General features: G+C 42.7%; 1 protein-coding gene across 1 annotated transcript; it reads right to left on the bottom strand.

The window, feature by feature from the left end:
* Positions 1-4,768: 4,768 nt before the first annotated feature.
* On the bottom strand, positions 4,769-49,740 carry CXADR (CXADR Ig-like cell adhesion molecule). Its single transcript, XM_052647623.1, has 7 exons — positions 49,506-49,740; positions 24,865-25,031; positions 17,451-17,655; positions 8,048-8,203; positions 7,018-7,140; positions 6,095-6,233; positions 4,769-5,033 (listed from the first exon to the last, which is right to left on the bottom strand). Exons 1-7 carry the CDS (start codon positions 49,738-49,740, stop codon positions 4,769-4,771), a joined length of 1,290 nt encoding a protein of 429 aa, XP_052503583.1.
* Positions 49,741-72,089: the final 22,349 nt, after the last annotated feature.

Raw genomic sequence — 72,089 nt, forward strand, 5'->3', positions numbered from 1 at the left:
AAAACAAAATATTTCTCAAAATATCTTCTTACAAAAGCATTACTACCCCATTTTTTTTTCTGAAATCACTGTTTAGAGTCAATGAAAATAGCTTTAAAGCATAACTAGATGTATGTGTATTTAATACATATATGGATGAACATTTTTTCGTTTTGGCCATACCATGGGGCATGGGGGATTTTAGTTCCCCAACCAGGGACTGAACCCAAACCCCCTGAATGGGAAGCATGGAGTCTTACCACTGGGCCAGCAGGGAAGTCACTGTACACACATTTTTAATGTATCTGAAGACTCTTGAGTTTAGACTGTAATTGTGACATGATCCTCCATGGAATTTTGGAGGCTTCAACCCAAAAACATTGTTATACACTGTAATATAGATGCACAAGACTGGAAAAATTTTCATGGATAAGTTTTCATTGATGTGTGATTGTTCTGATCTTTAATAAAAGATGCAAGGGGGTTGCAGGGGAAGAAACCCTGGCTCAGGAAAGCAGGGAGAACAGTATATTGAAACATTATAAAGTAGACTTTTTCTTTTTAAATAAGAGGCACAATGAAGCCACACCATGAGGCAAAAAATTGCTTTCTTGATTTTATTTTCAAAGTACACAAAGTCACAAAACTAGAGCAAGTTTTTGGCTTTTTTTGAAACCAAACTTTGTTCTTACAAATTTCCAAATCTGCACCATTGGATATTTAAGCCAGAAACTTGAAATACAAAAAAATCATTTTTGAAACTGACACTCGCAGTTCTCTACTTGCATATGTGAAGTGTCAAAATATTTCTTCTCAGTAGTACAAGTGTATTTGTCACAAAAATTCACAGTTAGGGATGAGAATAGGAGAATCAGTGAATTGTGGCTCTTTCAACACTTGTGTCATAAAATAAGTTAGTAGAAAACAGAGTTCTTTGAAGCTTTTAGTATTTGAGGTCTAAACCAAACTCAACTGACATTTACCACACTCTGAAATCACAAACTAGGATATTTTGCAAAACTAGATTTTAATTAACAGTGAGAAGCCAAAACAACAAATGTGTATTGGTGTTACCTTTCATAAGACAAACAGAACCACAATTCACCAATATATATATTGTTCATTCCTATTTCTATTAGGTAGAATTTGTGCTCAGTTATGAACCATTTTAGTGTCAAATGAGTAAAAAAAGGTCTAACTACAGAACATGTCACCTTTATTGCAAGAATATCCAAAGGCATTTGAAATAGTAAAACTTGCCCAGAACATTTATACTACTAAACACAGAAATATTATAAAGATATATATATATATATACACATATATATAATATATGTCACAAGCCACTAAAAAGTTAAAATTGTGCCAACATTTTCTACAAACTACTCCTTACATGACACATCAAAGCATTAACCACAAAAAATATGAATTTCTTTCCACACTGGAATAAGGCCATCTGAAAGCCCTAAACACTATGGAGATGAAAAAAGATTAGAAAAAAAACTTTAAACGTTTATATAACTTCAAATTTACATGCTGCAAGTACACAGAAAGACAGAGAATAGTTAAGAAGTCATACATTACAGGACTGGATATCCAACTTCATGCAATGAATTCTTTTCATATTTAATCAAACTGTCTTATCTGCCCCTTCACCTGCTACAAATTTCCAGAACTCAATCCTAAAAATCATCTTTTTAATAAGAACCAGGTCTTCATACCAATAATCTAATTGTGTTTCTTGAATTAACCTCCCCATAAGACACACTCAGTCTGTGTTTCCATTGTAACAACTCCATGACAGCCCAAATTTAAAGGTTATCTGCCTGGAATAACTGGCCAGTTTAATCAATATTGTTTTTGATCTCCAAACAGGGAAATAAATATTAGTAAGGTTGCCATATGAAAACAAGCACCTATAACCTACATATTCAAAACACAGAATTATAACCTCTATATTTCCTTTAAAGGTACCCCAACTAACTCAAAAAGATGGTGTCACTCTCTTAGGTACAAAGTGGAATGGAACAACTTTGCTTTGATGGTTCAGTGCTGTCCTTGACTGACGTTTTGAAATGCTTGAATAATAATCTTTTGTTGACTTGCTTGATGATTACCAACAGTAATTCAACAGAACAAATATTTGCTCTCTAGTTCAGTGGAAACTATGAGTCAGAATTATTTAGAAAGTTATCAGTACTATCTGACTTTTGGATTCACTGAAATTTATGAGTAGCTGGAGATATACACTGAAAACTGAGTTCTGTCCTCTAAACTCAACCACATCTCACAGGTCTCTTGAGGTCGTGACAGTGGCCTTTTTTCCTGAGCTTGTTTCTCAGGCTGTAGGTGGTAATGGACCTGGATTGGAAGGAAGCATTCTGGAAGAGACTCTACAGCCAAATCCTAGATTAACTGCGAAGTCTATGGGAAGAGAAAACAATGGGGGGCTTCCCAGATGGTACTAGCGGTAAAGAATCCACCTGCCAATGCAGGAGACACGCAAGAGACACGGATTCGATCCCTGGGTAGGGAAGAACCCCTGGACTAGGAAATGGCAACCACTCCAGGATTCTTGCCTGAAAAGCACTTTCAGAAGAGATTCTACAGCCAAATCCCAGATTAACTACGAAGTCTAAGGTAAGGAAAGTCTTACATATGTCCACTTTTTGTAGGGATTTCTACTTATACTGATAGCATACTTTTCATTACAAAACTGGGACTAGGGAGGACCAAAATTCTTATTAGTAATGTCTGTGCTCAGTTATTTACTTCTATAATACCTTATACATTTTATTCATATAAAACAGATCAGAGATCTGATATTCAAAAATAGTTATTATTATAAAATCAGAAACACAGTAGTCAAAGAGTGTAGGGGATGTTGACATTTTAAAAACTTTATATGAGTAACACAATCAGTTACCTTGTATCCAAAAAGAACAGGAAGAGGCAAGACTGAAGGTATGAGGACAGATAGGTATCACAGTGATGCACTTTCAGGAACAGTACCTTCACCTCTAAGCACCTTTCAGGTGATAGCTAGCTCATAGGCACCAGAAATTCATAATAAAACTAAATTACCCAAAAGGCACGGATGAAAATGTTAACATAAGTATATAAGCAACATTATGTAACGTTAAAAACCTATGTTAAAAATGCTTCCAAATATGTAAAACTATACACGAATCCATTACACATTCAGCTTTAATTTGCCATTAAAAAATGTATACAATACTCTGCCTAATCATAAATACATGCCAACATTAATGTATAATGTAGCGTTTACCACCACAGCACCCAAAGAGATGAACAGAAACCAACTCCCTACCAAAATCTAGGGAAAAGGTTTTAGAGCTAGTGAAATAATTTATTGCAGAGCTTATTACTATAAAGAAATTGTTGGCTCATTCTACTAAATCCACACTCCCTCACAATCTTAAGGGAAGTACAATAAATTCACTTTCATCTACTAAAACAGTATTTAACACATTTGGCAGTAGGAGTATTTTTCTAATTCCTTTTCATTTCTCCTCTCTCTCTTTTTTTAAAGATTAAGTCACTTCCACAAAACTAAGTAAGACAAACTTTTCCAAGCTCAACTTGATTTTCTGAAACTACACAAGACATGTTGGCCATACAATAGCAACTGTACATCCTCCCAAACCTGAAATACAGAATTGACAGAGGACACTTACTCATTTAAAATGTAGTTCATCATTCTAAGTCTAGGAAGAAAATATCCTCCAGGAACTGCATTCAAGAGGGTAAATTTCAGATTACCTTTCTAGAACATATACTACGCAACACCATCACAAACACAAAAAAACCGAACCAGGAAAACAAAAAATTCTTCAATTTAGAACCAATAATTTAGAGAATGACAATCTGCAACTGCCAAACAATAAATGAGTTATAATTTTTTTTTCTTATTAGGAAAATATCACCTAAAGCGCAGGGCCAGCATTTACTTGGGAACTGCAAAATACTCTACATCTTTGACAGCAGGCCACTGTTCTGCAGACCTCGGGCCACTGGAACATTAATCAGCAAAATCCATCCTCACTATTGCACCACTAGTGTCATCACCGTACACAGGTAACAGCAAATTTTTTAAACGAATCAGATAAATGCTCCTTTAATTTAGCATACCAAAGAGCCTATGTCCCTGCCACCCACAACAATCTATCCATTAAATACTTGAGAAATCATTTCATAACCAAGGCTTATGAATTACACGGAACTAGGTGATTTCTAGAACACTGTAGTGTTTTCTAGTTATTAGAGATATTTCAAACACAAAGCTTTCAAAGAAGTGAAAACAAGAACAAACATAAATGCATGTAAGTATTTTTGCCATGAATCGTTCTTTACCAATTTTGAGGGGGTGGGGAACACTATCGGGTCACATAAATTAAGTGGGGAAAAAAGCAATCTAAAGACAACGGCAGGAATTTCAGATGATTCAAGTATCAACCTGGTGTGCACAAAAGTTCACCAATTTCCTTCTTCACCTCTGATTTCATACTCAAAGTGCCACATCTGACTTAAGTATTGATATTCAGAAACCTATAAAGTCAAGCTCTTAAAGGAAATATTATTTAGATAATGAATCTATCCTCAGAACTTCAATGCCTTTACCATTTCAATATATCCAAACAAAACTTTTTGATGTATTATTCTTACAGTTTTTGGTTAGCTTTTTTTTCTCATGTATTTTGAGGCTGGTAGCAAAATGTACAGGTGTTCATATTTCCAGAGGAGAGCATGGGTGACGGGCACAGAGGCTCTACACTATGGACCCGTCCTTGCTCTGCGCTGGGATCATCACAGGCACCGCCCCCATCCTACTGAGATTAGGGGCAGCTACCTTAGCGGGTGGGAGTGTCGGACTCTGAGCAGCGCGTTCCAAGTCTTCGCTTGGCACTTGGTTGTACTGAGTCTTGGAATATCCTTCCATGTTGGACGGGGACATGGATCCCAGGGATGAGTGATTGCTGCCGATGTAGCTTCTGGCAGTGGACGTACGGCTCTTGGGAGGAGGCACGTCTTCTCTAGAAAGCGAAGATCCCAAAGAACGTTTCTAAAATATCTTAGACTATGCGAGCTGTGAATCATGGGTAGGGATGAGGGAAGAGCCGCTATTTAAGCATCAAGTGTGTAAAAGTGCAAGTGACACACAGAGAACAAGCACAGGAAGGCATAGTGTCATCAACTGTGTGTTTGGCCCAAGTTCATCAGTACAGAGTTTCCACCTTCACACACGATGAAATGTGGGTTTTTCAAAAATGCACGACTCTATAACGTTGTCTCACAAAGAACAAACTTCAAATATTTCCATATTCTAGTATCACTGATCTAGATAATCTGGTTATAGTCGTGTAATACTTCATAAGCCAATAAACCGACAGATATTTCAACCAAAAAAAAAGAACAAGATAAAATATCCTTTTTATTATGAAAGCTACTCATCTAAGACTTTAGCTGAAAACTTCGTAGATTTAAGTTTGGAAAAACTGAGAAGCAGGCATAAGAATTTTCATAATAAGCACTGACATAGAATATATATTCAAGTCACTTCTGGTACACTTCAAAAAGAAAAGTGCCAGACCCCACCCCAGACTCAGCAAATGTCAATTTTCTGGGTGTTACTTTGGTCATATGCTGTTATTTTTACAAGTTCTATAATTCAATGTTATAATTCACTTCTAGTTAAGATCTACTGGTTTAGAATATTTTTAAGAAATTAAATCACATTACCAATAGATCTATTAACTAGCTACTAGATACAATCAGACCTTTAAAAAACAAACTAACCAACCTTAACATCTTCATTTCTTGAAAACTTCACGCCTGTACTTTATTGGGAGAAGGCAAACAGCCTTGAGATAACCATTCAGCAGTGGTTCTTAAAGTAGGGCCCCAAGTAGGGGAGAGGTTAGTTGGCTCCACACACTTGAAATAAGTATTAAAATGCTTTCAAATGCGTTAAGGGGAAAAGCTACAGCTTTCATCCAGTTCTCATGTGGCCAAATGCTTCAGATGGTTAAGAGAACTAATGCTTTAAGGATGTAATAAATTCAGTGTAGCAGTCAGCTCCTGTGTGCTTAATTACCTGATATCATGGTGAACTTCCTTTTCATATTTTTCTTCTCTGCGCTTTTTATGACAGCAAAAGACAATAACAGCAATGAGCACGAGCGCAAGCAAAGTTCCTATAACAGCTCCTGCAATTGTCCCAGCTCTGTTTGAAGCTAGAATAAAATGTTAACAAGAAAATAAATAATAGTAAAAACAACAAAACAAAAATACTTTTTACCTAGTCATATTGAAGGCAATGATACACAATAACAGATTGATTTCATTGCATATATTAACTTTAAGAGACAAATTAGCTAGCTTTTTCTGGTCAAGGGAAAATCTACTAAACGAACTTTCTTCTGAACTGTATAAGCTATTTCAAGGATAAAAACAATAAAATCACTCTGAAAGATTTTACTATTCACAGCTATCTAGGTTGGCATAAGAATGTTCTAAATAATTTGTCCTTAGTCACACACATGCTAAATCACTTCAGTCGGGTCCACCTCTTTGCAACCCCACAGACTATGGACCGCCAGGCTCCTCTGTCCATGGGATTCTCCAGGCAAGAATACTGGAGCGGGTTGCCATGCCCTCCTCCAGGGGATCTTCCTGGCCCAAGGATCGAACCTGCATCTCTTACATCTCCTGCACTGGCCGGCGGATTTTTTTTACCACTAGAGCCACCAGGGAAGCCTTACTTACATTGGCTAAATATGGTACAAGAATTAACTTGACAGCTCTTGCCTCCATGATGGTGCTACAATAATGAAGGTTTTATTAATAAAATGTAGTACTTCTTTCCCTTCCATGTCTTAAAAAAGCGAGTAACCAAGCCAGAGTGCTGTGATCAAAGGCAGCATCCCACTGCTCATCACACACACTTGCTGATGGAACCAAAGGCGACTGCATAAACATCACGAAACCACCTTATCAGAGCACAGGGAAGATACTTACGAGGAACCACATCCAGGCGCAGCAGGCACTGATCAGAGCCCACTCTGTTTCTGACCGTACAGCTGTATGTCCCGGAGTATTCGGCACTGGCATTTTTTACAGATATAACAGGTGACGTCACTTCTGTGGGAAGAAAGAGGGGGTGAGGGAGCAAAACCCATTCGTATAATAACAGACTGCTGAGTTTCTAGTAAAGGCAAACCCTACTTGGTTGACAATCCAGGTAAAAGTGAGACAAAATGAAGCGAGACGCAGAACAAACGCAGCAAGACACGTGCATGTCTCCCGAATGCAAACCATCGCGCCTCTGGTTCATTCATGTCAGAGCCAAAGTAATCATGAACGCTTCGGCCAGGCACAGAGTCTCTGTTGAAACAGAGCCACACTGATTATAAAAGAATACTCCGTGGCATGAAAGCTCTTAGGTGCAGCAGCAAGATCCGCAAAATGTTATCTCATCCCCCCAGACAGAAGAAACAGAAAAGTAAACGGGTCCCACTGTTCAGCCTCTTAGTCTGAAAAAGACAGAGGTGGAGAGAGGATAGGGCGTGGAGGGGGTTAATCAGTTTGAATAGATTAATTATAACACACAGATGAGCGATCAGATTTTAAACAATTCGAATCACTGTGGTTAGAGTCACACAGCTATTGTTTTTGTTTGTTTTTATAGACATGCCATGTGTAAATAACCATATCTTCAACCTGAATCGAGCCAAAACACTCAAGATCCATCCCTCCTTGTAGCTTAGCCACTAATTTATGATAATGAAGTTTCCATCAATATTACCGGTAATTAAAAATACACACCAAAGAAATCAATTATAATACCCTAAACAGTTATAAAATGTCTCTTCATTTATACATGACACCAAGTTGTCATTATAAAACACTAATTCCCTTAGAATCCTGATTGCTCTGTCTAGGAAAGTGAAGGCTTTGGGGATTAAAACATCTATACATACATGTACAAATCCTACCAGGCTTAAGTTCAAATCGATGGCACAGAATCAAGGTGTATAATCAGCAGTACCTGGTAACCACGAGGTGGGCAGTTTCTGTGAGTCGGACACCTTCTGCCATTCATATCGTAGTGGGAGTGAACCTTCTTTTGGTTCACATTTGAGTTTAAAGTCATTTCCAATTTCTTCTGATCCATCAATGTAACATCGTGTACCTGAAGGCTTAACTAAGAAAAGACATTAAGTTATAAGTTCATACAGGAAAATGGAATGTATGTTTCTAATGTTGATTTATTTTTTTTAATTTTTATTTTTACTTTATTTTGCTTTACAATACTGTATTGGTTTTGCCATACATTGACATGAATCAGCCATGGGTGTACATGAGTTCCCAATCCTGAACACCCCTCCCACCTCCCACCTCCCACTCCATATCATCTCTCTGGATCATCCCCGTGCACCGGCCCCAAGCATCCTGTATCCTGTATCAAACACAGACTGGCGATTTGTTTCTTACATGATGGTATACATGTTTCAATGCCATTCTCCCAAATCATCCCACCCTCTCCCTCTCCCTCAGAGTCCAAAAGTCCATTCTAAACATCTGTGTCTCTTTTGCTGTCTTGCATACAGGGTTATCATTACCATCTTTCTAAATTCCATATATATGCGTTAGTATACTGTATTGGTGTTTTTCTTTCTGGCTTACTTCACTCTGTATAATCGGCTCCAGTTTCATCCACCTCATTAGAACTGATTCAAATGTATTCTTTTTAATGGCTGAGTAATACTCCATTGTGTATATGTATCACAGCTTTCTTATCCATTCATCTGCTGATGGACATCTAGGTTGTTTCCATGTCCTGGCTATGATAAACAGTGCTGCGATGAACCTTGGGGTACACGTGTCTCTTTCAATTCTGGTTTCCTCGGTGTGTATGCCCAGCAGTGGGATTGCTGGGTCATGAGGCAGTTCTATTTGTAATTTTTTAAGGAATCTCCACATTGTTCTCCATAGTGGCTGTACTAGTTTGCATTCCCACCAACAGTGTAGGAGGGTTCCCTTTTCTCCACACCCTCTCCAGCATTTATTGCTTGTAGACTTTTGGATTGCTGTCATTCTGACTGGTGTGAAATGGTACCTCATTGTGGTTTTGATTTGCATTTCTCTGATAATGAGTGATGTTGAGCATCTTTTCATGTGTTTGTTAGCCATCTGTATGTCTTTGGAGAAATGTCTATTTAGTTCTTTGGCCCATTTTTTGATTGGGTCGTTTATTTTTCTGGACTTGAGCTGCATAAGTTGCTTGTATATTTTTGAGATTAGTTGTTTGTCAGTTGCTTCATTTGCTATTATTTTCTCCCATTCAGAAGGCTGCCTTCTAATGTTGATTTAAACAAACACAGCATGTTGCAAACCGCTATATCAAGAGCAGCGGTCCTGGGTTCAGAGCAGACAAGACTGAAAGACTAAAATGGGTTGCCAATGCCAGTTTCCTTAGCTGCGTCCAGCTTAGAACAGGCGAAAATGAGCTCAGGCAAGGAGCCATTGCGTAAGAGGCCAGGCAGCAGCTCAGATGCGGGTCTGTGCCCCTCCCTGGGGCACATCCGAAAGAAGCAAGAATGATGCGGGCTGGGCTGCTTCAGACCCAAGGACGCTTCCCCTCCAGTCCTAAACCTATTCCACTTGGAGCTTGACATGTAGCGTAGTTTTCCGGGAGTATGTAGTCCCCTTGGAGTGTGTGTGCACTGTTAAATCTTCTGTTAGCCCACAATCAGGGGGTTTATGACAAGGTAAGCTGATAAAAGGGACAACTCACATAAGAGCAGCAAAGGCCAATGACATTCCATGGTTAAAGCAATCCAAGCCCCTCAGAGAGCAGTGTTATAAAAAGGCAGTTCTGAGGTTATACTCCAGGTCTCTCTGGGGTACTGTTTAAAGCGGCTGCTAACAGTTCCATTACACGGAACCCACCTCAGTACTAGTTAACACCTTGGCAGGTCACACCCTCTTGCTCAACTGCATAATCGCTATAGGTTGGTTCTGCTTCTCTGTGAGTCACATAAATGGAATACACAGTATGTACTTTTGCTTCTTTCATTTGTTATAAGGCTTCTGTTGTTGCTTCTCAGTTGCTTAGTCATGTCCAAATCTTTGTGAGCCCATGGACTGCAGCACGCCAGGTTCCTCTGTTGTTCACTATCTCCGGAGTTTGCTCAATTTCACGTCCAATGAGTTGGTGATGCTATCTAACCATCTTAGACTATGTCGCCCCCTTTTCCTCCTGCCCTCAATCTTTCTTAGCATCAGTCTTTTCCATTGAGTCAGCTCTTTCCATCAGTGGCCAAAGTATTAGAGCTTCAGCTTCAGCATCAGTCCTTCCAATGGAGTCAGGATTGACTTCTTTTAGGATTGACCGGTTTGATCCCCTTGCAGTCCAAGGGACTCTCAAAGAGTCTTCTCCAGCACCACAATTCGAAAGCATCAATTCTTTGGTGTTCAGGCTTCTTTATGGTCCAACTCTCACATCCATACATGACTACTGGAAAAACTATAGCTTTGACCCGATGGACCTTTGTTGGCAAAATAATGTCTCTACTTTTGAATATGCTGTCTAGGTTTGTCATAACTTTCCTTCCAGGGAGCAAGTATCTTAATTTCCTGGCTGCAGTCACTGTCTCCAGTGATTTTGGAGCCCAAGAAAATAAAATCTGCCACTGCTTCCATTTGCCCTTTCTATTTGAAATGAAGTGATGGGAATGGATGCCATGACCTTAGTTTTTTGGCATGTTGTTTTATTTTTTTTTTTAATTTTTATTTTTGGCATGTTGAGTTTTAAACTAGCTTTTTCATTCTCCTTTCATCCTCATCAAGAGGCTCTTTAATTCCTCTTCATTTTGAGATTGATCCAATTGATCCATGTTGTTGTATACATATCAGTTATCTGTTCTTTCTTATTGTTGAGTTGGATCCCACTGACTGTAACATAAATTTGCTTTTTCATTCAGATATTGATGAACACTGGTTTTGTCTAGGGGTTACTACCAAAGTCCAGTTAGACCAGGAGCAGGTATGCAGTCAACGGGAACCAGATGGACTGGTGAGCAGGCACTGTGAGAAGCGGTGGCATGCCACTGGACAAGGCAGCGAGAGAGTCTGAAGGTTCAGGCAAGAGTCTGCAAGAGCAGAGACCAGTTCTAAATCTGATGCCGTTTCTGCAGCAGGATTAGGAGAAGCAGGGATTAAACTGGAGACGAGCACAGTCCAGCAACCTGAGCCCCCCAGGACAGGAGGAGGAGTGCAGGTGTCTTTGGGGGCAACAGTGAGGAGACAGCCGTAGGCCAGAGTTTAACAACGCTCCACACCCTTGGGAGAGCAACCTTCCCACAGACCCTCGACCTGACTGTCTGCAGCCATCTTCCCAGTCTGATAGATAGCAGGACTGCTTTTTCTTTGTTGAGTCTTTCAAGTTCCGGTTGGGCTTTTATTTTTTCACTACTAAAAATAAATGTGAATGGGTTTTACAGTTTTGCACCGTTATAAACAACAACGCTGCTTTTAAGTGCTGGTATATGTTTTCCTTTTTCAAATCAGGTTAGTGAATGTTTAACTCTATAAGAAAATGTCAAACTGTTTTTCCAAATCTGGCTGACAGGGTCTGTCATACCCAGTGGGGCCTCTTTAACTAAGGGTGTTGATCATGGTCTCACTTCACACATTTCTTGATAATTCTAAAATTTAATTGGATTTCTCCCCTTTGTCTGTTATTCTGTTGCAATGTACACTTTTTTAATAAGGATCAACAGATGCATTTATCTGTGTTGTTGATTTTCCTAAGCAAGTCTGTTTCTTTTTCACATCTATCAGTCACCCTGGACACTACATCATTTGGACTTTTGAATCAGCTTTGCACAATTATTTCATCCTCCTGCTGCTGCTGCTAAGTCGCTTCAGTTGTGTCCGACTCTGTGAGACCCCACAGATGGCCATCCACGAGGCTCCCCCGTCCCTGGGATTCTCCAGGCAAGAACACTGGGGTGGGTTGCCATTTCCTTCTCCAATGCATGAAAGTGAAAAGTGAAAGTGAAGTCGCTCAGTCATATCCGACTCTTAGCAACCCCATGGACTGCAGCCTTCCAGGCTTCTCCATCCATGCAATTTGCCAGGCAAGAGTGCTGGAGTGGGGTGCCATTGCCTTCTCCAATTTCATCCTGAGTCTTCAACAAAATGAGTCTTGTTCTCCGTTTTTTCAAACTACCAATAAATACTTTATTACACAGACGAGCAGTAAGTGAGATACTGAAGCAATGCTTTGGACATCAAGCGTCTACTGGTAATATAGCATTCTAACCCTAAACTTTTTTTCTACTGAAAATGTCCCCCTCCCAAATATAGCCAATAAAGGGCAGTTATTTACAGTGGCTGCTCAGGAAGTCAGGGTTCCACTGAGTTTGAGATTTCAAGATACTCCATCCACAACAGAACAAGATTTTACCAACGCTAGTTCTGAGTGTTGCTTAGGAGTGCAGGTGTGCTAAACTGTTTCAGTCATGTCCAACTCTGTGCAACCCCATGGACTGTAGCCCACCAGGCTCCTCTGTCCATGGGATTCTCCAGGCAGGAATACTGGAATGAGTTGCCATATCCTCTCCAGGGGATCTTCCCAACCCAAGGACTGAACTCGAGCCTCTGATGTCTCCTGTGTTGGCAGGCGGGCTTTTTACCACTAGTGACAACACCTGGGAAACCCTGCCTAGAGGTGGCTACCTGCTTTCCAGAGGGAGGAGAAAGTGCAAGTCTTTCACATGGCAACCCCAACCACTAACTATAATAATTTTACCCATCCTAATATAGGGAAGACTAACTCTTAATCTATGACACCTTGCTGGACTGAAAGATAAAACCAGAAAGGGAACAAAGATCAAGTTTTATCATCTAATATTTCTTTGCTCTGGGGCTCCAGGATACCCAGCCATTGTCCTCAGAACATCCGTCACCATGTTCAATGACAAAACCAATAAATAATCCTTCTCAGTTGAAGATCTATGACTTTCAACTTGCACTTGGTTGGCATCCCACCAATTTAGTAATGCTGCGTTCCATCTGTGTGTCATATCATCATCCCTCCAAGCTAGGGGCCCATTACCTCAGACTACAGAAAATACTCTAAATCTCTATTTGGGACAGAATATGCTTTTATCACCATGTCATCCACCCAGGAATACTATTTTTGCTTGGTTCAAAATACCTCGACTTCTGGTGAAATCCATGCATAGATGGTAAAAATCAATAGGCAAAAAGTTTGAGGAGAAAGGATATTTGCAAAGTCTCAAAGTGGCTCCCCCACTGGGATTTTTTTTTAAGTTTTCAAACTTTTATTTTATATACAAAGAGCTACTATTTTTGTTATTATTGTTGAAGTTTTCAAACTTTTATATATGAAAAGGGCTAGTATTTTTTTTTTTTTGAGGTTTTCAAACTTTTATTTTATATACAAAGAGCTGGTATTGGGGATTTGGTGGGGGGAGGTATTTTTCAATCCCAGAGGGAAAATTAGTAATTTTATAATGGAGAAATCTATCAGATAAAATTTAGACCAAGTGATCATGGTTAACAATAAGACAGAACAACACATGCCCCTTGACATTAACTTGAGGAGACTAGAGGGGACATCAATTCAGCATGGACCTTCGACTTGCCCCGGGAACAAAAGGGCATTAATGGGAAACTGTAAAGTTCAAATTAGGCCCATAGTTAATAGTATAGCTTCAATACTAATTTCTTAGTTTTAGTAGTTGTATTATGATTTTGAAAAATGTTATCCTTAGGAAAAATTAGGTAACAGGTACATTCTCATGAACTTTCTGCTAGTTTTGCAACTTGTCTGTAAAACTAAAATTATTTCAGAATAAAAAGTGAAAAAAAAACAAATAAATCCCAGTGTTGACTGAATCCCTGCACATGTCCTTCTCGTGGTGCGGGTGCAGTCTGAGTACACCATATATACCAAAATAGCCAAGTCTATTTACACCAAAAGGGCCCAGTAACAGGTTTTTCTGGAGTTCCCAGGGAAGGTGCTGGCAGTGAGCAGCCACCATACTAACCCTTGTCATCATCACCCATGTCCAGCTTCTTTATTGAGTTGCATCCACATGTACAGTTGGTGCATCTGAAAGAGCAGGGCAGCCCCCAGCAACAGAGCATGGGATAGCAACATGCCACCCCTCACACCCAGGCAGCTAACAGTCATCCCCATTTATGTCTGTACAGCAGACATAAGGCTCTGAACAAGCTTTCTTTTTTTCTTAATTGCTTTTTGGCTGTGCCACGTGGCTCTTAGTTCCCCAACCAGAGATGGAAGCTGCGACCCTTGCATTGGGAGTTCAGCGTCCTAATCACTAGACCACCAGGGAAGTCCCTGAACAAGCTTTCATTACTATGGGGACACCATGGTGGCATCTACAGATTTCAGACAAGCAAATCGAAGTGAAGTATCAGGCTGAGCCTCTGAGAGTGAAGCAATCAAAAGCTCCACTGGACAGTCTGGTCTCTATAAGGCATCCTGTTTAATCTTTCCTCCAGACTGCCTAAGCAGTATTTTCAGGAAAAAAGCAAACAAATTAAGTTTCTATCCAGCTCTCACTTTCAAGAGAAACTTCTAGTGTTTTCTACCACAGTGGTCCTGACTCATCTGAAAACATGGAGGAGAGATGAAGAAATTCTCCTCTGGCTCTGAGACAGTCTCACCAGGTCAGACGTCATCCTCACGGTCAGAGGTCATTCCCGCTTCCCCCTTCAGCCATCACTGTCCCTCTCCCCTCACCCCCCATTCAGTCTCTCCCTCCCGCCTTGGTTTGACACCAGAGCTTGCTTGCCATGGAGATCCCAGACAGAGCTAACAAAAGGAGTTACAGTGTCAGCGCTTCCCACCCATCCAGGCTGAGGAAGAAGATGTCAGAGGTGTGAGGTTTAAAGTAAAAGGCCATCCCTCCTGCCCGACAGTCATGGCTGCTGCCTCGGGTGTGCCTGGCCAGAGTCTATGACAGCCCCTACGAGATCTTTCTCTCTCTCACACATACACACACACACACACACAGATACACAGAGTATCTGTCCACATCTCTTTTGGGAACATGTGCCAATCACATCCCTCCCAGTCTACCTGCCCCCATCAAAGAGGGACTCCACAGTAAATAATTCTGACAAACATGTATAATCTGCTTGGTATATCAGGAACCAGTTAAAATTCCATGTATATCCTAACTCAACACTTCCTGTTTCCAGTGACTGTAGCCCGCCAGGCTCCTCTGTCCATGGAACTCTCCCGGCAAGAATACTGGAGTGGGTTGCCATTCCCTCCTCCAGAGGATATTCTCAACCCAGGGATCCAACCCATGTCTCCTGCACTGCAGGCAGATTCTTTACTGTCTGAAATAACCAGGGAAGCCAGAAAGAAGATACACTCAGGGTTATAATTTCAGGTACGCCACAGTCTGGGATAAGAGTTCAGACAAGTTATTAAACTTTTACCAGCTTCCACATTTATAAAAAAGAAAGGCAACTCCACGTTTGCTGAATGTAGACACAAAAGGCTAGAATTTCCAATGTTACCATATTGCCTTTCCCGGTTCCTCTTTAGGTTCACTTGCTTTCATACCACAGACATATTCTGAATGAGTTCCACTCAGCATAGAGTGCCTCTTACCAGGACGCCCTCGATGATGTTGCCAGAAGACTGCCTTATCAACCACAACAACCCTGGGAGTTGTTGCTGGGATGCACAAAAATTAGTCTCGACCAGCTATTTTTCTGGGCTCCAAAATCACTGCAGATGGTGACTGCAGCCATGAAATTAAAAGACGTTTACCCCTTGGAAGGAAAGTTATGACCAACCTAGACAGCATATTCAAGAGCAGAGACATTACTTTGCCAACAAAGGTCCGTCTAGTCAAGGCTATGGTTTTTCTAGTAGTCATGTATGGATGTGACAGCTGGACTATAAAGAAAGCTGAGCGCTGAAGAATTGATGCTTTTGAACTGTGGTGTTGGAGAAGACCCTTGAGAGTCCCTTGGACAGCAAGGAGATCAAGCCAGTCCATCCTAAAGGAAATCAGTCCTGAATATTCATTGGAAGGACTGATGTTGAAGCTGAAACTCAAATACTTTGGCCACCTGATGTGAAGAGCTGACTCATTTGAAAAGACCCTGATGCTGGGAAAGATTGAGGGCAGGAGGAGAAGGAGACGACAGAGGATAAGATGGTTGGATGGCATCACCGACTCAATGGACATGAGTTTGGGTGGACTCCAGGAGCTGGTGATGGACAGGGAGGCCTGGCGTGCTGTGGTTCATGGTGTCGCAGAGTTGGCCATGACTGAGCGACTGGACGGAACTGAACTGACCTGTTCTAAATAAGTCCGGAATCTGACACTTAACCCCTGCTCAGTTCTCTAAATTAAAAGGAACAAAAGGTAGAAGTTGATGTGAGGGAGACTTGTGCAGATGAGTTATTTCCAGGGATATGGAAGGCAATTTCAGCAGTCAGCATTTCCTTTGTAAAGTGGGTCCCCAAGTATCCCCCAAACCTGACACCTTAGGTCACACGAGAATTTTCTGTCATATAATAGTGCAGACTATTGAGATTCTATACATGGCAGCTCATTGTACTTTTGGGCAAAGCTACCACAGCAAGACTTTAGAAGCATATTTCTGAGCAATACCTTTCAGAGTTTCTCAGTCTGCAGGGCTTAAGGGTGCTTGTGCATGACCACAGAATCTAGAGAAGGATAATTAACTTTTCAGTCTATGATGTTCACAAGCAGTTTATACTTATTCTCCTTCTTAACTGTCCTGGAGAGCTACCTCCTAGCGGCCATCTGTCTAGCCTCCTTACTTATAAGGATGAAAAGATCATGATGCTCAGAGAAGTTAAAGGACTGTCCGAGGTCTAATAGCCTTACCCCAATTCAATATTCCAGTTACCATATTCCATCTGCTCTACTCTAAATACTTCAATTAGTCGTCATAGAAATCTCATTTATTCCTCGGGACATGCGGTTTGATAAAGCTTAAAGCACACGTCACAATTTTCAGCTGAATGAGACTGCATAGAGATTTAATGATTATTATTTTTATGTTTCAAAAATGTAGGCTGAGGCCCAGGAAATGTTCTATTTAATTCCCAGGGCAAACCTGAGAACAAGGCAAAAAGTCTGGATCCCCTACCCCTGCCTTATGGTTCATCTCCCATATCACAGACCTCCTTCATTTACTATCAAATGCTTTCATGAACTTCACGAAGAAGCTGTTCACTTATTTTTCTATTTAAAAAAATTGCCAGCTTTATGTTTTATGCTATTTGAGGACAGTATGTCAAATATTTAAACTTACTACTCTAGAATTCTAAGTTTTGTCTCACGTAAATGCTGCTACTACAGTACTGTGATCCCTTACCCTGTTAATAAGTAACTTACCAAGAACTGTCAGCTGAATCTTCTTATTTCCAACACCAGGAGCTTTTTTCACTTTGCACTGATATGTGCCAATATCGGACAACTGTAAATTTGTCACATTTATTGAAGCGTCACCAGATTTGAGATCATTACTTGTAAAATGTACTCGTCCTTTCAGATCTTGATAGTAGTCATCATAAATTTTGTCTCCGGAATATAAAATAATCTGAGAGAAAGCCAAAATAAGACAATGAGAAAACAAGCAAGCAAGTGAACTCCCTGTCTTATTAAAGGAGTTCTAGATACACCACAGTACTGTAAGGATCCAAAAAAACAAAAAAAGAACACAATATTCTGAGGAATCTACAACTGTTCAAACCACAGGTTAAGAAAACGGAAGGAGGATGTGAAGGCGATCTGTTTGCAACATCTGTCAGCCCACTGATCACCGGGGCTGATTCAGCTGATCTGGCTGGCTAGATTAGCCCCTCCTTGCCTCACCACTCCAGGAGAGCCCCTCCCGAAGCTGCACACACGGTGGGAGATGAAGACCATCCCCGATAGAGGAAGATCGGTCTTCAGTCAAGGGTTTAACGAGTAGCTGTGCTCTCCTACTAGAATCTCCCAAACGAGCTCTCAAGAAAACAGAAAGAGGCCAATATGATCCTTAAGTATGGTAACACGCGGTCATTACAGATGGGGAAACCAAGACCCGACATGATTAAGTAATACAGTCCTCTACGCGAGCCATTCGGTGAGACCCACAAGAGCGTGGATTTGTGAATTCTTATGCACTGTTTTTCAGCTGCCTCAGAGAAAGAAGTATGCCAATCAACTGTATACAATCAGGTTATCAACCACCACCACTACTCCCCAGAGAGGGCTTATGATAATTTACCTGTGGAACTTAAGAACAGTAACAACAACAAAGACATTTTTTTTATCTTAATAGTATACTAAGCTAGGGGCACTTGAAGGTTCCAGGCTACAACAGATAAAATCATAAACCTGTTAAGATGTGTCTGCCCAGCCTGGTTAACAGGACCTTCCAATTAATTTTCAGAGACTAAAAGCAAAGACCCTTCACGACTGAACTGAACTGAAAATTAATTTAAATACTTCATACATTTTATTCACTCATGAAGTCCTTCATTCTGGCCATCTGAGACCCAAGGGCCAAAGGGCAATAGTACCAAACTTAAACAATAATCAGAAAACTACAGCATACATCCTGCAGACCATTTATCTGGTATGTTCAGTAAGATCAGAATCGGCACTATGTGTAGGAATTTCTCCAGAGCACAGACTTGGGTTTTCTTTCATCACCTCCTCTACCATGTTGCCCCCGCTCCTAATTCACTAAAGATCTTTTGCTTACATATTAAGAGTCAGCACTGAGGAAGCACTCAATATCAGCTTGCTAAGTAAATAAAAGCAGTTGAAGGGTCCACAGCTGACTTGCTCTGTAAACACAAGCCATCACTTTATTTGCTCCATCTTTGCCCACATCCACCTGTCAACAGCAGTACCGAGAACTCCTTAAATGTATCTTCCTCTGTATTAACCCATGGACTCTCTTGTTGTGAAAAGCCAGGAAGTTCAACCCATGATACTTTGAACCCCTCATTTTTACACATACACACACGCCTTTCTAGGAGGCCCTAGCTGTCAGTCCTTAAGTCGTGTCTGACTCTTTGTGAACCCATGAACCACAGCCTGCCAGCATCCTCTGTCCATGGGATTTCTCAGTCACGAATATTGGAGCGGATTGCCATTTCCTTCTCCAGGGGATCTTCCTGATCCAGGGATCGGACTGGAGTCTCCTGCATTGGCAGGCGGATTCTTTACCACTGAGCCACGTGGAAGCCCAGCCTTTCAAGGAGGGCCTGACAAATGTGTCTTCACGGTCAGTAATTTTGTAAACTAACGTGGTCATGTTCTCATGAAAACAATTTTACAAACAGTAGTAACATGTACCAGGCAATTTTGATTCCTCTTTACAGCCCAATGGGGATGGAGGCATGATCCACATTTAACGTTTTAACCGTGCGGAAGGCAGTGGCTGTCACAGACCAACTCTCTCAATACAGCTGCAATGGAAACCACATCCATCCAGTCTGGCATTGCAGGCTGCCTACATGAACATATTTGTATGACTTGTAGACTCAGAAAACACTAAACCATACCGTATTTTCAGAAAATTCTTATCACAACCCTGAGAAGCAAGTGTACCTGTTCTTAGTTGACATATGAGGAAACAGAGGCTTATGAAACATGGGAGGCAGCACATGATACTGCATAAGATAATCCAGACAGGTCAACACCTCCCACGGGGGGTGGGAGGAGTAGTCGGGAAAGATCTGGGCTCAAAACCCCTGCTGTGTCTGTTGCCAGCTACGTGACCCTGGGCATGTTCCTTCAAATTCCTGGGCCTCCTTTTCCTCTTCCTCGAATGTATAATGATCTTCATTCTGGGGTGTTGTTTTAAAACTTAAGTAAGTATATATAATTAAAGTATATAAAATCCTGTCCAGGGTTTATAAAGCATATAAAGCCCAGCACACGGTAAGGGAATGAGTATATCATAACTGCTGATTAAAGAGATCACGCAGGGAATGAGGAGGGAAATTTCTCCAGCCCAGGCCCCCATCACACTGCCTGCTAGCTTAAAAATATTACAAGAAGGATTTGGCAAGCATTATAATGCAGTTGTAATTCTATGCACACATCCTCCTATGCATCAATCTCTCCCTAACTCTTCTTTCTTTTGGCCTTATTTACTGTGCTTTAGGTTAGAGGCTAGGTGTCTTAACCCAGAAATGGACACTTCAGCCCAGCACCCACTATCACATTTGTCTCTCAGTCCTGTGGACTGTGAGGCTTGGGCCTCCCACTTAGCACAGAAGTCCTTGGATTCTCCTTCCCTGAATGGAAACACAAGGCTCCAGGACACACTGGCCTTTTTGATCTCAAGAGGCACCTTGTCACAGGGCTTCACCCCTGAGCCTTAAGCCAGGATCTGTGCTCTCCATTCTCGCATCTCAACCATGGAACCAGAGCCCTGGATTCTAAAGGAGGTGGGCACTTCACTGGCAAAGGAATGAGGGGCGTGCAGGGGCTCAGACAGAAGCCTGAGTTCAGGGTATTGGCACTGTCATGGGAAGAGGGGAGGGATGAAGAGCAAGATGGGAGGGGGACAGGGTATCTGGGCTGAGTAGACAGGAGGAGTTGGGCACAATTTCTTTCCTTCAGGAAGAGAAGGAAGTTCTCATATCAGAATCAGGGTAGATATATATCCTTGGAGGGAGTGGCCCCAGCCACTTACAACTCAGGAAAGCACCTTAATTTTTTCCTTCACAAAAACAACATGGGCACACTACTTGTATTTACGAAAAACAGTTAATTACCTAACTGCACTGATTCAGCCACTAACTGCTGCCTGGATAATCCCTTTTTTTTAAGATGAACCACAGGTAAAAACTTCCCTTCCAAATATATATATATATATATATATATATATATATATATATATATAGTACAGTTCAGTTCAGTCGCTCAGTCATGTCCAACTCTCTGCGACCCCATGAATCGCAGCACGCCAGGCCTCCCTGTCCCATCACCAACTCCCGGAGTTCACTCAGACTCATGTCCATCGAGTCCGTGATGCCATCCAGCCATCTCATCCTCAGTCGTCCCCTTCTCCTCCTGCCCCCAATCCCTCCCAGCATCAGAGTCTTTTCCAATGAGTCAACTCTTCTCATGAGGTGGCCAAAGTACTGGAGCTTCAGCTTCAGCATCATTCCTTCCAAAGAAATCCTAGGGTTGAACTCCTTCAGAATGGACTGGTTGGATATCCTGGCAGTCCAAGGGACTCTCAAGAGTCTTCTCCAACACCACAGTTCAAAAGCATCAGTTCTTTGGCACTCAGACTTCTTCACAGTCCAACTCTCATATCCATACATGACCACACGAAAAACCATAGCCTTGACTAGACAGACATTTGTTGGCAAAGTAATGTCTCTGCTTTTGAATATACTATCTAGGTTGGTCATAACTTTTCTTCCAAGGAGTAAGCATCTTTTAATTTCATGGCTGCAGTCACCATCTGCAGTGATATTGCAGCCCCCCAAAATAAAGTCTGACACTGTTTCTACTGTTTCCCCATCTATTTCCCATGAAGTGATGGGACCAGATGCCATGATCTTCATTTTCTGAATGTTGAGCTTTAAGTCAACTTTTTCGCTTTCCTTTTTCACTTTCATCAAGAGGCTTTTTAGCTACTCTTCACTTTCTGCCATAAGGATGGTGTCATCTGCATATCTGAGGTTATTGATATTTCTCCCGGCAATCTTGATTCCAGCTTGTGTTTCTTCCAGTCCAGCGTTTCTCATGATGCACTCTGCATAGAAGTTAAATAAGCAGGGTGACAGTATACAGCCTTGACGTACTCCTTTTCCTATTTGGAACCAGTCTGTTGTTCCATGTCCAGTTCTAACTGTTGCTTCCTGACCTGCATACAGATTTCTCAAGAGGCAGGTTAGGTGGTCTGGTATTCCCATCTTTCAGAATTTTCCACAGTTTATTGTGATCCACACAGTCAAAAGGCTTTGGCATAGTCAATAAAGCAGAAATAGATGTTTTTCTGGAACTCTCTTGATTTTTCCATGATCCAGCGGATGTGGGCAATTTGATCTCTGGTTCGTCTGCCTTTTCTAAAACCAGCTTGAACATCAGGGAGTTCACGGTTCACGTATTGCTGAAGCCTGGCTTGGAGAATTTTGAGCATTACTTTACTAGCATGTAAGATGAGTGCAATTGTGTGGTAGTTTGAGCATTCTTTGGCATTGCCTTTCTTTGGAATTAGAATGAAAACTGACCTTTTCCAGTCCTGTGGCCACTGCTGACTTTTCCAAATTTGCTGGGATATTGAGTGCAGCACTTTCACAGCATCATCTTTCAGGATTTGAAACAGCTCAACTGGAATTTCATCACCTCCACTAGCTTTGTTCGTAGTGATGCTTTCTAAGGCCCACTTGACTTCACATTCCAGGATGTCTGGCTCTAAATTAGTGATCACATCATCATGATTATCTGGGTCGTGAAGATCTTTTTTGTACAGTTTTTCCGTGTATTCTTGCCACCTCTTCTTAATATCTTCTGCTTCTGTTAGGTCCAGACCATTCCTGTCCTTTATTGAGCCCATCTTTGCATGAAGTGTTCCCTTGGTATCTCTAATTTTCTTGAAGAGATCTCTAGTCTTTCCCATTCTGTTGTTTCCTCTATTTCTTTGCATTGATTGCTGAAGAAGGCTTTCCTATCTCTTCTTGCTATTCTTTGGAACTCTGCATTCAGATGCTTATATCTTTTCTCCTTTGCTTTTCGCCTCTCTTCTTTTCACAGCTATTTGTAAGGCCTCCCCAGACAGCCATTTTGCTTTTTCGCATTTCTTTTCCATGGGGATGGTCTTGATCCCTGTCTCCTGTACAATGTCACGAACCTCATTCCATAGTTCATCAGGCACTCTATCTATCAGATCTAGGCATTTAAATCTATTTCTCACTTCCACTGTATAATCATAAGGGATTTGATTTAGGTCATACCTGAATGGTCTAGCGTTTTTCCCTAACTTTCTTCAATTTGAGTCTGAATTTGGTACATTACTCCAAATATTTGAACTTCTTTTTCTCTCCCTGGTTTAATAGTATTTGTTAACGTTGACATTTAAGTATGTCAGACAAAGCTAATATGAAGCATTCTAAATGAAGTGAAATATTATGTTACTATTAAAAGGCAAAGTGTGATACATGTATTTGCAGATGGGGCTGAAATCGAGCCCCACACGGTTAATGGAAACTGGTGACTAACAGGAAGTCGTGAGCTTGTCTTACAGAATAGCATACAAGAGAACAGCTAATAAAAACCTTTCCACTTGTATCCTGCCTTCACTGGCCAAGCGTGCCTTAATTATTTTTTTAACTCCTTATCACCTTTATAAAAATGCCTCTGATTATGGGTCACAGAACAATGGGGGTTTCTACATTAGGTCCCTGTTAAAGTGTAACTAGAAAAAATTCTGTAACAATACAGTCATCCCTCAGTAACCATGGGGTTGGGGGTTGGTTCCAGGACCTCCTCTCTTTTCCCCTTCCCTTCCTCAGATGCCAAAATCCACAGATACTCAGCTCCCTCAAATAAGATGGCATACATATGTTGTTGTTTAGTCGCTAAAGTCATATTCAACCCTTCTGTGACCCCAAGGACTATCGCCCACCAGGCTCCTCTGTCCATGGGATTTCCCAGGCAAGAATACTGGAGCAGGTGTTGCCATTTCTCCAGGGGATCTTCCTGAACCAGGAATCGAACCTGTGTCTTCTGCATTATTAGCAAGTGGATTCTTTACCACTGAGCCACCAGGGAAGTCTGACGTACTTATAAGATGGTAAAGCATATGCATCCTCCCGTATCTTTATCTAGATGGCCTAGGATGGCATCCCCGACATGCCATGCATATCCCTGCAGACTATCATGCCTGCTCCTTACACGTTTCCCATGGCCCCGGGCCACACACACTTCCAAGGCCAGATTTTCAGAACATTCTCAAGCTCCCCTTCTTCCTTGCAGCCCTCTGTAAGAAGTCTGGTGACCTTTTCCTTCCTCTGAAATCTGAGGTCACTTATCCATTATCCCATATACTTTATCCAGATTACCTTTATCTAGAATACTTAATACAGTGTAAGTGCTATGTAAATTACTGCTGGCATGTGGGAAGTTCAAGTTTTGCTGTCTGGAACATTCTGGAATTTTTTTTTCCTGAATGTTTTCAATCCATGATTGGTTTAATCCACCAACGCAGAACTCACAGATCTGGAGGGCCAACTGCTATTTTGTTTTTTAAGGCATTCAACATACAGGATATTTAAGTTGCAAAAATATGGGAAATAGACTGTAATAATATGTATCTTCACACCTCTGTTAGATTTGACCCTTATACTGGTGATGGAATCCCCGTGTGAAACTTGGAAATTCAATTCTATCTAACCTTTCACAACATCCAGTTTACCCCGGTGCCCCTGACATGTCACACACTTCCCTGCAGACTAACAAGCCTGCTCTGTACACACCTCCCAGGCCCCTGGGCCACACATATTTCCAAGGCCAGATTTTCAGAACATGCTCAAGCTCCCCTTCTTCCCTGCAGTCCTCTGTAAGAAGTCTGGTAACCTCTCCTTCCTCTGAAATCTGAAGTCACTTATCCATCTCACTCCATTACATCAGGGTGCTTACTTTCCAAGCATCTGCCTTTCTCCCCTATACTGCAAGCCGAGGAAGTCTCAGGCTTCCTTCACAGCTCCCCATGTCCCCCCACCTATGGTATCAACACAGTGACAGACACCAAACACGTTCCCCCGACATCTGCCGAGTGAGCAGCACTTACCACTTGATCCACCTTCTGATTATCGGCTGGTGACAGCAGCCACTCGATGTCCAGCGGGCCCTGGTCTTCCGGACCCAGGGTAAATTTGCATGGCAAATAAGCAGTTTCCCCTTTGGCCTTTTCAATCATCTGTTCAGGAGTAGTGATACTCAAACCTCTGGTGAAATCTAGAAAATGAAACACAAATGGACTGAGCATCTGCTCCCAGGCTGGCAGCACCCTCAGGACACCTCGACTGTTCAGAGGGACCACAGGGTGTGGGGGAGACAGGACTTCACTGGGGACCAGAGTAATGAAACTCCAACTCAGTGGTCCCAGTTTGTGTGTGTGTGCCTCTGTAGAGATAGAAGTACTAATACACATCCTATTCAATATAATTTCGTTTCAGAGCACTGGAAGCCTCCCAATATTATTTGGAATAACAGCATTCTCACATGAGTTGGAAGAACCTAACAGGATTTTTATTATCCAGGCAGATGTTTAAAACTGAACCTGGCTAGAGCCTCTGAAAGGTCAGTTACATCAGTCTAATTCAAGGCCACATTAATTCATGCTTGCCATGGTGTCAGAAGCACACTTGGAATTCCTATCACTGGGCACATGCTGATGAATTCTGACACATTTTGCGTCCAGACTTCTATAATTCCAAATTTTTATTAAATTTGATTTTGTGACTTTTACTGAAATCTTAAAAATATTTCTAAGCAATAAATTTTGATGACAATTCAAAAGGAGAAGAAATACTGTCAATTTATATAGTTTTAAACATACCAAAACGTTGACCTCAATATTATCTTTAAGACATTTCTTACTTTATCTCTGCTTATTTCCCTTCTGAAAAAGTCAAAGTTATTACATAATTTTAAGAAGACACCTTAAAATTCTATAACTTATCTTCAAATTTGTAGCCTATGAAACTTCCACTTAGATTACTAAGAGAATTAATGCTGAATAGCAATATTTTAAAACTCTCTAAAAGCAAAAATAGATATCCAGAGCTCCAAACAAAAATTCCAACACAGTTTCTGCTGACTGATTTTTTGAGATGGTTTAAACTCAGTACTGGGCTTCCCTGATGGCTCCCAGGATAAAGCGTCTGCCTGCAATGCGGGAGACCCAGGTTCAATTCCTGGGTTGGGAAAGTCCCCTGGAGAAGGAAATGGCAACCCAATACAGCACTCTTGCCTGGAAAATCCCATGGACGGAGGAGCCTGATAGGCTACAGTCCATGGGGTCGCAAAGAGTCGGACACGACTGAGCGACTTCATTTCACTTCACTTCACTTCAAATTAAGTACAATCCCATAAGAATTGAAAAAAAGTCTCCTTCTTGTGGTTAACGACTTACTGTAACAAAACTAGTATCCATTACATGCATAAAAGATGGAACAAACTATGAATATAATGATGCTCTTTCTTACCTATAAGGGGAAAAAAAAATCCAGTTTAATTACACACATAAAAATAGGTCTGTTCACTACTTATGCCTTATAGTAAGACTGCAGTTTGAACAGCCAACAATTAAACATAAAATGTAAATTCAGTCTGTAAGTGAACTATTACACAAAACTTAAGTTTTTTTCTTACTATTTACCCTATAAAAGTTTGCACAGCACCAGTCTGTCACTGTATGTTTCTTTGTGATAACCCAACATTTTGTTATGTGTAAAGTCAAATGTGTAATGAATGCAGATCTGAAGTTTCAAATGCACACACTGGTTTCTGTTAAGCAGCTCTATCACTTCGACCTCTGCATCATCCGACCCTGACTTTCAGGGCTGAAAGATGACCTGGAAGGGGCCCCAAGTGCTAAGATGATGATACACGGGGCTTGCCTCTCTCCCCTCTACCCCCCTCTCCCTGTTCACACTGTAAAAATAAACACAGAGCAAAATTAAAAGTAAATCCAGTCCAAATTCTCCATAATGATGATTTCATTGCTGGTTTTCCAATGAGACATTCCAACAGAACAAACCAAAATGAAGAATTGTATTATCAGCCATTATATGATCCTTCCTATTAGCCCTTACAAGAGGTTTAATACACATGGATTATCAGCTGTAATAAAATGTTAGTAAGGCTGAAGCCAATAGATTTGAGAATGAAAGAAAAGTCAAGTTACATTCAAGACCATTTATGTTCACGCACCATCCTAAGCTTTTATCACATTTAAGTGCACTCATCAAACAGCAAATTGAAACTGGACACATGGTTTCCCTGGTGGCTCAGCGGTAAAGAATCTGCCTGCCAGTGCAGGAGACACGTGCTTGATCCTTGGTCTGGGAAGATCCCGCATGCTGCAGGGCAGCTAAGCCCGAGTGCCACAAGTACTGAGCCTGTGCTCTGGAACCCTGGAGCCGCAACTGCTGAGCTCATGTGCCTTAGAACCTGTGCTCCGCAACAGGAGAAACCACCGCGAGAGGCCAGCGTACTGCAACTAGAGAGGAGCGCCCCCTGCTTGCTGCAACTAGGAAAACACCAGGAAGCAACAGAGATTCAGCACATCCAAAAATAATTTTAAAAAAACAACAACAAAAACTGGACACAGACTCTCTGCACAACTTCTCCTAAACAAGAGGCTGGCCTTGCTTCTGGCCAACAGCCTGTGGCCTGAGTCCTGCTGAGCCTCCCGCAGCCAGGCTTCGGGAGGTATTGCTGCTCCCACTCTGGCCCACTAGGACCCCTGCCACCCGTCACCATGTGCATGACATAAGAGAGGGCTGAGGTGTGAGCACAACAGCTACCAGTGCCCAACACACGGCCACCCTGGAACACAGGCCCAGCCCCACACCTGCCACCTGCAGCCTCAGGACTGAGCCCGGACAGGACCGTGAACGAACACACGATTGTTGTTTTACAGCCTCTCAAGTTTGGGTTGGTTTGTTAAACAGCAAATATTAATGATACACCATCCAAAATCTCTGCTGCTGCTGCTGCTGCTAAGTCGCTTCAGTCGTGTCCGACTCTGTGCAACCCCATAGCCAGCAGCCCACCAGGCTCCCCTGTCCCTGGGATTCTCCAGGCAAGAACACTGGAGTGGGCTGCCATTTCCTTCTCCAAAGCGTGAAAGTGAAAAGTGAAAGTGAAGTCGCTCAGTCGTGTCTGACTCTTAGTGACCCCATGGACTGTAGCCTACCAGGCTCCTCTGTCCATGGGATTTGCCAGGCACGGACTGGAGTGGGTTGCCATTGCCTTCTCCGCCAAAATCTCTGATTCAGCCCAAATGAACTACTTACCATCCCCCAAAGTCCATACTACCCCAATCTCCATTTCATGTACATATTTCTAGTTTAGATGGTATGATTTGATACTTATATGTATAATTACAACTAATTCTCCTGATTAATATTCAATTCTCTGAATGAATACTTTCTATCACTTCTAATAACTCAGTTCCAGTTCTGCTTCATTCACTTAAGGCATTCTGCTATCTTTTCAGACTACAGTGATTTTTCTTTCTGTCTTCCTGGAATGCTCACAGTACTTTACTTTCTGCTATCTGTATTATCACTCGTTCAGCACTCAATGTATACTATTTTTTTATTTTCCCTTTTATAAACTTTACTGTGAAACTGACTCAGGCTCCATGGTTTTTGCCTCATCTTCCAGACATCAGTGAACTTATCTTCCCATACCACCTTGTATTTTTAAGAAAATTTTTAAAATGTATACCCTGATTCATTAGCTCCATCAGGGTTTGGGGAAATTGTGGCTTTTATCTCTTGCTGGGTTCCTTGCACATTAGTAGAAAATAACTGGTGACTGGATTGTAAGTTTGATCAATTTTAGGAATGTTGAAAAAGAGCATTAATTTGTCAGAAGGTCCTGCTATTTGAAGATCTCCTATCTACAGCTACTATAACTGTTGCCTGCATCTAATTGGTCTGGAAATGAATACCATACAAATGATCTAAGATAGAGAATTCCATTTCAAATGAATCAAGACAGCTCAAAAATATGGAGGCAAGAATGAAATTTGCTATAGAAAAAATAATTAAAACCTTCTAATTACTCTGTGCTTCAAGTTTTTATTTTGTAAAAATCAAATTGAAAAGTCAAGAGGCATCACTGAGACATCTAAACTGAGTAAAAGTTCCAATCCTCCTAATTCATGTTTTCAGCACTGACACTACCATCATTAGAATGAAATGTAACTTTGTTTTCATGATAGTATCATCCATTCTTTCCTGTTTGATACATAAAATTACTTCTCTTTCAAAGAGTATCTTAGAAAACAGTTACATGTGTATAAAAATGATCTGGATAGACAAATTGTTAGCAGTTATTTTTCACAACAGAGATTTTAAGAAAGGTGAATTTTAAAATGAGATATCCTTAATATGCATACTGCTATAAGAAATTTTAAACAGACTTTTAAAGACTTGCAGTACTTTGTTTTCCAAAAATGTTTAAAACATTCAACTACTCTTCATTGTGTTGCACTAGAAAGGAATTAAAATCTCAGGATGGTACAAAACAGTTATTGGGTTTCCTAGCAACTCTGTAGGGGCCTCTCGGCATGCAGGCATAGTTTTTCAATATTGATGCATGCATCAGTCAAAAACCGTAGAAGACAAAGGCAGACACTTGGTCTCATGTTGCGTCTCTGGATATTCTTAATACTGCCCAATTCTATTTATGCAGCACATGAGGGATAGTTTAACTCGTAAACTACTTTCAAGTTCAAACATGATCTCTAAACTAAATCATGTAACAAACCTTCTTAACAATTTTACTCAACCTTATATTCAGAATGTGATGAAATACGTAGCACATGATCAACCCTAAGTGTTTGCAGAGTCTTGTTAGTAAGAGCTCAGTACTAGATTATGTAAATAAACTGGCTGAGTCATGTCCCTTTTTGGCAGTGACTGAAATAACATCTCCCGGTTTTCTGCTTGCTTTTTCTAATCTCCAAATTCCGAATTCCTGCCGTGCAGCAAGCAGGCTGAGCTCGGATTCCGTAACACGTTCAGGCCTCTATTATCTCTCCCATAGGCTAAGCCTGAGGTCTTCCCTGCACCCACTCTACTTCATTCTAACCATCTCCATGCTTCACCCAGAGTGTTCACTACACATTGCTTTTTAAACTGTATCACTGCTTGGTCTGAAAACCTCTGGTGGGTCCACGCTAGCTCAGATGCCTTTATTCTCCTCAGCACCCTTTATGACCAGGCACCTCCCCACCTTTAGCTGCTTAGTACCCCAACTCTGAGCACCCACACACTTTACAACACTGCCTTCCCTGCTCAAGCCCACCTTTTAGGGCAATCATGTTAGTCTGGTCTCAGGCCAGACCCTTCCCCAGAAAGCATTCTTTGTGCCCAATTAAGGGGTTCCCTGGTGACTCAGTGATAAAGAATCTGCCTGCGATGCAGGTGACACGGGTTCGACCCCTGGGTTGGGAAGATTCCCTGGAAAAGGGGATGGCAACTTACAGCCTTCTTGCCTGGAGAATTCCATGGACAGAGAAGGACCTTGTGATCCTGGTGATCCCAAAGTCAAACATGACCGAGCAACTAAACAACAAGAGACTGAATCCAAAAACAGCAGTCCAGCAACTGACAACCCAATGCAGAGTCATACATGGCCAAAGCTCCTCGGCATGCCCGCACTGCCTCAGAAGACACACAGTAAAGCAGCAGCCTCAGTAAAACAGGGTACGTGCTCGTGGTGGAGGGCTTATCGGTTGACTGACTGACTGGACAAGGCCTCCATCACGAGCACGTACCCTGTTTTACTGAGGCTGCTTCTTTACTGTCCCCACTCTGGTGTTCTTGCCTGGAGAATCCCAGGGATGGCAGAGCCTAGTGGGCTGCGGTCTAGGGGGTTGCACAGAGTCGGACACGGCTGAAGCGACTTAGCAGCAGCAGCAGCTTCTTTACTGTGCGTCCTTCTGCTGCAGTGCCTGCATGCTAAGGCGCTTCAGTCAGTTGTGTCCGACCCTGTGCGACCAGAAGGACTGTAGCCCCCCGGGCTCTTCTGTCCAGGCAAGAATACTACAGTGGGTTGCCATGCCCTCCTTCAGGGGATCTTCCAGACCCAGGGATCAAACCTGAGTCTCTTATAACTCCTACACTGGAAGTGGGTTATCTTCCACTAGTGACACTTGGGAAGCTCTCTTTTGCAGAGAAGAAGCCAATTCTGACTCCATGTTGGAACTGTTTCTTTAACTTGCTTTTGTTATTAATCATACAGAATGGCCTGCCCCTAAGACTCCTGCCCCTCTAACTGCCTGTTAAACTAGAGTGCCTTTGTTCAGAACCCTGTCCACCTGTGTATGGCAGGAAGGAAGAAATTAACACATGCCCTGCCTGAGGCTTAGTATTCTAGGAGATGTTTCCAAGATTAATGGTATTTTTACTTTGCTTCCTCACCTCTCCTGATCTCTGATCTATAAAAGAACCTGGTATCCACACCTCGATAAAATGGATATTTTGAGGAGCTAGCCTCCTCTGTCAGCCAGCTCCCTGAATGAAGTCTCTTCTTTGCCTCTACTCCTCCTGTCTTGGATTCATTGCCCTGTTATGCAGTGAGCAGAGCAAACTTGGACTTGGTAACTTCCTACCCTACACCCTAGGTGAATAGTTCACATTTGACTTAGAAGCCAAAGCTTCTTGATTATCATTGATTTCCTTTAGCGGAGCAAAATTTCTAGTGCTTGGGTTAAAAATAAGGAAAAGAAAAGCTACAGCACAAGTATGTAGCTCCTCTGTGTAAGAGGAAGAAAACAGAATCTACCTGAATGAAAGACATTCCATTTCAAAGCAGTGAAGAAAAATTAACAAGGTGCGGCTAAAAGTCGGTGAAAATAAGTTAAGGTCTTTTTCTATCAAAGATGGAATCACAACACTGAAAGCATTCTGGTCAAGGGCCAATCATCAAAGGAAATCAAAGACACTGGAGGAAGCACGGAAGGGGGAAGACAGAATTAAGTGCATACACTCTGTGGAGCATCTGTGTTTGCACACATTCCCCTTGTCTGCAAGGCCCACCTTCTCCCATTGAAAGCACCTGGCAGCCATTCCACACCTCTCACCTGTGGCCTCCTCCCCCCCCATCCCCACAGGCAGTGCTAATTGCTTCCTGCTCGCAATTACACAACCTGCTCCTCTATGGCAGGCACAAAGCAAGTTCCCACACTTAACTGAGGGCTTCTTCGAAGGCTCAGGGGTATAAAGAATCCATCTGCCAATCCAGGAGACTCTCGAGGCACAGATTCCACCCCTGGGTCGGGAAGATCGCTTGGAGGAGGAAGTGACTCCCCACTCCAGTATTCTTGCCTGGGAAATCCCACGGACAGAGGGGCCTGGCAGGCTCGGACATGACTGAGCACGCACGCACACCCTTTAAGCACACACTTTTAGTTGCTTAACAGGGTCCCAGGGTTTCATATCTGGAGGGCATGTTCCAAGGCTTATTCGACACACCCTGGACCTGCCTCAGAAGAAACTGCTTAGTTTAAGCGCAGAGCAGGAGTTTCCGGCAGAGTGAAGGTGAAGGAGCTGTTTGCAAGAGGAATGCTGATGGGAGAAAAGATCATGACACCTTCTGGGAAAGTCCTGGGAAGGAGGGCCACGGGCAGACTGTGTATCTAGCAGAGGAAAGAAAGAGCGAAGCCACTGGGGATGCATGGAGCTCAGAGGGAGCTGAGCAAGCCTGGCTGTATGCTAACAGGAGCAAAGACCGATGCCTATTGCTTTACTATTCACATCACAAGAAATATTAGCAGATGCGATAAGAAATTAATATGGATTCAACTGTACAGTTATGTTGCGTGTAAGTCACTTCAGTCGTGTCTGACTCTCTGCGACCCCACGGACTGTAGCCTGCCAGGCTCCTCTGTCCACGGGATTCTCCAGCTAAGAATACTGGCATGGGCTGCCATGTTCTCCTGCAGGGGATCGTCCCCATCCAGGGATCTCTTGCATCTCCCGCATAGACAGGTGGGTTCTTTACCACTCACGCCACTTGGGAAGCCTGCAAATTTATGTTAACATGAAAGAAGTATGACATTAAAACTTTAGTTTGTGAATATTCTAAAATCACAACCCTTGTGGCTCAGCCAGTAAAGAGTCCACCTGCAATGTGGGAGATCTGGGTTCCATCATTGGGTTGGGAAGATCCCCTAGAGAAGTGAAAGGCTACCCACTCCAGTATTCTGGCCTAGAGAATTTCATGGACTGTATAGTCCACGGGGTCACAAAGAGTCAGACACGACTGAGTGACTTTCACTTCACTAAAATCACAACTAGGGATGAAGAAAAAGTTGCTTGTCTATCTTGCAACTCCCTCCAGAACAACATGAAGCAAAAATGAGAAAAATGTTATATACTTATGCATGTTTTCTCAAAATATCTGGAGTCATTCCAAAGATACTAACAGAAAAGAGAAACTAAGAATAAAAATAAGAGTAATTTAACTTCATTTTCCAAAGGTCTGGCATAATTCTTTGGTTGCTTGAAAAGGGATATGTTATGATGATCTTAGTGTCAATTTTTATAAAGAATTTATTTGATATTGACTTTTGTGAGAAATATTAAAGATGTCACAAAGGTTACTATGTTAAATAGAGAACACATTCAGTTGTATTGCTTAGTTCAGAATATGGAGTTCAGGAACCTTACATATAAAAACACAGAAACACTGAAAAACAATTCATTAGGGCAATGTTAAAAAATAAACTGGGAAAATCAGGAAGTGGTATGTTTAAGAAGTTGATTGGGACAAGTATAATTTTGTTGTGTATGTCTGATTAACAAATACTACAAATCAGATGTCTGGGTTAGCAAGCAACTCACTGGGACGCTTTAAATCCTGTCTTAAATATTGCAAAAATGCAACTGCGAAGCTACTTAGACCCTTTCCTTGACCCTAAATCTAATCTGCCAATTTCCTTCTCACCAGGGAGCTGCTTTGGGATTAGCAATGTTAAAAGTCACCTAAATACTAAGCGTCTGTTTTTAGGAAAGAAAAAGAAAAACTTACTATATGTTAAGGGTAGTTAACTACTCCAACTAGGCCTTTAAACAAACATTGTTCAGGAAGAGGAAAAAGAAAAAAAACACTGGAAGGTAGAAATTACCCTCTTTGCTGCCTAGTGTGTGAGTGTTAGTCATTCAGTCGTGTCCAACTCTCTGTGATCCCATGGACTTTAGTCCACCAGGCTCCTCTGTCCTTGGAATTATAGTTAATTCCCATGTGTTACTCAGTACAGTGTGTTAATATGTACCATTGAGCTAAGAAAATAAAACAGAGTCAGATAAGTTAATAACAATGAGAAACAACATTAGGTATACTTATTTGCTTTCCTATGCTGTTTTTTAAAAATCAACTCTCAGCTCCCCAACCCCAGCGAGTAATCAAAAAGCAAGCGCCCAGAAAATAAACTGAGATGGAAATAGGGAAACCATCACCTTAACCATAAATAGTAATGAGCAGTGACTGAGTACCTATTAAGTGCCAGGGTGAGTTGCTCAGTCGTTTCTCACTCTTAGCAATCCCATGGACTGTAGCCCACCAAACTCCTTTGTCTGTGGAATTTTCCAGGCAAGAATACTGGAGTGTGTAGCCATTCCCCTCTCCAGGGGATCTTCCTGACCCAGGGATTGAACCCACGTCTCCTGCACTGCTGGCACATTCTTTACTGTCTGAGCCACCATGGGTGTTAGATTATGTGCCAGGCACTTCTCAAAATATTTTATACACATTAACTCCTTTAAGTCTCATAACAACTCTGAGGGCGTTACTACTATTATCTCAATTTTACAGTGACGAAACAAAGACGGTAAGAGGTACCTAAGCTACTAAGTGAGCAAGATACAAATCGAGGCAGACTGGCTCCCAAGCCACACTCACCCTGCAAGCAGAAGTCCATGAGCCAACAGCCCTGGAGATTAAGAGATTTCCTTTTAAAAAAAAAAATCACCACAAAATAATACAGTGAGTACATTATTAGACCCCCTTCCAGTCACTGTGGTGGAAGAAGGTTTTGAATTTTCGCTATTCCTCTCCTATACTAGATTTCCAAGAAGACAGCATTTTAGGTAGCACAAAGTTCAGGCGTATGGGCTGCCCCGTTTTTAAAACAAGAGATATACCAGACTAGGATCTGTTGTCAAGTTTGTCACACAAAAAACCTCTATCACTTTGGACATGTTGTTTCTCTGGGGCTCAAACATAAATTAAGGGTGTTAAACTGAATTATCTCTTTCAGATCTAAATATGTCCGAAGTTTAGACCATCAATCAAGCAACCAACCAACAAGAAGCCTTCCCCCAACAACCACCCCCTCCCCTCCCTGCACAACTTAATGCCAGTATTGACAGCTGTCTGGGCTTACCTCACAGCAAGTGAGCCATTTCTGAAATATGAGCAGGCTAAACTGTGCAAGCAGTTCTGCCTACAAGTAGCATGGGCTCTGGAGTCCGAGCTGTGCTATAATTCAAACAGCACTCAGCTGTGTCCAGCTCTTTGTGACCCCATGGACTGTAGCCCACCAGACTCCTCTGTTCATGGGATGTTCCAGGCAAGAATACTAGAGCAGGTTGCCATTTCCTACTCCAGGACATCTTCCTGACCCAGGGATCAAACCCAGGTCTCCTGTGTCGGCAGGCGGATTCTTCAGCACTGCACCATCTAGGAAGCCCTACCAAATGCTTAGGCAAGGCAAGTTTCTAGTCTTTTAAGTACTGATGTTTTCTACTATAAAGTGAGCATTAGCAGTAAGAATGCTTACTTCCACATAGAGATTAAATACAATAATGCATGTAAAGCTCTTAGGTATCATCCCTTCGATAAACAGTATCCAGTATGAAAACTTACTGTTGTCTTCCAAAACCCGTCATTCCTACTAGGAAATGAACTCATGTAGTGTTGGGAAAGTATCTTTTATCCCTCACACTGAGCAGCACCTTAGATACAGAACTCAAAATCTGTTATGTAAATAAAGGACACTGCCTTGTATATACTAGATCTGGCAATCAGAACCTCACTGGCAACCTAGAACAAATCTGATTTTTTTTTTTTAATTAAAGCCTTCAGGTTGGGGAGGGATATTCCTAACTACAGAAGTTGAGTATGTGAGCAGAGACAGAAATGACTGCTATTTTGAGGAACGTGGCTCTTAAGAGTAGGAGAAAAATAGCACTGTGATATGTCATCAAGGAAAGGTTGTTCTGAAGTGAGAAATATAGAGCATGTTTATAAAGTCAGAAGGAAAGGGGAATGGGAGGTTAAATACACGGAACACGCAGAGACTGAAGGAAACAATGAGACCTAGAAAAAAGGGATAAGACAATTTTAAATGAGATTCGAGGGAAGGACATTTCTTCTGCTGTAACAAAGGAGAGACACTGAGTATTTACCTAGAATATAAGAGGCAGAAAAAAATGTGGATAGAGAATTCCAGAAAAACAGCTACTTCTGCTTCATTGACTATGCTAAAGCCTTTGACTGTGTGGATCACAACAAACTGTGGAAAATTCTTAAAGAGATGACAATACCAGACCACCTGACCTGCCTCTTGAGAAACCTGTATGTAGGTCAAAAAGCAACAGTTAGAACCAGACATAGAACAACGGACTGGTTCCAAATTGGGAAAGGAGTACGTCAAGGCTGTATATTGTCATCCTGATTATTTAACTTACATGCAGAGTACATTATGAGAAACACTGGGCTGGATGAAACACGAGCTGGAATCAAGATTGCTGGGAAAAACATCAATCATCTCAGAAATGCAGATGACACCACCCTTTTGGCAGAAAGTGAGAAAGAACTAAAGAGCCTCTTGATGAAAGTGAAAGAGGAGAGTCAAAAAGTTGGCTTAAAGCTCAATATTCAGAAAATGAAGATCATGGCACCCAGTCCCATCCCTTCATGGCAAATAGATGGGGAAACAATGGAAACAGTTACAGACTATTTTCTTGGGCTCCAAAATCACTGCAGGTGGCGACTGCAGCCATGAAACTAAAAGATGCTTGCTCCTCGGAAGAAAAGCTATGACAAACCTAGACAGCATATTAAAAAGCAGAGACATTACTTTGCCAATAAAGGTCCATAGTCAAGGCTATGGTTTTTCCAGTAGTCATGTATGGATTTGAGAACTGGACCATAAAGAAAGCTGAGTACCAAAGAATTGATGCTTTTGAACTGTGGTGTTGGAGACGACCCTTGAGAGTCCCCTGAACTGCAAGGAGATCAAACCAGTCAATCCTAAAGGAAATCAGTCCTGAATATTCATTGGAAGGACTGATGCTGAAGCTCCAATACTTTGGCCACCTGATAGGAAGAAGTGACTCATTTGAAAAGATCCTGATGCTGGGAAAGATTGAAGGCAGGAGGAGAAGGGGACAAGAGAGGAGGATGAGCTGGTTGGATGCCATCACTGACTGGACAGACATGAGTTTGAGCAAGATCTGGGAACTGGGGATGGACAGGGAGGCCTGGTGTGCTACAGTCCACGGGGTCCCAAAGAGCTAGACACAACTGAGTGACTGAATTGAGAGAGGTTTTGGGAGACTGGTTCAAATCTTTAACATGTGAAAAGGAATGGGAGAAGAGAGGAAAGACTGCAGAATGGTACCAAGAGTCCAACGGCGACGAGCTGATGGCTGATGAAGAGGAGCAAAGCCATATATCCCACTATTTCTTGGTATGATAAATAACATTTATCATATATTTTTTCTAATTTTATATCATAACATCCTACCATTTTTTTCTAGTTTATATATATTTGAAATTTGCCATAATAAAAGCATTTAAAAAAGAAAAGTACAACCATGTGGCACTGTACACTCAGCAGAACAAAATGAAGAAAGGCCATGGTTTGGAGCAAGTCTCATCTCTATAGAAGGGAGTGTCAACTGGTACAATTAATTTTGGAAAACGTTTGGGAGCATCACCTAAAGCTAAACAGGTGTGTAATCGAGACCCCAGAAATGCCATTCATAGTTAACGTGTGCACTGAAACACGTGGCTGGGAACGGCATAGCCACATTTTTCATGAGAACAGAAAACCAGAGGAGAAACATGTCTATCAACAGTAGAATGGGCAAATCAACTGTGGTAGTCACATGACAGAATGCCATATGGCAAAGCGAATGAATAAACCAGAGCTATCCAACAGAAGCAATTGTACCAACGTGACAGGAAGCCAAGCTCAGGCAGAAAAGCATGCACTGTATAATTCTGTGTATACAGTGTCGACGCCAATCTATGCTGTTAGAAAGCAGAAGGCAGGGGCGGAAATGACTGCAGGGCGCACGAGGGGACTTTTGATGGTGGGTTTTGTTCTGTCTCTTGACCTGGATGACAATTGTATAGATGTGTCTGCTTTGTGATTATGCTCTCTCACTGGTAAATAATGCTCTAAACTGCACGCTTTTCCGGCTCCCCTGGTGGCTCAGACAGTAAAGAATCCGCCAGCAATGTGGGAGACCTGAGCTCAGTTCTTGGGTTGGGAAGATCCCCTGGAGGAGGGCATGGCAACCCACTCCAATCTTCTTGCCTGCAGAAGCCCCATGGACAGAGGAGACTGGTGAGCTATAGAGTGCACGGGGTCACAAAGAGTTGGACACGACTGAGTGACTAAGCATAGCACAGCACGCTTTTCTACAAGCGAAAGAAGAGAGAAAGTGAAGTTGCTCAGTCGTATCCGACTCTTTGCGACCCCATGAACTGTAGCCTACCAGGATTCTCTGTCCATGGGATTTTCCAGGCAAGAATACTGGAGTGGTTGCCACTGCCCTTCTCCAGGGGATCTTCCCAACCCAGGGATCGAACCCGGGTCTCCCACATTGCAGGCAGATGCTTTACTGTCTGAGCCAGCAGGGAAATCAAAGGTTTATTTAAAAATGAATTTTAAAAGGTGAAGGAATTAAAGCAGAAAACTTGTCTTTGTCTTTGTTAAAAAAACATGATGTTCTGGTAATTCCCTGGTGGTCTAGTGGTTAGGACTTAGCGAGCTTGCTGCCACTCCTGGTCAGGGAACTAAGATCCAATAAGCCTCGCTGTGGGCTCCACCCTTTATATTTCTGATGCTTTATAAAAATGTACATTAAAAAAAAAAAACTGTAGCCAAGTGGACAGTAAGAACAGTGGGCTGAAGGGCTGGCATACAAGGTGAAGGGGGAAATGGTTTGGAGAAGCCAGTGGATCCTTGAGAGAATAATCAGAAAACCATATGGTTTTTACATCACACAGCACATCTGCCCTAATCTGCACCTGTTTTTCTTTATTTATTCATTTACTTATCTACTCATTTATGGTTTTATTTATTTTATTCAGGATTAAATGCCAGTCACCCTCCTCCAGACTGAAGCTTGCCCGCAGTATTGGAATGACATCTTCCTCCTGTCTCCAAAAGAACCTACTGCCATACCTAACCCACATGTACATATTATTTATTCCCCCAAACTTCTTCTATGGCGATTGCAGTCCTGTATGAGAAACTGAATATGTAACTTATAAATCAGGAGCAGTTAAAGCACAAATTACAATGTAAAGCCAAACGGGGGAGTTAGGAATGTGAGCACACAGACTGTATCTGTGGAACTGGATTGCGACCCACTCCTTCCTCCTCTCCTCAAGGGCACACAAACAGACTCATCTAAGGAAAGAACTCAAATTTCATTTCTTGATTAAAATTAAGTGTCAGCCTTTTTCAATCTATGTAGTATACTACTTTCCTCCTGTTCTTTAATACAGAGATGCTAATTTCAGAATTCTCTGGCAAAACAAATGCAAATTGGGTATTTTGCATTATGGGTTAAGCAGATCCGTTGCCATGGTGAATATTTTCATCACCTTCAGAGAATAGTATGTATCGCTCCATTTTAAGAAATCTGCCTTTGCCTTCTTGCTCAAAAAACCCTCAGGCTCTCTTTTCTTCCTTTAATTAACATGAAAGAGGAAAAAGTGAGTACATGGCGAAAACAACAACAACAAAAAACTCCGGTGAAGTGTCTTAGAGAGACCACAGAAAATAAAAAAGCAAAGAGATTATAGCAAAACAAGAAAATAAACTGATCTTATGAAAAACCGTGAAGTTAGTAAGGAAAAGGTTACCAAAAAAAAAAAAAAAAAATTCCTGTTGTAAGTATATTTAACTTGACTGCCTTAATCTTGGCATGATTTCCTTTCTAATATCCCAAAATGAATTCAAATTTCCCTAGCAACCATCACCAGGGACCACGCTATCCTTACTTTTGATATTTCCATAAATGCATTTATTTTCTTCATGGGCAAGCTAAAAATATTATTTTTCCCCTATATTTGGGTTTTGGCCTTCTATCTAAAATACAAATGCATATAGCTATCAAATAAAGACAGTTTATATAATTCTCTAATGATTTGAAGAAACTAAATATGAAGTGAGACTTTTATTTAACTTGTTGCCAACAGGAATATTATGTGACACAAATATTTTAGATAAAATCTCATGACAGCAATTCCAAAGGCACTTCCCACTCAGGAAGCTGTTCTGATGGCACACCACACCCATGCTATTTTAATCAGTAGCATGTTCTGAAACTAAATAATAGTGGAAGGTGACTGGAATTAAAGCTCCAGGTTCTAGACCTGTGCTAACCAGTGTGATAGCCACACCCGACTACTGAGCATATGAAATATGGCTAGTGCAAACTGAGATGTGCTGCAGGAAAAATACAGACCAGATTTTGAAGACTTAGTATGAAAAAAAATGTTATTGATGTTCAGTTTGACCACATATAGAATTAATATTTTATATATACTGGGTTAAACAAAATTATATTTAAATTAATTTCAACCTTTTCCTTTTCACTTTTAAATGTGACTACCAGAACATTTTAAATGACATATGTGGCTTGCATTATGTTTCTACTAGGACGGCACTGTCTGGACCAATGCCATAATTTATTGGACTTAGGCCTTGGCTTTATGACTTGAGTCCTGTTAGGAAAGAAAAAAAAGAAAAAAAAAACAGTGTCCCTTCTACTCAGAGGCTGTCAGGAGACTGGATTCAAATGAGATGCGTGTGAAATTGTCTTTAAAAACACAGTAAGATACTCTTCTAGCCCCGAGTCACCAGTTCCTTCTATGAGTCTCAGATTTCACGTTGTACAACCAAGTAGGTCAAAGAGTCTTCTCAATTCTTACTGTAGAACTATCCAGGGCACAAACACTTGAAAGTTTTTGTCTGGCTCATTAAAGAAAACCCCCCTGGGAATCGCCTGGTATTCAAGAGTTCAAAGCACTCTTCACTGGGGAGTCTGAGAGCTGAGGAGGGTCAACTCGAGTCACTCTAACAATTCAACAAAGATGTGGTGCAGCACATTTGATTTCACTGCATCTGCATATTCCTTGAGATTCCTTGAGAGCATTTTTATCGGTGTTTCTTCCTTTGGAGAAACCTATAAAACTCACATAGAACATACAGTGACACTACGGAGAAGTGAAAAGGGAACCGTGATGAGCTCTGTTGCTGCTTCTCGAAATCTAAACACAGTTTTATTGATATTTTTTAGGAATAAATGAAACAAAGTTATTCCCACTCGAATCTGTAAAGTACCTTTGAAAGAATGGAAGTGATTTAATAGTCTCTAAAGAAAAGTGCATTGTCTCAGTATGTAAACACGGGTTAATGTGACTATTAATCCTTTTTCTCACCAACTATCACAGGACAAACTGAACTATGTCCCCGATCTCACACCCACCCTAAAAATAGACTGTTACTGTCCCTTATCCTACCTCCTTTTGTTCAACAGAGCAGGCAATCATTTTTCTTCTCCCGGAATCCTGCCAATTAAAATGAACTGCAAATACTGCTGAGTCAAGCAAAGGCCTTTAAGGCTTAAACTTCAACTGGCTAACTCATTATTAGAAACCAGAAAGGGTGAGTCCATGAGGGGAGGGAAAGCCTACAACCAGTGGAAAAGGACTAAAGAGATAAAATGTCCCTTTAAGTCACCATCTCGCCGCTCAATGCAGAAACATGTTCAACTTCCTGCCCATGTTCTTCCGTGTGGAGACAGCAATGGAGTCAACATACTGAACACGTTACAAAGAACACTGATAACAGGCTCCCAAGAGATCCCCAAACCAGGAACTACCAGTGTGCTGCCTGCACAGATCACTGTGCCAGGATGAGTGCCCCACCCTCTCACTCTCTGCCATTTGTAATTTCAGCCCCACTGAAGAAATTAGGTAGAAGATAAAGGAGCCAGAGCTAGAGAAGGTGACTGCTCTTTACTTACACTTAGCATCACACTCTTAACAATCTAATTTCAAAATCAATCTAACAATTATTCTACAACATTATTTTCTTTAGAAATGCAAGGTACTTCCGTGGTGGTCCAGTGGGTAGGACTCTGTGCTCCCAATGCAGGGGGCCTGGGTTTGATCCCTGGCTGGGGAACTTGATCAGTGTGCATGCCACAATGAAGAGCTCTGGAGACACAAATGAGACCCGGCAAAGCCAAAATAAATCAACAAATGAATATTTTAATAAATCATTTAAAAAGCAAGGTGGATGAAAGACAGTAAGATAAAGCCATAAGCTCATTTTCGTTGACTTTTAATTATTTTTCAGGCTACCTAAATAATTAACTACTTTGTGCTGTGTGCTTAGTCGCTCAGTCGTGTCTGACTCTTTGTGACCCCACGGACTTTAGCCCGCCAGGCTCCTCTGTCCATGGGGATTCTCCAGGCAAGAATACTGGAGTAGGTTGCCCTGCCCTCCTCCGAGGAATCCTCCCAACCCAGGGACTGAATTTTGGTCTCTGGCATTGCAGGCAGATTCTTTACCGTCTGAGCCACAGGGAAGCCTGTTAACTACTTTAATAATTATCAAATTAAAGTTCACATCCTTTACTTGCTGGCCACCAAATGAAGCAGGGTAAAGGAATACTTAGGGAGTTCAGGAAGGTCTGTACACACTGCTATATTCAAAATGGATTGCCAATAAGGACCCACTGTACAGCAGATGGAACTCTACTCAAAGCTCCATGCCAGCCTGGATGGGAGGGGGTTTGGGGGAGAATGGATACATGTACACGTATGGCTAAGCCCCTTCGCTGTTCACCTGAAACTACCACAAGGTTGCTAACTGACTACACCCCAATGCAATATAAAAAGTTTGAAAAAAACGAAAGCTACCAGTCTCAACTCTTGCCTTTACTTAATTACTTACACTTGAGTATGACAGAGGAAAGGAGGAACTGAAGGGAGGAGGAGAACAGGCTGCAAGCAGAGGATTACGATGAGACTGGAGGAGTAATACAAACTCACCCCAACACTGTGCACATGGCAGAACTGGCACACAAAGCAAGCCTGTGCAGGACACGGGGCCCAGCCCTGCTCACCTCTTCAAATGATATACCTATTCTTGATCTTCAAATGCTCTTGCCCATGCTCCAGGTCTCTTCTGAAGCCAACAAGCAGAAATTCCTGCCAGGTCCATCTTTCCCCATTTATTCACTCAATGAGAAACCACTTAGAAAGCTATTTCAACCATCTTAAGAGATGGCAGTACTCTTTGAACTACGAGTGGTGGCTGGAAGGATACAAGTGACCTAGAAACATGGGTGTAAGTTGAGGAGAGAATAGGAAAAGTCAAGTAAGGTGCCTAGATTTCTGCCTGGGGAGTCTGATGGCTGAAAATGCCATTTAATGTGCGAGAGAACAGTGGTGTGGAGACAGGTTCGACTGATTGGTGGTGCCCGTGCAAAGTGTAAGCAGCGGTGTTGAGCGAGTGGTTTGACATTATGGGCAAAGCTTCGGGTGAGTGAGACCAGAGACCAGCTGGAGGCTGTAGGGACAGAAACGGTCACCGAAGCCAGAAACGGACATTTAGGCAGAGGGAGGAGAGTGGATCCACTAAGGATGATGAGGGACGACTCAAGGGGAAAAGAGCTTAGTCAACAGAGCCATTCTCGCTTTAAGAGGGTGACAGTGCGACATGTCCACTGTGCGATGCAGCCACGGCGGCTGCTGCAGTTTCACAGGAGGGGCTGAAAATGAGATCCTACGGGAATGAACCTGAAGGAAGTCACTGGAGTCAGTAAATGCAGCAAACTCCTTCACGAGATCTGGTGGAGAAAAGAGAGACAGGGGAGTGCTTAAGGAGGGATATAACGGATATAAGGGTTGAGGGCATGTCAGGAAGGATATTCTAGCTTCCTTAAAGTTGATGGGAATCCCTACATAAGAGACAAATGAGATGGGAAGCCAAAGGGTTCAGAGTCCTGAAGTGAGTGTAAAGAGGAATACACTGTTTCAAGGAAGAATAATCACGTGAACAAGATTCCAAGTGGGGGTGGTTGGAAGTGAGAGTTCTAAATAAACAAAAAACACCTACTGTATGGAACAAGGAACTATATTCAGTACCCTGTAATAACCTAGAATGGTAAAGAACATGAAAAAGTGTATGTGTGTGTGTATAAACACACACTTTATTAAACATACACTTACAAGTTAGAGCTCTCATCTTCGGGTTTCTACATTCTCCCATGGAGTCTGCTACTGTCCCCTGAAATTAAGGGCACATGTGCAACATGCACTTTTTTTGTTTGTTTTGTTTTTACTTTTTTGTGTTTGTCTTTTGGGCATGTGGGATCTTAAAAGGGCTTCCCAGGTGGTTCAGTGGTAAAAGAATCTGCCTGCCAATGCAGGAGACGCTGGTTTGATCCCTGGGTTGGGACGATCCCCTGAAGGAAGAAATGGCAACCCACTCCAGTGTTCTTGCCTGGAGAATGCCCACGGACAGAGGAGCCTGGCGGGCTACAGTCCATGAGGTCGCAAAGCGTCGGACATGACTGAGCATGCACACACGCATACGGGATGTTAGCTCCCCAACCAGGGATCAAACCCTTGCTACTCGGCAATAGAAGCATGGAGTCTTAACCACTGGACCACCAGCGAAGTCCCAGCAACACATACTATCAAACCAATGGCAAGTGAAAAGTACATCTCTAAGTACATTCTCTACTTACCTGATGTCCACTCCTCAATGTACTAAAATCTAGCCTTACTCTCAGTATAGGAACTGTCCTCTCTCTGGAATCAGTAATTTCCCAAATGTTCTCAACAATTTCCTAAAGTAAGACCCACTGGTCTCATTTCTTCATCACTTTCTGGGACCCCCTCATCCTCTAGTTCTCTGACATTCCCATCACTCCTTACTGTCCCCAGCTCCTCACTTCCCGCCATCTAGTAAGACGCTGATGTTCCACAGCTTTACATTTCACCTTCTCTTCGAGCCCTACCTGCTTTTCCTGGTTAACCTGACATAGATGCCAAACTATCAGCAGTGACTCTCAATTCTGTACCACCCATCTCCGCTGCTCTCCTGAGATCCAGTCCTTTGTTGGAATCTTCCCACTGGATTTCTTTCACCTCCATTCCCCTCAGGCATCCACCGCGAATACGACTGGTCCAAAGCTCAGTCATCTAAGATTTGCCTCTTTTTTCTTGATTCCCTGTAGATTAGTGACATCACCACTCACTCAAGCCAGAAGCCTTACTCCTTCCCTCCAGCTTTTTCTTGCCCACTCATTCAACCAGATACTGGTTGGGCTCCACTGCACCGCCCTAGAACAACTTTTCAGATGAAAGAGGGGGCCCAGCATCACTCCTGCTGTATTTCCAGGGACTGTACATGTCCAGGTCATCCTAGATGGATTCCTGCCTTGGAGCTATGGTTCTCCCTGCCTCCAGATCTACCGTGGAGCTCTACACTCTTCAAGAGAATCACTCTCAGTGTACAGGCTCTCTTCTTTAACACCTCCATGAGCTTCTTAGTGCCACCCCTGGGCAGCAGGGGGCAAGACAACACTTTACTTGACAGACAGCGATCCTCCCCTAAGCTCTCCACACAGTCTCCAGGCCTTTGCCCAAAGTACAGTCATCAATGACATCACGTGGAACTTGTTAGTGTGCAAAACTTTAAGCTCCACCCCACACGTCCCTCTGACTCAGCTGAACATCAAAAGAAGGGCTAGTTAGATACCTTATATGCCCTGAATGTCTCAGCTCCCAAGGCAAGTTGAGTTTCCTTCCAGATCTCTATCTGCTGGGAATACACCATCAAATCTTGCGCATCTTGCAAAATCCTGTACAATTGTCGGGATATCCAGCACAACCACAGTATGCAGCAGGCCATAAATATTTGAATGACTGGACCATTCAATCAGCTAACTAATGCTAAGTTCAGCTGAGGACCTGCAGAGTCTCAGGTACTCAAGCGCATGCAAAGTGGAAGGCTGAATGTTGAAGGCAGTTGGAAACAGTGGCCCAGAAATCAAAGGAGAGGTGAGCCGGCAACATTTTAAAGTCCCTAGTGACTATTTTGAGAATGCAGTGATGGATAGATTAAGTCATCCAGGTTTCAGATGGAGACTGAGAAGATGGCTACGGGTCAAATCATGGGGGTAGCTGACATTTAAGGGACACAGTGAAGAAGGCAGAGAAGGGCAGGAGAACAGAGTGGGAAGGAAGGAGCCAAAACAGGTGTCATGGAGCTCCAAAGAAATGGATGGATTTGGCATGTGATTATTGATAACTTTGACAATTGAAGTAGGGGGGTGAAACCAGGAGAGAATGAGAGATGTAACTGATGACAGCTGTATCACATCCTTAAGCCTAGTGGCAAAGAGGCTGAAAACGTCGGGTCGTTCAACATTTGCTGAACGCTTGCTATCTGCTAGGCACCACAAGCTAACACTGGGACTGTAACAGTGAACAGCAACACAGATAAGGCCCAAGACCCAGTGCAGTGAGATATATTGGGTAATTTTATGGAAACCCCACAACAGATACAGTAAGGAGCCAATGCTGGGTGGCCTGCCTTGGAGGAAAAGCAACTGTTGCCCAGGTATAATGGGGACTTTTGTGGTATAAATAGAGGCATGTACTTAAGAGACAGGCATATAGAGGGGATAAAGTTCACATCTGATAATCTTCATTTTGTTTTTTTAAGTAAAGGAAAATACTCCTGGTAAAGCAAAGCAATAAGTATTCTTGACACATAAACCAACTGAGGCTCACAGAGAACAGGGTCCTGTTGTCACTGAATGGCTAACAAGTAGTCTGGAGACCAGACTCATTGGCCAGTGCTTTATTCTCACTCAGACTGATACTGTGAAAAGCAGCAGCACCTCAAATGTTTAACACTGCCATCCCTAGGAGACAACAATGCTGCTGGGTCATGCGCCATATAAGCTTGCAACACCAGTCCAAGCCCTGGATCCTCGTGTCAGAAAACATTCAACTAAGATTATAAAATTGTTAATAAAAGGCTACTAATAAAAGGCTTCAGTACCTGGCATGTGGTCAAACCAACAGCAAGTTCTTAATAAATGACAGATAACCGGCGACATTAATTTAGGGTGACGATCAGAGGTAATCAAAGAGCAAAGTGATAGCACAGTGATAAAAGCAGGGATTCAGGAGGAAATTTATAATCTTGGCAAGTAAAGTTATACAACCACGTCGTGCCTCAGTTTCTCCATTTGTGCAGCTGGGATCATGACAATACATATCCTCCAGGGCTGCAAGGTACATTAAATAAGTGTATGTAAAGCCCTTACAACAGTGCCTGGCATTTAATAACTGCAAGATCAAGCCTTACTTTTACTATTACTGCTACTACTCTATTACTACTGCAACTACTAGCGGCACGGCTTGCTACTCGGAAGGCAATGAAAAGTGTTCCACCAGCAACCAGAGTACAGCAAAAAACTCTGCAACCCACACAGAGACAGCGCTAGAGGACGATCTACTAATGGCTCATTTTTAATGACAGCCTCCACCTTATGTTGCCAACTGTAAAACAGATTCCAATTGTGTTACCACTCAAACTGAGTTCATGGCAATAAAGTTCTCAAGTGTCAAGAAGTATCTGAAGAAATACTCAAAGCCATATATCAATTACAGTTTTTGAGTTGCTGCTTAAGCAGGAAAACTGAAGTAAAACTAGTTTAGTTGAAGACAATAGTCCTTTAAAGGGATGTACACTGTACCATAGTGTGTAGATTACAAGCAGCAGGACTCTATACCTATCAAAATATCCTGGGTTTAGATTGTGCCTACCAAGGTGAGGCATCCAGAAAATATGAAATTATCCTGATATGGTTGGGGGGAGGGGAGGGAGAATCCTCTATAAAGTTTATATTCCTCCACTTCTCTGCTTTAGATGTAGCCTAAAACATTTTTCTTCTTTTTTTGCCACAGAGATCACAATGTTCTCAACTTCTTCAGTTTAGTCCTAGACCAAAACAAGGTGAAAACCTATCGCCTAAAATGGTTACTGATCGTTCATCTTTTCCGGAAGCTTTACTTTGGATATTTCAGCCATGTCGAAATGACAAGCATTAAAAAGGTGGAGGTAATGCTACATAGACTCAGATCGAAAATTAGACTTGTTAATAGAATGTTGATCCCATGAGTAATGCTCACAGCTGTGGCATCCAACAATGGAATTAACGTTTCAACAGGAAGTAGAGAGCCATCCCAACCCAACGGGCCACTCCATCCAGCTTCAGAATGCTTAAAATTATCCTTCCGGGGCTACACAAAGTGTGCGTCCTAGGGTCCCACCGATGGATGTTTTGTTGTGAGTGGTTTACTGAAATCTTTTGGCTCAACAATGCGACAAATGCTTACTTTGACATAACAAGATCAGTAGGCTAAAGCCCGGACAGGGAAACAAATCCGTTTTTTAAAACTATCAAATGAGCACGTCTTTTGTCCACATTATTTTAAAAGCCTTTTTCCCCTCCCTTGATAAAGGCTCAGTGGAACATGTACTTGGCGGATCCTTTCGGAATTACCCCGTACAAGTCATCCTATCTTATCATCAACATGAATCAAAACATTATAAACTCAAGGTTACTAATTTCTCCTTTGCATTCGGCCCGGCGACTGCCGAAATCAATACTGCATTTTTTTTTCTGGAACCTACTTCCGATTTTCCACGGTTTACTTCTCCGAGTTACCGTCTAGTTGTAGAGCTCGAGCTCGCCTTTTCCCAGAGACCGAGAATGCTCAGCCTATAGATCGCTCTGCGCCTCTTTCCTGGAGGTAGCCTGGACGATCAGAGGCGCTGAGAAGCTCGGTGTAACATTTAATCATGGCGTTTGTAATTCGGTCTCCTGGCTTGGGCAGCTAGACACCTGAAAATCCGCTGATGCCCAAGGCTTTTGAAATCGGGTAACCCTGGACGGACACGGCACAGCAGCCAACAAGGGAAAGGGCGAGAGCAAATAAAGCAAAGCCTGCACCGGCAGCAAAGAATAGTCCGGGAGAAGCGCCAGGCGCACCCAGTACGCCGCGCCCACCCGCTCGCGCCAGGGGCGGCCCTCCACCGCCGCCGCCCCCTCTTCCCGGGGCTCGGTACCCCCCCACTACACTGCCCGCCCCCCGCCACCAGGCACCCCACGTCCCCGCCTGGCTCCCCTCCCAGCGACCCCACCTACGCGGCTCGCGCGTCGGGTGCTGCAGAACCACCCCGGCGCAATTCGGCGCGCACCGCCACCGCCGGCCGCAGCGCCCCCAAATCGCCCCCTCCCCCACGCCTCATTGTTCCCGGGTGGCCGCGGGCAGCGAGCGCCCGAGGGCTGGCCAGGCGAGGAGGACCCGAGGGACAGAACCGCCCCCCCGACTCACCCGCCACTCCGCACAGGAGCACGAAGCGCAGCAGAAGCGCCATGGTGGCGGCCCGGCCGTGGGAGACGACGGCAGGTAGGCGGCTCTCACCCAGGGGTCTCAGCCTCGCGTCTCCTCGCGCGCTCCCGACTGCCTGGCGGCGGCCGCACCTCGCAGCCTGGTCCCACCCCGTCCTCGCTCGGCAGGTGAAATACGTCACTTCCGGTAGTAGCGAAGCCCAGGCGGCCCGCGCCATCCCCGTCGGGTGCGTGGGGTTGCTATGGCAACGCGGAGCCCGGGGAACCCTCCCGGGAAAGCGCTCTTGCCCCGGGGAGCTCGGGAGTTGAGGTGCTCCAGCAGCCACTCGCCCCAAGCCGGAGCCTGGATCCACGCCTCCATGCCTTCAGTTAAATCGGGTTGGTGCACGTGGGTCGAACCAGCTATTCTTCTCCCCAGACGATTTAAACTGCTGTCGTACCCTGGCTTAAAGGCAAGGTACGAGACAACCCTCGCCCACCTGACCCCCGACGCAAAAGGGCTGCTAAAGCAGTTGGTCCAGCCTGCACTTACCCCACCCTCGGAGGAGAAGGGGTAGGAGCCTCCAGCCACGCCTCCTACCTCTGGAGATTTGCTGCTGGGGCGGGCTCTCCCACCTAAGGATCCCGGAGTGGGCTTGTATGCTTAGCGTCCTGAGGTTCATGGGTCGCAAAGAGTCGGACACGACTGAGCGACTGAACTGAACTGAACTGTCCGACTCTTTGCGACCCTGTGGACTGTAGCCCGCCAGGCTCCTCTGTCCATGGGATTCTCCAGGCAAGAATTCTGGAATGGGTTACCACGCCCACCCCCAGGGGATCTTCCCAACTCAGGGATCGAACCTGCCTCTCCTATGTTTCCTGCGTTGGCAGGCGGGTTCTTTACCACTAGTGAAGTGAAGTCGCTCCGTTGTGTCCAACTCTTTGCGACCCTGTGGACTGTAGCCCACCAGGTTCCTCCATCCATGGGATTTTCCAGGCGAGAATACTGGACTGAGTTGCCATTTCCTTCTCCAGGGGATCTTCCCGACACAGGGATCGAACCCCTGTCTCCCGCACCGCAGGCAGACTCTTTACAGTCTGAGCCACCAGGGAAGCTTTACCACTAGCGCCACCTCGAAGGAGGAAGCCAACTGGGCAGCCCCTGGGCATTTGCTCCCATAAGGTAGGGTCCTTTGGGCTGTTGTACTAGAAGGCTAGAGGCTTTTCCGAGTCTTCAATAATGATGGAGCTAATTTGGGAAATACCCAGATTGGGTTTCCTCCCTTGTGTTTGAAGGTTATTCCAGCCCTGAGATTGGCCAAGGATCAATGAGTTTGAAAAGTGGGGATAAGTAGGAACAGCTAAAGGCTTGGGGGTGGGGAAGAGGGTGGTGATCGGGAGACCTGGGAATGAGATCTTGAATCTCCAGACTCTCCCTGTCAGCCCTGCGATGTCGCTTCTGCCTCCAGGGGCTGGCCATACTTGTTCTTCTGTCATTTTGCTACTTCTCCTTGGTTGGTCTTTGCAGATTATGTTTATTTATAACTGAAAGTGAAAATGTTAGTCACTCAGTCGTGTGACTGTGTGATCCCATAGACTGTAGCCACCATGGCTTCTCGGTCCGGGGAATTCTCCAGGAAAGTATATTGGAGTGGATTGCCATTCTCTTCTCCAGGGGATCTTCCCACCCCAGGGATCGAACCTGAGGCTTCTGCACTGCAGGCAGAGTTTTACTATCTCTGACAGTAAACTACTGAGAGACTTTGGTGTTCCCAGGAGTTCCTTATCAGGAATGAATTAGAGGAGAAAAGCAGTGGGTGAGTTCTCCAGAATGGAGCAATAACTGGGCAAGTAACTTGGAAATAGCACCTACCTCATGGAGCCTTTCCTGGTGGCTGGGTTGGTAAAGAATCTGCCTGCAAGTTGGGAGATCCAGGTTCAATCCCTGGATCTGGAAGATTCCCCTGGAGAAGGGAATGGCAACCCACTCCAGTGTTCTTGCCTGGAGAATTCCATGGACAGAGGAGCATGGTGGGCTACAGTCCATGGGGTCATAAAGAGTCAGATGCCACAGAGTGACTAACACTTTCACAGGTAGCTATGAAAATTAAATGAGATAATTCACGAAAGAATGCTTGGCATGTTGCCTGATACATAGTAAGTGCTCGTCAAAGTGGAAGCTAGTAAGAAGTGATGGGAAAGTCTTGATATTTATCAAACCAGCAAAGAAAGTGAAACAGTTATCAGGAAGGCCAAGCTTGCCCCCCTGCAATTTAGGTAGGTGGTTTGCAACCCTGGCTGCACATTAAAATTATTGGAGAACTTTTATAAAATACAAATACCTGAACGCCAAGTCCGGCAATCCTGGCTTAACTTGTCTCCAGTGGAATCTTGGCTGATTTAAGAAGAGTTCAGAGTAACTGCTAAGGACTTCCTGTTAGTTGAGGAAACAAGAATTCTACTGGATATAACTGAAGGTGATGGTGATGGGTTAGTCTCTAAGTCGTTTCCCACTCTTGCGACCTCATGAACTGTAGCCTGCCAGGCCCCTCTGTCCATGGCATTTCCCAGGCAAAAAGACTGGAGTGGGCTGCCATTTCCTTCTCCAGGGGATCGTCCTGACCTAGGGATTGAACCCTTGTCTCCTACATCGCAGGATTCTTTACCACTGACCCACTAGGGAAGCCCATAGTTGAAAGTACGGTATAAAATGTTTGGAAGTTGAATTTTTATGCACCAAATTATACTTTAGCGTGCACCCTGGTGGCACAGAAGGTAAAGAATCTGCCTGCAATATGGGAGGCCCCGGTTCCATCCCTGGGATGGCTAGATCTGCTGGAGAAGGAAACAGCAACCCACGCCAGCAACTGGCACTTCACTTCACATTATACTTTATGAAATGAGAAAAAATTGTGACCTGTTAATCCCTCAGTCATGTCTGACTCTTTGCAACCCCATGGACTATAGACCGTCAGTCTCCTCTGTCCATGGGATTCTCCAGGCAAGAATTCTGTAGTGGGTTACAATGCGCTCCCCCAGGGGATCTTCCTGACCCAGGGTTCGAACCCACCTCTCTTATGTCTCCTGCATTGGCAGACAGGTTCTTTACTACTATCACCACCTGGATGGAGGAAGCCAACTGGGCAGCCCCAGGGATGGAAGCTGGGTCTCCTACATTGCAGGCAGATTCTTTATCATTTGAGCCACCAGGGACATATTAAAGTTTCAGACTGTTTATGAGGACCCTTCTAGTGAATCACTTCCAAGCAGCACACATTTGTTATAAAGTTGCTGCTAATATCTTGAGTGTCTCCTTCCATAGAAATCAAATGCACCCTCCAGGGTCATCTCAGTCACTTACTAAAGGAAATCTTTAGAAATTACCCCAAATTATTTTTATCTTAATCTCTTTTATTCTGATACTTTGTCATACAGTTCTTGCTTTTTGCCTCCTTCTGTGGTAGGCATTTTCATTCCTATCAATCACTTCTCTTTCCCGAATATTTCTAGAAGGCCAAATTACTCATCTTTTTTACTCTGGGGAGCATAGCCCACAGTAGGTTGCCCAGGATTTGTTGAATTGATTCATATATTAATACATTGACTATATTAATAGAGTATGTAAATATCCATACAGTAACTCACAAATCATTATGTCTTAATATAGCTTTTAGAGTGTACTTCTAAAAGGTAAATTTCACTAAATTAATGTTTTCTTCTTTAGATTACTAAATATAGATTTTTCCAAATGAATCATCTCTAAAGGGCTTACCAGGTAGCACTGGTAAAGAGGGCTTCCCAGGTGGCATTCATGGTGAAGAACCCACCTTCTAATGCAGGAGATGTAAGAGAGAGATGAGGGTTTGATCCCTGGGTCAGGAAGATACCCTGGATTGGGGAATGGCTTCCCACTCCTGTATTGTTGCCTGGAAAATTCCATGGACAGAGGAGCCTGGCAAGCTATAGTCCATGGGGCCACAAAGAATCAGACACAACTGAGCATACACACGAGTATATCTAAGAATTAAATAACTTTAAAATGAGCCATTTATCCTATTTAGTGAAGTATTTTTCTTTTAGAAATTACATTAAAACTGGGGAAAAAGGGAAAAAAATTATTTGAAGTCCTCTTTAGACTTTGGTTTACTAGTGCATTATTTCATATAAACAGTAGCTGAAATTATGCAATAATCTGAAACTTATTAAATAATCTGACACCTTAAAAACCTTTGTTGTTACTGTCTGCTTGGAAATTATGTTCCTAGAATGGGCAGTGAGATAATCTCATTAGTTCTGGAATGTGCAAATTATGGATTGTTTGGTATCTGCAAACCAAGCTTACAGATAACTCACAGCTGTTAAATGAATTTCCCTTTCTTAGTAAGGGACCCAGCACTCACAGACAAGTGTTGGCTGGAAAGGAAAGGTTGCTTTATTCAGGAGATCAGCAACCTGGGGAGAAGGGAGACTTGTATCCAACTCCCAAGATTCTGCTCAACCAAGAAAACTTTTAAAGGGAGAAAAAGGAAGCTAACTGTAGTTAGTCATTTGGGGAGGAGATGAGTCTTTGTTGGGCTTCCCTGGTGGCTTAGACAGTAAAGAATCAGCCTGCAGTGATGGAGACCCAGATTCGATCCCTGGATCGGGAAGATCCCTGGAGAATGAAATGGCAACCCACTGCAGAATTCTCGCTTGGAAACTTGCATGGACAGCGGAGCCTGGTGGACTACAGTCCTTGGGGTTGAAAAGAGTCGGACACAACTTAGTGACTTAACAACAGTAACAGGTTGATAATCTAGAAATCTTGTTCTCAGACTTGTTACCATCCTCCACCTGCATGGACACCTTATCCTGAAGAAGAACTCAAAGATATTGTTATATATATCCTTTGAGGAGGCCCCAGGACCCTGCCCCATGGCTGCACTATTGTTTCATATGTATGTTTCTCCTGGCAATCTTGATTCCAGCATACGCTTCATCCAGCCTGGCATTTTGGATGATGCATATAAGTTAAATTAGCAGAGTGACAATATATACAGGCTTGACATACTCCTTTCCCAATTTGAAACCAGTCTGTTGTTCATCAGTTCTAACTGTTGCTTCTTGACCTGCATATAGATTTCTCAGGAGGCAGGTTAGGTGGTGTGGTATGCCCATCTCTTTAAGAATTTCCCACAGTTTGTTGTGATCCACACAGTCAAAGGCTTTGGCATAGTCAATAAAGCAGAAATAGATGTTTTTCTAGAACTCTCGTGCTTTTTCCATGATCCAGCGGATGTTGGCAATTTGATCTCTGGTTCCTCTGCCTTTTCTAAAACCAGCTTGAACATCTGGAAGTTCACAGTTCATGTATTGCTGAAGCCTGGCTTGGAGAATTTTGAGCATTACTTTACTAGAGTGTGAGATGAGTGCAATTGTGCGGTAGTTTGAGCATTCTTTGGCATTGCCAGAGAAAGGCACTGACCTTTTTTAGTCCTTTGGCCACTGCTGAGTTTTCCAAATTTCCTGGCATATTGAGTGCAGCACTTTCACAGCATCATCTTTTAGGATTTGAAATAGCTCAACTGGAATTCTGTCACCTCCACTAGCTTTGTTCGTAGTGATGCTTTCTAAGGCCCACTTGACTTTACATTCCAGGATGTCTAGCTCTAGGTAGGTGATCACACCATAGTTGTTATGAAGATCTTTTTTGTATAATTCTTCTGTGTATTCTTGCCACCTACTCGTCATATCTTCGGCTTCTGTTAGGTCCATACCATTTCTGTCCTTTATTGTGCCCATCTTTGCATGGAAAGTTCCCTTGGTATCTCTAATTTTCTTGAAGAGATCTCTAGTCTTTCCAATTCTATTGTTTTCCTGTATTTCTTTGCATTGATCTCTGAGGAAGACTTTCTTATCTGTCCTTGCTTTTCTTTGGAACTCTGCATTCAGATGGGAATGTCTTTCCTTTTCTCCTTTGCCTTTAGCTTCTCATCTTTTCTCAGCTATTTCTAAGGCCTCCTCAGACAACCATTTTGCCTTTTTGCATTTCTTTGTCTTGGGGATGGTCTTGATCACTGTCTCTAGTACAATGTCACAAACCTCCGTCTATAGTTCTCCAGGCGGTCTCTTTATCAGATCTAATCTCTTGAATCTGTTACTTCCACTGTAGAATTGTAAAGGATTTGATTTAGGTCATACCTGAATGATCTAGTGGTTTTCCCTACTTTCTTCAATTTAAGTCTGAATTTGGCAATAAGGAGTTCATGATCTGAGCCACAGTCAGCTCCTGGTCTTTTTTTTTTGCTGACTATATAGAGCTTCTCTATTTTTGGCTGCAAAGAATATAGTCAGTCTGATTTCGAGATTGACCATCTGGTGATGTCCATGTGTAGAGTCTTCTAGTGTGTTGTTGGAAGAGGGTGTTTGCTATGACCAGTGCATTCCCTTGGCAAAACTCTTTGCCCTGCTTCATTTTGTACTCCAAGGCCAAATTTGCCTGTTACTCCAGGTATCTCTTGGCATCTCTGCCCCTATGGTATCTCTGCCCTTATGCCAGAAAGCAAAGAAGAACTAAAGAACCGCTTGATAACACTGAAAGAGGAGAGTGTAAAAGTTGACTTAAAACTCAACATTCAGAAACTAAGATTATGGCATCTGGTCCCATCACTTCATGGCAAATAGATGATGAAACAGTAGAAACAGTGACAGACTTTATTTTTGGGGGGCTCCAAAATCACTGCAGATAGTGACTGCAGACATGAAATTAAAAGATGCTTTCTCCTTGGAAGAAATGCTATGACCAACCTAGACAGCATATTAAAAAGTAGAGGCATTACTTTGCCAACAAAGGTCTGTCTAGTCAAAGCTGTGGTTTTTCCAGTTGTCATGTATGAATGTGAGAGTTGGACCATGAAGAAAGCTGAGCTCCAAAGCATCAATTGCTTTTGATCTGTGGTGTTGGAGAAGACTCCTGAGAGTCCCGTGGACTGCAAGGAGACCCAACCAGTCTATCCTAAAGGAAATAAGTCCTGAATATTCATTGGAAGGACTGATGCTGAAGCTGAAGCTGAAGCTCCAATACTTTGGCCACCTGATGTGAAGAACTGACTCATTGGAAAAGACCCTGATGCTGGGGAAGATTGAAGGTGGGAGGAGAAGGGACAACAGAGGATGAGATGGTTGGATGGCATCACTGACTCAATGGACATGAGTTTGAGTAAGCTCTGGGAGTTGGTGATGGACAGGGAAGCCTGGTGTGCTGCAGTCCATGGGATCCCAAAGAGTCGGACACAACTGAGTGACTGAACTGAACTGATATATATATATATTTATATATATATATACACACACATAATTTTATGTATTTATTTATTTGGCCAGGCTGGGTCCTCATTGCAGTGTGAGGGCTACTCATTGCAGTGGCTTCTCTAGTCGTTGAGCACAGGCTCTAGGGCATGCAGGCTCAGTAGTTGTGTCTCGAGGGCTTAGTTGCTTAGAGGCATGTGGAATCTTCCCAGACAGGGGTTGAACTCATGTCTCCTGCATTGCCAGGCGGATTCTGTACCACTAAGCCACCAGGGAAGGCCTACACTATTGTTTCTTGATTGGTCTTCCTTTGTCTCTGCATTCCTTCACTTTTCTTTCTTTCAAAGATTATTTATTTATTTGGCTGGATCTCAGTTGCAGCACATAGGGTCTTCTGGTGACAGGAAAACTCTTGTAGCATGCAGACTCCTTGGTTATGGCATGTGGGTTCAAATTCCCAGACCAGGGATTAGACCCCATGCCCCCTGTGTTAGGAGCTTGGAGTCTTAGCCACTGGACTATCCAAGGAAGTCCCTCCCTCACTTTTCTAATTGGCAACTGTTTGAATCTGCCTTTTGGACTTCAGGGAAGGTCAAGGAAAGCGAATAATGCCTATTTCCAACAAATAGGGAATGGGGACACATTTGTACCCAGGAGGACCAAAAAGTATTTGTACCCAGGAGGATGTCACAGGGTTCTGTTTGGTTTCAAAACTATTTGAAGCTTCACTTGGAGCACTGCTGGCTTAGTTGAGTGCATTGTCTGTAAACTTTCATCATCTGCTTTCAGTTTCTAAAATGTTGGTATTGTTAACTTCTGTCCTTTTACCTTTGTCCCTATGCCTGGAGGCCTTTTTAAAAGTTCCATTTCCTATAATTTATTGAGATTTTCTTTTGGGAGGAGTAGAGGCAAATGCATGTGTTTAATTCTCCTTCTTTATTCAAAACTCTGCCCTCAGTTGGGGCTAAATGTCTCCATGCACATTGAAAATTTTAAGGCCTGAAGAGAATTGACATCTCTACTCTTCTCCAATAATACGAGGATCTTAGACTGGTTTAACTCCTTCCAAATCCCTCTCCTAATTTATTGTAATCCATTGTTTTTGTTCTGTCTACCTCATAATTATATATTGCCATTTTTTTTTTGTTGTTGTTACATAGCACTGTTTAATTAGACTTGTCTTGTGGAAAGGGAATGTTGCCTGCCATTCCAGTAAACAAAGAATTTTGCCTGCCATTCCAGTTCTACAAGGATCAAGCCATCAACAACTGCAACTACCCTCCTCCCCTACCCCCCAGCCCGCCCCCGCCAATGTACACCTGGAGGGTAGTTCAGGATGGAGAAAAACAGGAAGCATTCTGTGCTGTGGCTGTAGGCCCTGGATAGTAAAGAAGCATATCTAACTTATACTTTCAGTGAGGCCAGACTCTTGCATCTTCTCATGTATCAGTTCAGTTCAGCCACTCAGTCATGCCTGACTCTTTGCAACCCCATGGACTTCAGTTCACCAGGCCTCCCTGTCCATCACCAACTCCTGGAGTTTACTTAAACTCATGTCCATTGAGTCAGTGATTCCATCCAACCATCTCATCCTCTGTCATCCCCTTCTCCTCCTGACTTCAATCTTTGCCAACATCAGGGTCTTTTCCAATGAGTCAGTTCTTCACTTCAGGTGGCCAAAGTATTGGAGTTTCAGCTTCAGCATCAGTCCTTCCAATGAATATTCAGGACTGATTTCCTTTAGGATGGACTGATTGGATCTTCTTGCAGTCCAAGGGACTCTCAAGAGTCTTCTCCAATACCACAGTTCAAAAGCATCAATTCTTCAGCGCTCAGCTTTCTTTATGGTCCAACTCTCACATCCATACATGACTACTGGGAAAACCATAGCTTTGACTAGATGGACCTTTGTTGGCAAACTAGTGTCTCTGCTTTTTAATATGCTGTCTAGATTGGTCATAACTTTTCTTCCAAGGAGCAAGCATCTTTTAATTTCATGTCTGCAATCACTATCTGCAGTGATTTTGGAGCCTCCCAAAATAAAGTCTGTCACTGTTTCCACTGTTTCCCCATCTATTTGACATGAGGTGATGGGACTGGATGCCATGATCTTAGTTTTCGGAATGTTGAGTTTTAAGCCAACTTTTTCACTCTCTTCTTTTACTTTCATTAAGAGGCTCTTTAGTTCTTTGCTTTCTGCCATAAGGGTGGTGCCATCTGGATATCTGAGGTTAATGATATTTCTCCCACATATAGCAAAGCACTAAAATTACTAACTTGAGATGTCTGTTTTTTTTGTTACTAGTAGTAATATTTTGATGTTTGACCACAAGTATTTTTTTTTCTTTTTCAACAGAAAATTGATATATATTGTATATCCTAGCTTTCCCTTTACTTCCTCGGAACCGATACCTGTAACTATCTGAGAGACTGCTCCCCAGGCTATAGTCCTCAGTACGGTCCACAAATAAAACCTCACTCACAACTTTCGGGTTCTGCATTTTTCTGTAGTCAATAATTCTCACATTCTTCCTTATTTTTTCCTGTATGTCAAACCACTTCTTTTCCTTCTTCCAGAAGTATGTCCTTTACAAATTCCTTTACTGAGGAAACTTTGTTTACTGAGAAATGATTTCTGTTTGTCTAAAAATACATCTTTATTTTGCCTTCCTTCTTAAAAAGTAGAGTTCTTGGTATAGAGTTTGGGTCTTGTCAGTCTGTTCTGTCAATGCTTTCAAAATTCTGTTCCACTGTATTTGCTGCTGGAATGAAGTTAATCTAATGATCTTTGTAGTTAATCTGGCTGTTTTTAAGATCTTCTCTTTAATTTGTTAGTTTCATTACAATGTGTCGAGTTCAAAGTTTCTGTTTATTTATCCAGCCAAGGATTTCCTGAACCTGAATTACTATCATCCTTCAATTCTGGAAAAATCTCAGTATTCAAAATTTTGTTGAGTATTATTTTCCCCATATTCTTTTATCATCCTCTCAGATATCAGTTAGATATATATTACACCTCCTCATTCGAACTTTCATATCTCACTCTCTTTTATTTTTCAAGTATTTGGTATTCTGAGCTAAATCTCAGGTAATTTTTTCAATTTTGTCTTTGAGTTAACAACTTTGCTCTTCAATTGTGTTGAGTCTTCTATTCAGTTCTCCGAATGGATTTTAATTTCAACTACATTTTTCATTTATAGACATTTAATCTTTTTTGCTATTTGTTTGGTTTCTTATTCCTTACGCATACTTCCAAATACCCCTCATATTTCTCTAAGTATATTGAATATAGATTAGGTGCACAGTAATTACTTTATTTGAAATCTGTGTGTCTCATCTTTTTCCTTGTTTTTTTATACAGGTTCTTGATTATTTTAGACTTCTTTTTTCATGTTCTATGATTATTTCTTATCGTTGGCTTCTTATTTGTGGAACTTTGTGTGAATCATCTGAGGGATTTTTAAATACCTCCCTTGAGAGAGAATTTGTATTAGCTTCTTTGGGATCTTAGGGGCACTACCAATCCAGGAAAATTTTTAAAATAATTTTTTGCAATAGATTTTATCAGAGAGCACAGTTAATGTAAATTAGGGTCAGAAACCAGCATGAGGAAGAGCTTGAACTTATAAATTCTCAATGAGACTCATCACTTGCATCGCTTCAATAGCCCTTTTAGATAAAATAACAATCCTGTGCTCTCTAGATTAGCTATATAGAGAAATCAAACCATGTCTTCCTTTGTTGATTGCCCTCCAGATGTTTTCATTTAGCTGGCTCCTTTTGGTTTGTTGAATCACTTGAAAAACATTATATTCAGTTGTTTTCGTGAGATTCTCTAGTGCCTGGGTAGAATAAATAAATCCTTGTCAATGATTTTCTCAGCAATTTTTCTTTAAAATATCTAAGTTAATGCATTTCCAAGGCCTCGTGCTAACTTTCACAGGCCCTGGGTATTTTTGCCTCCATGAACCCCTCCCACCAATAAAAAAATTTTTTTTACATTATCTTTTATGGCTGTGTTGATATAGAGACAAATTTAATCCAGACTAGATCATTTTAAAAGAACTGAAAAGATTTTCACAGGCTCGGGATAAGTTTACTTTGGGCCTTGGTTCTCTCTCCCTCCCTTTCTTCACCCCTAAGATAAGCTGTTCCGAAGATACCAATAATATTAAAGGTTTTCTTTGAAAGGAAAGAAGAGGAGTCAGCTTGCAGACTTCCTTCTCATCTCTGTCTTTATGTTACTTCTTTTGCCCAAAGTCTCTATCCTCATCATTTTTTCATCTACAGTTCCTTTTCTCTACTTTTTCTCTTATGCCGCAACAATACATAAGGTATTCATTTTCCCTGTACTAAAGAAAGAGATGGGGCTTACCAGGAGGCACTAGTGGTAAAGAACCGGCCTGCCAATGCAAGAGACATAGGATACATGAGTTCAAGCCCTGGGTCAGGAAGATCCCCTGGAGAAGGAAATGGCAATCCACTGAGAGAATACATTTACCTAGGGGGAAAGTTTATTGCTTCATGTCAATGTATGGCAAAACCAATACAGTATTGTAAATTAAAATAAAGGAAAAAAAATTATTAAAAAAAATAAATAAATAAATAAATAAAAATAAAAAAGTAAAAACAAAACAAAAACAAAAACCTCTTCCTTCATCTCCATGTTCTTCTTCTTCTTTTTTTTTTTCAATGTTTTTTAAATGTGGACTATTTTCTTGGAGTCTTTACTGAAGTTGTTACAATATTTGATTTTTTTTGACCATGAGGCATGTGGGATCTTAGCTTCCCAACCAGGGATCAAAAACTCACACCCCCTGTGTTGGAAAGTGAAGTCTTAACCGTTGGCAACCAGGGAAGTCCCCATCTCCGTGCTCTATAGTTTATATTTTGGTTTTGAGGTATTTTTGTTTGCTTGAGTGAAAAACAAACAAACAACAGGACTGGGAGAATAAACCAGGAGGTTATATCCTCTTCTGGGGATTTTAACCTGCCTTGGGTGGTGACCTTTAAAAAGAAACGTAAACTTTGTGAACTCGGTCGTAACTCTCAGGAATGAATTATGGTGGCTGGTGTTTTGAGAAGAGGTGACCTCATGTTTGCAGAGTGCTCTGGGCATTTTAGATCAAAGATGCTGAGTTTACCCAGCATTAAACCCATTTAATTTATACCCAGATTATGAATGTGTTATAGAAGTAGTTGAAGCCTCAAATACTTTATGTTTTGCTGGTTTCTTTCTGATTGGAGACAGCTTTCTGTCTGATAGGTAATAACAATGCTTTACATTTATAGGCTGTATGGCATCTTTCATCCAAGGAGTTCAAAGAGCTCAGCAATTATGACTCATTGTTTCTTAAAATCTCTCACAACGCTTGAGACTGCACTCCTTGACGTAAGCTGGTTATAGGTAAAGACACTTGAGTCATGGAGGCATTATAGGGTAAACAAGGCATCCCAGAGATAGAATTCAGAAGTTCCCCTCTCTTGCCTGGTGGCTCAGAATCTGCCTACAACTCAGGAGACCCAGATTCAACCCTGGGGTTGGGAAGATCCCCTGGAGAAGGGAATGGCTGCTCCAGTATTCTACTCTGCAGTGTTCTTGCCTGGAGAATTCCATGGACAGAGGAGCTTGGCAGGCTACAGTCCATGGGGTCTCAAAGAGTCTGAGGCAACTGAGTGACTAACACTTGCACTTTCCCCTCCCTTTGATTAGACCATAATCACACATGGTTGCACACATTCCCTCTCAGTAAGGTTAGCTCTTGAAGGGCTTCCATTGTGTTGATGATAATGATAGATACATTTTACCTATGAATGGGATTAGCTATTACCTACCTCTCCAAGCTCATCTCATGCTCCCACTTTGCAGAAGCTGTTCTCTCTGCCTGGAATACTTGACTTTCTCAAGTAGATATCTCCTAGTCATCCTTCCTGCTTCAGATCAGGTGTCCCTACCTAGGAGACCTGTGGATTAAGTCAAATTTCAGCTTTATAGTTTTTCAAAATACCAGACACCTCCCCTTCAGAGCTCTTGCAGTTTTATGCTTGAACGTGTTATGTGATTGTTTGGTTAGTTCCTATTCAACTCTCCCTCCTGTAGGCTCCAGGAGGGCAGGAAACATGCCTAGTTTCCTTACTATTGTAGCCCCAGAACCAGTTTTAGTGCTTGCTGCTAAATATGGGCTCAACATATGTTTGTTTATTGAATTAATTTGAATTTCAGGAATTTGAACAAAATTCTTTCAGAATTTGAGCAGAAAGAAAATGGTGGTATTCTAAGTCATTATTCTAAATTTATCTGAATAGGAAAATATATAGACTGTTTTAATAACTTAATTCAAACTGAAGCCATTTAAATTCTAATAATATGACCAGAGACAAATCAGGAAAGTGGTGAAAGGGGGGAATGCATACAAACTGATTAAGAGGAGCTATCACAACAACACATTTCTCTCTGGTCTTTGGAAAATCTGAGATTAGACGAAAAAGCCAGGAGATTGTTTCTGTAGCAGGAGTCCCCACTTGAACCCAAGAACTGGTCTCTTCTCTGTATTTCCTTTTGTCTCTGTGGCCTCCAGTCACCTTGTCATTTTTATTTGATCTGTCAAGAGGGGCTCACTATAGAGCAAGACTGAGAGACTAGAAGCATTCAGGCCATCTGTTCCCTGGCCTTATTGTAGGACTCACATCAGAGCTTGGGGGTTTTTTGCCAGCAAAAGCTGCAGAGGTACTAACCAGCTGAGTGACACAGTGTGGGCAGTAACCTCTCTACATGGTGACCATTTGGTAACATATGGAAATAGCGAATCACTACACTGTGCACCTGAAACTTACTTAGTATTTTAGGTCAATTATAGGTGTGTGCTCAGTTGCTCAGTTGCGTCTGACTCTTTGCAACCCCATGGACTGTAACCCACCAGGCTCCTCTATCCATGAAATTTTCCAGGCAATGTACTGGACTGCGCTGCCATGCCCTTCTCCATAGGATCTTCCTGACCCAGGGATCGAACCCACATCTCTTGCATCTCCTGCACTGGCAGGCAAATTCTCTACCATGGCACCACCTGGGAAGCCCACAGGTCAATTATACTTCAGTGAAAAAAATTATTTTAGGACTTCCCTGGTGGTCCAGTGGTGAAGTGCTGCTGCAGGGGACATGGGTTCCACCTATATTCTGGGAAGATTCCACACACCATGGGGCAACTAAGCCCACATGCCATAACTACTGAGCTCTCACACCCGAGAGACTGTGCTCCACAAGAGAAGCCACTGCAATGAGGAGCCCTCACACCACAGCTAGAGAAATCACATACACAGCAATGAAGACCCAGTGAGCCCCCCAAAAAATAAAAATAAATTTAAGAAATTGATTATATACCTAAAAGGGGCTTCCCTGATAGCTCAGTTGGTAAAGAATCTGCCTGCAGGTGACCCCGGTTCGATTCCTGGGTCAGGAAGATCTGCTGGAGAAGGGATAGGCTACCCTCTCTAATATTCTTGGGCTTCCCTTGTGGCTCAGCTGGTAAAGAATCCACCTGCAATGTGGGAGACCTGGGTTCGATCCCTGGGTTGGGAAGATCCCCTGGTGAAGGGAACAGCTATCCACTCCAGTATTCTGGCCTGGAGAATTCCGTGGACCGTATTGTCTCTGGGGTCGCAAAGAGTCGGACACGATTGAATGACTTTCACTGTCATATACCTTAAAAAAAATAATCTTCTGAAAGCAGGTGGGGTGTGTGTGTGTGTGTGTGTGTGTGTGTATATGGTAGTGGTGGTGGTAGTGTTTCTATTGCCTTTTATTTTCAACAAGGCTTGTCATAATCCTGTATTTTCGGAAGAGGCTGTACCAAGGGTAGATCTGAAGAAAGTAGGGAGAAACAAAGGAAGGAAATCATTGAAATTATTGTCATAGTCACAGAAAGGCTGCAGGAGTCTGCACTTAAGCTGTGGTGGTGAGCGAGGTTTGGGCCACATTTCAGGGAAAGGCCTAGCAGGATGTGAGCCTGTGAGGAACAGGAAACCAGACAGCCATCTCGGGTTTCTAGGTTTTGACAATCAGTGGATAAAGTGCTACTAACTAAACAGGGAATAGAGGACAGGCAGGTATGGTGCAGTGTAAATGTTAGCTTTTTGGCACCTCGTGGACTTCTAAATGGAAGTGCCAGAAAGAGAGACGACCTGGCTGGAGATCCAGATTTTGGAACCTAGATTACACTCCTTTGAGGAATTAGTTTCTTTTTTATAGTGTTTGTAAATCCCGTAGCAGCCGTGCTCATTTCCCCAGAAAGCCCACAAACACCCATTTAGACTCTTGTGTTCCTGATAGAGCAGATGAAATGTCATTCATCAGAATGCTTCTATGGGGACTTGAATTTACAAGGCCAACACAGGACCCCTGTAGAGCAACATCTCTAGCTCAGATTATAGAATTGGGAGCGAGAATTCTGTTTGTTAGTAGCTCAGCTGTATCCAACTCTTTGTGAGCCAATGAAGTATAGCTGACCAGGCTCCTCTATCCATGGAATTCTTTAAGCAAGAATATTGGAGTGGATGGCTGTTTCCTTCTCCAGGGGATCTTCCTGACCCATGGATTGAACCTGGGTCTCCTGCATTGCAGGTGGATTCTTTACCGTCTGAGCCATCAGGGAAGAGAAGATTTCTAGACCAAACCTTATTCTCTTTCCCAGGGATAATGGAGCATACAGTGTTTAAGGGCAAGTCACATTTTTATGATGTAGACTAGTACTGCTTGTAGTTTTAGGGAGAGAGGACTATATTTGCATTTAAAGATGTGAGGGATGATTTGGGAGAATGGCATTGAAACATGCATACTATCATGTAGGAATCGAATCGCCAGTCTATGTCCGATACAGGATACAGCATGCTTGGGGCTGGTGCACGGGGATGACCCAGAGAGATGTTGTGGGGAGGGAGGTGGGAGGGGGGTTCATGTTTGGGATCGCATGTACACCCGTGGTGGATTCATGTCGATGTATGGCAAAACCAAATTTTAAGAAATAAAAGTTAAAGAAGAAAAAAAAAAAAGATGTGAGGGAGAGAATTGGTAGATGATTCAGGTGGGGATAAGTGATCTAACATGGCTAGATGCTCGTGGGGATGCTGTGGAAAGTTGGAGTGAAGGACCCTGGTTAGAGTTAAGTGTCTAGCGGGAGTGGTGAATCAGCAGAAAGAGAAAGCCCGGGACCACAGGTCCCAGGCAGCTTTGGAGACTTTGTTGATGAGTTTGAGACAATAACAGTTGCAATATTGTGATATGCATTTACATGTATATGGGGTTTCCCAGGTGGCGCTAGTGGTAAAGAGCCCGCCTGCCAATGCAGAAGACACAAGAGACCGGGTTTCAGTCCCTGGGTCAGGGAAGATCTCCTGGAGGAGGGCATGGCAACCAAGTCCGGTATTCCTGCCTGGAGAATCCCATGGACAGAGGAGTCTGGAGGGCTACGGTCCATGGGGTTGCAAAGAGTTAAACATGACTGAATCAACTTAGTATATATCATTCAGATGATCAGAATATATAACTCCTATAGATTTGCTCTTTGTCCACAGTACCTGACTTAAACAGCTTCCAACACTCTTGGAGTTTTCCTTAGCAATAAGAGCAATGGGAGAATCTTTTGTTACAAAATTTGATTTCTTGTTCTCAGTTCCTGACAATGCTTCAAAGGCATAAATGTGGAATGAGTGTCTTGATTTTCATAGCAAGCAACTTTGTGCCGCCTTTGGGTTTATGTTAATGAGGTGACTTATGGAAATCCCCTAAAGATGAGGGCTGGTTGCCAGGTGAACTAACCATGAATAGAGGGTTGGAACTTTCAATCCCATCCCCTGATTTCTGGGGTGAGGAGAGGAGTTGTAGGTAGAATCAGTCAGCAATGGCCAGTGATGTAATCATTGCTCATGTGATAAAGTCTCCATAAAAATCCAAAAGAATTCTTGGTGAAACACAACTCTTTCCTGTGCCATTGTGCCGGGCCCGAAACTGTGGACAGAAGCTCCTTTGTTTAGGACTTCACTCTCTGTATCTCTTCATCTGTCTGTTGACTTGTATCCTTTAATATCCTTTTGTAATAAACTGATAATCTAGTGGGTTTCCTGAGTTCTGGGAGCCACACTAGCAAACCTAAGGATGGTGGTATGGGAACCTCTGCTTTATAGTCAGATGGTCAGAAGTACAGGTGACAGCATGGGTTTGTGACTGGCATCTGCAGGCTACTCCAGCAAATTAATTAAACCCATCATGGAAGTGGTTATAGCCAGTTAGTAAGACACACAGGTGATAAGAGCTTTCAACTAGCCTCTGAAGGGGGTCTGTGTGTGTGTGTGTGCACACACGCACATGTGTGTTGGAGGAAGAAGGGGCAGTCCTTGAAGGACTGAGCTCTTAACCTGTGGAACCTGATGCACTATACAGGTAAACAGTGTCAGAATTGAGTTGAATTGTAGGACACCCAAATGGTATCAGAGAATTGCCTGGTAGCAGACACTAGAGACTTGGGTTCACTCCCTGGGTCAGGAAGATCCTCTGGAGAAGGAAATGACCACCCACTCCAGTATTCTTGCCTGGATAGTCCCATGGACAGAGGAGCCTGACTGGGTACTGTCCGTGGGGTTACAAAGAGTTGGACAAGGCTGAGCGGCTGAATATCCACACACACACAAGCACATTGGAGCTGGGGAACAGAACCTTTATCAGCCACCGGTTCTGCTAATCAGTAGTGAAGAAGAGAGAAAAGGTGATGTGGAGAGGGCCCAGGGGCAGTGGGGATGGGCAGGGAAAGCCTGTTCTTTGAATAACCAGGTGACTCCCTATCTAGGACAGCCATTCATAGGTATATTGGATATTTCTAGTTTGGGATTGCTAGTATTGAGAACAAATTATCTCAACTTACAACTCAAGCTCTGAAGACCTAGGACATGTGTCCTAGGAGGAACTTTAATCTTGTGAAGATGAGCCTGCTGTCAAGGTGATCTCACCTGTCCCTACTTTTATGAGCTTAAAAATAAGCTAGGCATCCTTGATTCAAAAGCACTTGAAAGATTTAAGTCCTTACTATTTATTTCATGGGCTTCCCGAATGGCTCAGGTGGTAAAGAATCTGCCTATAATGCGGGAGACCCAGGTTTGATCCCTGGGTCAGGAAGATCTCCTGGAGAAGGGAATGGCTACCCACTCCAGTAATCTTGCCTGGAGAATTCGATGGATAGAGGAGCCTGGTGGGCTACAGTCCATGTGGTTGCAAAGACTCGGACACTACCAAGTGACTAACACTTTTATTTATTTTTTTAAAGTATTCTTGTCATCTCTGACAATTGTGATTCACTTTTTTTCTCTTTTGGCTGCTCTGGGTCTTCATTGCTGCACATGTACTATCTCTGGTGGCGGTGTGCAGGCTTCTTATGGTGGAGGCTTCTTCTGTTGTGAAAAGTGGGCTCTCGGGTCTTTGGGCTTCTGCAGTTGCAGCACATGGGCTCAGAGGTTGTGGCACACGGCTCCGTTGCTCCAAGGCATGCAGAATCTTCCCACACCAGGGATCAAACCTGTGTCCGTTGACAGGCAGATTCTTATCCACTGTACTGCCAGGGAAACCTTATTGTATATAAAAATAAACTGGCTGATTTTAGGGAGTTTTTTTGCTTGTTTGTTTTCTATTTTCCTGCTGCTGCTGTTGCTAAAGCAAGGAAGGAATATAGGGAGAATCAGTGGAAGAAGATTAATTTTTGTTGTGAGTCAGACAAACAAGAGATGCTGGGTGGGGAGCGGGGTGGGAGTTGACACTTTGTTGAAACATAAAACTGAGAAAAGGACATTTAAAGATATTTGATATGCACTTATTTCAAAGTATTTAGGTAGCTCCAATTTATAGCTTATAATGTAGTGCTATTTTCGATAGAGATTATGTACACTCTGCTTGACCAAGCAGAAATGTGTTTGGCGCATATACTGGATCCCATTAACATGATAGGAGTTTCCCAAACTGAACTGTAGGTGTGCTAGGTAATACCTTTGTTGAGTTCTTTACTCCATTATTATGTGTTTCCTACTTGCTTGATTATGAAAATAAATGGATTTCTGGTGAATGTCTCAGTGTATCCCATGTGGCTCTCAATACATAGCTGTTGGTTTCCTGACATTTTTTTTCTTCAGATGCTCTCTCATGCACTAAAATTGCTTAATGGACAGGAGAAGAATCAAATGGACAAACATTGGCAACTCACATGGAAACTCAGATGACGACTCAAAGAGGATAATTAGGTTTGGTCTGCAGAACTGCAAAAAACCATCTGCCAGAAGACACGCCTGCAGATTCCAGAGGCCAACTTCTTAGAATGCTACTAAGACTCCTATTAATTTCTTAGGAAGCGTGAGAGCCAAGTAACAGCAGCAAGAAGGAGGAGTCTCAAGTCAAAGAAACAAATAAACCAAAGTAGGCTGTAATCTTCAAAGGAATGAGGGAATAAACACTTAGCCTCCTAATACCCTAGGTCAGCTCCCTTTACACTCCTTTCATTTTTATCCTCAGGCCCCAGAGGATTGCTGAGATTTTTTAAAGTAGTGATGCAATGCACAGAAGCCTAAAATAAGAGGAAGAGTAACGTATTTTCCCATAAGTTACCTTGTGTGGTGTGGAACGTGGTGAGGTTGAATAGGAAGCAGGGTCTAATGTAACCGCTTCAGGAAGGATGAGGGAGACGCGGGTAGGTTCCTAAGATGGATATAGGACTGGGCCCATTAACAGGCCTTCTGATTTTAGTATTGATTGGCTGGAGTATAGATGACCCAAATGACAGCCATAATGGATTAGCTATATGGGAACCAAAAGGGTAGTGGTTTGACTTAGATTGAGCCTGAGGTACAGATTTGAGTATAGGTTTTTATTCAGTAGGTCACAGGACACACAAGAGAGGAAATGGAGAAGTGAGACAACCATGGGAAAAAGCCAATAGAAGGTATGTTGATGAGAAGATTGGCTCTGTGAATAATGAGTCAATCTTAATGGAAGATCTTAGAAGATACGGAAAGTAGGTCTTGGAGTTGTCCTATATGATGAGTGAGGAGCCAGGGCGCTTATTCACAAGTTCTCATCTGTCAATGGCTCAAGGCTGTTCCTGGAGACAGTAACTCCCCAGCATTCCCCATCTGCCCTTTCGGGGCCTAGCACACTCCATACCTGGAGAAGCCCTTAGGCAGTCAGTCAGCCATTGGTTCTTACCTATAGGAAATAGAAAGTGAAAGTGAAAGTTACTCAGTCATGTCTGACTCTTTGCGACCCCCATGGACTATGCAGTCCATGGAATTCTCCAGGCCAGAATACTGGAGTGGATAGCCTTTCCCTTCTCCAGGGATCTTGGCAACCCAGGGTTCGAACCGAGGTCTCCCACATTGCAGGTGGATTCTTTACCAGCTGAGCCACAAGGGAAGCCCAAGAATACTGGAGTGGGTAGCCTATCCCTTCTCCAGAGGATCTTCCTGACCCAGGAATCGAACTGAGGTCTCCTGTGTTGCAGGTGGATTCTTTACCAGCTGAGCTACAAGGGAAGCCCAAGAATACTGGAGTGGGTAGCCTATCCGTTCTCCAGAGGATCTTCCCGACCCAGGAATCGAACTGAGGTCTCCTGCGTTGCAGGTGGATTCTTTACCAACTGAGCTAGGAAATATGGGGACAGTAAATGTAGGATATATATAGACCAGGCACCTACAGTATCTGTTACCTGGCTCTTAAGATTTTTTGACAATTGTCAATCACTTGGAGAATTTGATTCAAAGTCATAGATCCTTTCACTAGAAAAAAAGTAATCAGTGCATTTTTCAATTTATTGGGATTATAAAGTTCCACTTCAAGTGCCAAAGAAGCTCTGTCTTTGGGGATCTATGCTGATCTATAGAAAAATTTCACCTTGTCTCAGTCTGCTGAAAGGTGAGTACAGAGTGACTGGGGCCAGCTAGGGAACTATCTATCTTGGAAAGTCTTCTGGGAGAAAGCATAGTTTTCTTGAGACTCCATGTTCTAGATGGGTGAATGGAGGCCATTATTAGAGGGCTTCAGAGATGTGGAGTGGGAAGACCCATGTGTTCTTGTAGCAGGAGGCACAAATAAGACACTGTAAAAGTGTGGTGCCAGAGAGATACCTAGTGACTGAAGAGTAACGTAGCTATAGAGCGAATGTTTGTGTTGCCCGCAAAGCCACTTGTTGAGACCCCAACCCCTAATATGTTAGTATTTGAAGGTGCAGCCTTTGGGAGACAATTAGGTCATGGGGGTTAAGCCCTCATGAATGGAATTAAAGTCCTTGTAATGAAAGACCATGGAACTCTACATTACTCCTTCTACTGTGTGAGGACACAGCTAGAAGGCATCACTGAACTAGGAAACGGGTCCTCTCCAGACACTGAATTTTCTGGTACCTTGAACTTGGACTTCCCAGCCTCCAGAGCTGTAAGATATAAATATTTGTTGTTTAAGCCTTTTCTGTGAGTGCAGACCAAACAGACCAAGGTGAGTCTCTTCCCTAGCGGGTGAATTTTGAGTCTTGGTTTGATTTTAGTGAGACCATCTGAAATTCCTATAGGAACAGCACAATCACTTATTTTGCAGTTTGTTTGTTGAGTGGATAATGCAACTATATAGCCCCAACTTCAGTAACTGTGTGTATGTGTGTGAGTGTGTGTGTGTGTATTAGTCACTCAGTCGTGTCCGGCTCTTTGCGACCTCACGTAGCCTTCCAGGCTTCTCTCTCCATGCGATTCTCCAGGCAAGAATACTGGAGTGGGTTGTCATTCCCTTCTCCAGAGGATCTTCCCGACCCAGGGATTGAACCGGGTCTCCTGCATTGAAGACAGATTCTTTCCTGTTTGAGCTACAGGGATTATCAATAACTATGCATGCACACTAAATCGCTTCAGTCTACTATAAGAGGTTACAGAAATAAAAATCATGACTTATGCCCTGACTGCTAATCATCTCTAATTTCTCTGGAAGTAGTAACCATTATCAGTTTCAAGCGTGATAGCGTTGGTAGTTTCTCAGTACCTAGGAAAAATGAACCATCATTGAAAGAATATACACAGTTGCCAGGGTGTCATCATGGCTTTGAAGCAAAGGCCACACCACAAAACCAGTAAATATAGCCCTCCCTGCCCACCGTAGGTTAAGAAGAAGGCTTTTGGGTTTACTGGTGAGGGTTAGGGCATGGCGTAGACCTGGCACGTGTATGCATGCTTTCCCTCGCTGTGGTGGATCAGGGGTCACTGGATATCTCTTGTTGCTGGCTTATGTCTTAAG

This window comes from Budorcas taxicolor, chromosome 1, assembly GCF_023091745.1.
Source record: "Budorcas taxicolor isolate Tak-1 chromosome 1, Takin1.1, whole genome shotgun sequence".
NCBI lineage: Eukaryota > Metazoa > Chordata > Mammalia > Artiodactyla > Bovidae > Budorcas > Budorcas taxicolor.

Coding starts and splice junctions, on each gene's coding strand:
- CXADR (XM_052647623.1), bottom strand. CDS start 49,740: ATGGCGCGGGCCGCCTGGGCTTCGCTACTACCGGAAGTGACGTATTTC. Junction 17,656..24,864: donor ATCAGAAGGTGGATCAAGTG/GTAAGTGCTGCT, acceptor GCTTTCTCTCAG/ATTATTTTATATTCCGGAGA. Junction 7,141..8,047: donor GCCCACCTCGTGGTTACCAG/GTACTGCTGATT, acceptor TTCTTCCCACAG/AAGTGACGTCACCTGTTATA.